Source organism: Pleurodeles waltl, chromosome 7 (genome assembly GCF_031143425.1).
Source record: "Pleurodeles waltl isolate 20211129_DDA chromosome 7, aPleWal1.hap1.20221129, whole genome shotgun sequence".
Classification (NCBI taxonomy): domain Eukaryota; kingdom Metazoa; phylum Chordata; class Amphibia; order Caudata; family Salamandridae; genus Pleurodeles; species Pleurodeles waltl.
Window position 1 is genome coordinate 24,691,599 of NC_090446.1, and position 71,237 is coordinate 24,762,835.

The 71,237-nt window shown below is 48.9% G+C and overlaps 1 protein-coding gene across 2 annotated transcripts; it reads right to left on the reverse strand.

Annotated features, from left to right (window-relative positions):
* Nucleotides 1-9,594: 9,594 nt before the first annotated feature.
* On the reverse strand, nucleotides 9,595-45,745 carry LOC138247149 (high mobility group nucleosome-binding domain-containing protein 5-like). Of its 2 annotated transcripts, none has more exons than XM_069201890.1 (3): nucleotides 45,623-45,745; nucleotides 15,729-16,031; nucleotides 9,595-10,497 (listed from the first exon to the last, which is right to left on the reverse strand). In XM_069201890.1, exons 1-3 carry the CDS (start codon nucleotides 45,681-45,683, stop codon nucleotides 9,848-9,850), a joined length of 1,014 nt encoding a protein of 337 aa, XP_069057991.1. In that variant the 5' UTR covers nucleotides 45,684-45,745; the 3' UTR covers nucleotides 9,595-9,847. The 2 variants fall into 2 exon arrangements, with proteins under 2 accessions (XP_069057991.1, XP_069057990.1); XM_069201889.1 differs by having other exon boundaries at nucleotides 9,595-10,500.
* Nucleotides 45,746-71,237: the final 25,492 nt, after the last annotated feature.

Below are 71,237 nucleotides of genomic sequence, written 5' to 3' on the forward strand. Positions count from 1 at the left end.
GCTCTGCCACAGTATATTTATTAATCAAGAGTTGTAAATTAAGGTATCAGTCTAATGTAATCAAACTGGTTCGGATTGGATGTCCAGCTTGGATGTCCAAATTGATTTTCTTCTCTTTTGCCCATATGGATAAATGGTTCACAACCACCTGACCAAGGACTTTAACTACTGTGCCGAAAAATAAAATTGGCCTGTAACGTTGGGGGTCATTTATTTCCTTTTTTTAAACTACTGTGTCAATAGGCAAAATTGGCCTGTAAAATTGTGGGTCATTTTTTCCTTTTCTTTTAAAGATTGGGGTAATTGTGAAATGGGACAAATAAGGTGGAATGCCAGCAGTAGTGGCAGCTTTTAATACCTGTGTAAGCAATGACCCCAAATGAGGGGATCAGATTTGTGAAGACGAAGACCTGAAGCCACCCCATCTAGTCCCAGGGCTTTGTTTTTAGATAGCCTCACTATTGCTTCACATACCTCATCTATCATGAATGTAATATGCATTGACCCTAAGGATGCAGTTATAGAAGGGTCATGAACTTGGGTTCTACATAGCTATGTATTTCTTGAAAATGGATTACCCATTTGTCTTCTGTTAAGTGAAATGCCTGAGTTTCTGTTTAGGTCTATGAGGTTATAGTCAACATAGAAAACAGTACAAAGACCAAACATGATAGCAGTCTTCTACAGACAGCTGTCATGGAAATCTCAACTATGTCTTGGAAATCTGTAGTATGGAAGAGAGTACTGTGGCATAATATTACCTGAAAAAAACAATGTGGCCTAAATATCATTTTCAAAAATATTGTGGAGTTAATAGTAGAACATCTACCACCAGTGTAACCGTAGTTTTGTAAACTATGTTTAGGCCACAACATTTAAGTCAGATAATATTTTTGCAACTGATATTCTGATATACAACCAACTCTACAGCAACTCATAATAACAATCAATTAAAAATGCACAGGGAATAAGTCCAGACATTCGTGTTCATTAAAAAATGTAGAAAATGACTTTAAATACCTTGCTTCATGAATGGGAAAACCATCTAATCTTTTAGGGTTAGACAGCCAATTTAAAATGGGATAGGTTTTCCAGTGAATGAAATATAAATTAAGCACACTCAATTTTATCTACAGTGATTGATGTTATTAATCTAATGTTTTCATATTTTCATTTCAGATATAATAATCTACAGAAAGCATAGAGAAAGGAAATCATACTGCCACAAGGGAATTTGGTATAAAGTGGTTCATGGTTGGCCCAGACCTACGTCCCCTCTTGTTCTTAGTATTTTTAATTATTTAACTCTTAATTGTTTGCAGCACTCTCATGATCATAGTGACAATATCTGTTGATCTTCAACTGAGAACTCCAATGTACTTCTTTCTCCAGAAACTATCCTTTCTAGATATCTTCTCCGCCTTAGTCACATTTCCAACACTGTTGGTCAGTTTCATGGATGAAATAAAGAGCGTATCTTTTCTTGACTGCATGATACAACTCTACTTCTTCATCGCTCTGACATGCTCTAATTTTCATCTTCTCACAGCCATGTCTTGTGAACGCTAAGTGGCCATCTGCCACCCTCTTCGATACACTGTCATCATGAATAATAAGTTGTGTTTCCTGCTAGCATGTCTTTCATGGTTATGTGGTTTCCTGGCTGTGGTGGCCCACATGTTTATTGTATCTGGGATGTCTTTCTGTGGATCCAATGTAATCAATCTTTTGTGAGCCTGCTGCCCTAATAACACCCTGCTGTAATGACACGTATGCCCTTGAAACAACATTCTTTGTTGTTGGCACCTTTGCAGGTGGCATTCCATTTTTAGTAACTATTACCTCTTATGTCTGCATAATTTCTGTAATATTAAAAATTCATTCCTTGAAGGGGAAATGCCAAGCCTTCTCCAGCTGCACCTCCCACCTCACTGTTGTTACTCTTTTCTATGATTCTGTCTTTGGCATTTGTGTGCATCCTTCATCCTCCTATTCACTTGATGAAAGGAAGATGCTTTCATTAATGAACATTGCTTTAATTCCTGTGTCTAACCCTCTTATTTATAACCTTAGAAACAAAGATATGAAAGCTGCTGTTACAAAACTTGTAAGTGGAAAAGTTGCTTCACTGAAGTAATCTAGAGAATTCCTGTTTTGAAAGACTTGTTTCAAGATGTTGATGTTTAGTGCAAACTTAGTTTTATGACCAGTAATCATGAACTCATAATTTCCATAAAAGTAAGACACTACCTGGATCATCAGTGGCTCCAGTGGCATTCTGAGGTTTCCAGTATAGTGCAGAATGTCAGATATCAATATGAACCAGTAATGTTTTATCATAAAGAGTATGTGTGTCATAGAGAACTCAAAATGAACCACTGCCAGTGACAGGTTTTTTTCCATTGAAGAAAATATGTTTCGCACTGGAAATTAAATTATGGAAATTAAATTAGGAAAAAGCGTTTTCTGCTAACTAGCATCAATTTTGTGATGCTAACCCAGAGCAAAATGTTGTAAATTTACCCCCTGGTCCCATGACAACCTTTCTGACCCTCATAATCTGCCACATGCAACCACTCCTTAAATATTGGAGAAAAGTACCACACTGAGGGCCTCATTTACAAGGCCCATGCTGCAGGACAGTGCAACAGGTGCCCAGCTGCATTGCCCTGCACCACCAGGAAAGGGCAGAAATGTACCATATCTACAAGATTCAGCACATTTCTGTCCTCTCCCCCTGCACCGGTGGACAAATTGCTACCATGTGTCAACGTAGGCACCCTTGCACAAAGGTGCAAGGGTGCCTGTGTTGTGGTGATGATTGTTTTTGTGCAGGAAGGGACCCCTTCCTGTACCCCATGAGACCATCACACTGTCCACGATGTGGCCAGATAGAGGATGACTTCATACATGTGATGTGGCAATTCCAATAGATGGTGGCTTACTGGGACAAAATACTGTAGGCAGTTGGGAGGACCACTGGGGGGGGTCTCTTCCCAGGGAGGTTGGGCACTGTCTATTAGAGGAGGTCCGGAACACCAAAACCAGGAAAATGAACACAAAATTCTAATTGTTGGGACTCGTCCTAGCTGAGCGACGATTGGTCATACAATGGTTGTCCCCCAAGGCTCCCACACTGAATGAGTGGAAAAAAAGATATGATTGAGTGGGCGAAGGCTGAAGAATGTCATATGCATCATACGAGCAGAGATATAAAACTGGGGGCCGACCTGCTAACTTGGGCAGCCCCGTTGACTGGTTTACTTGATCCAGATAATGCTGGTCCACCACAGTCAGGGGATGCAACTGGAGGCGGTAGTGGTGGAACTATAAGAGATACTGTCATTGAAATGCAGACGATAGATACAGCTGGTGCGATTGATGCTAATGCACTAACAAGATCTATTCCTATAGAGTGTGTTACATGAGTACTGCTGAAATGGGCTGGAAGTAAAGGGGTTTTCACTTTTTGCAACAAACACAATCTGGGTACGACACACTGAAATGTATCATTACAATGTTTGGATGTTGTTACACCATGAAATGCCAATAAAAACTTATACAAAAAAAAAAAAACAATCACAAGAGGTGTTTTCCTCTTTCTATTATTGCTGCATTCTCCAGAGCAGATAGAAAGGAAAAACATGGGAAGAAATAAAGCTATTTCTCCCTGTTGCGTCACTCGCATGCCATGCCACACTCGAGGTGGCATCAAAATCTGACCCATTCTCAAACTTGTAAATCTGGGAATGTATCAGATTCCTTTGGGCTCCATGGGTGTTGCATGGGAACACCCCAAGCAACACCCATGATTATTCTCCAATGGCACAGTGTGACTCTAGGGCCTCGTAAATGGGACTGGAGTACCATCCTCCGTCATCCCTGTCCTGTGAGAGAGCACACAGTCAAAGCCATGTTATTAGCCTCTTATACTGAGCTGCTACAGCAAAAATGAAACACTCTTGCCAGATGCGATTCCGCAGATCAGAGGCTGAGAGAGAAGAGGGTAAATATCCAGACAAGAGTGCCACTTGTATTTCCTTGCCTACCACAGGCTGCTACAAAACACCAATCTCCCTTGGGTTCCAGGAGAGCTGGGGGAAGCCTCCACCACAGCAGTAGCTTCAGATCCCAGTCTGCCCCTGCACTGACGTAACATAATGGAATAACCAAACATATTTTTCAATCATCCTACCACTGATCAGTGAAAAACTTGGCCTAGTATAGGGGATTGAACCTAAAGCCCTCTGAGGCAAGTCATAAACTGTAATTAACTTGCTCTTACCAATCCAAGACATACTTATCACGTTTTACATGGAAAATTAAGGAATTTGAGTTTCTGATTTACAAAATGGTTCAACACAGCATATAGGGATCAATTCATATTTACTATTATTCAGATTTTTATTTGACTCACAAAATGTCATGAATTGTATCTATCTATCATATGGAAACTTAACTCAGTGAGTAAATGACTATCTGGGAAATGGATTATTGGGATCTAAGATAGCATAGAATTTGAATCATGTGCAATAGGGCAGAAAAGAAAGGTGCCAGAGAAGATACCAGAGTACAGGGAGTGGAGAGGAATGCTAGATAATAATAATTTACCAAGGATACTTCAAGTGTAAATTGAGTTGAGGAACAAAAAGAGTAACCTGGGTCTCAATCCTTCACATTCTGACTCTCGGAATAATGATTAGTGGACCTCTTAAAATGCAAAAAACTATTTGGATTGCAGAAAACCATCAGAACTGTAGATGTTCAGCGATTCGGAATTGAGGTGAGGGTGGGAAAGGGAATACTTTTATGAGGGTCTGACCCAGAGAAATGTTTTGAAAATCCACAAGCTCCAAAACAGGGAGAGGATAGCACTTTTCCAAAGTTGAAAGAGACACAATCTCATATTCCATGGGGATGCACAACAAGGCTTCACTCAAAGGGAAAGATATGCTCTCTCTTGCAAAGTTTGGCACTTGATTTTGAATCCCTATTCTTTTTGTGTCACAGCAGAACATACAGTCAAACAGTGGGAGAGCAAACATGGGTCTGATTTAGAACTCGAAGGATGGGTTACTCCGTAACAATTGTGATGAATATCCCGTTTGCCAAAATCTAAATCCCATATGATGCAACCAGATTGAGATTTTGCTGGAGTGAATATCCGTCACTTTTGTGACGGATTAACCCATCCTCCTGGTTCTCAATCAAATCTTTCGCTTTTTAAATATAATTAGGTTTTAAACGATAAAATATAGGTTCTTTTGTTATATATATAAGTAAGACAGTTTGGACAACATGTATTTTCTTTGAGAGCATATGTAGCTATTTATGAGCAAGGCTCAGTGAAGGCAGGCAGCCATGTCAATGTAACATCTATAAATTTAATAGATTAACAGCATTGATCAAAAATCTAAAAGTGATTCATTCCTTTAAGCAGCTTTTGGGAAGAAAGGGTAAAGAATGTCTAAGAAAGAGATAGTGTTCTTTTTCAAAGTTACATCAAATACAGAAAATGTCTATGAGTACTGGGTGCAAAAGAAGCAGGAGATTCCATTGTATTTAAAGGGAGTATATGACATTAATTAAGGACAACTTTCTGGTCTCTCTACACCTCTGCATGCAAAACAGAAGAATTATCTATTCTTAAAGAAAGACTTCAAAGGAGGTTGTGTTGTATGGCGTTTTGAAAGATACACATTAAGTATCACCACCATCTTTCAATCCCAGACATAAACAGATGAGGGTTTTGTCCTGAGGTTGGACACAATGTTTAGAGTAGAGATCTAGTAGGCAACTGCATTCCCAAATGCCTAGTCGCATACCTGGAAACTCCAAGGAGGCACTTTTTGGGTCATTAATTTCTGTTCTTATATTGTCTCTGTTGGGTGCTAAGATGTATAGCAGTTTCACTTGTATTAGTGCCAACCTGGCTTGCAAGATTGTACTGTGATATGGCGAACTTAAAGCGAGCCAATTCTGAATCTAAATTCCAAATGCACAAGAGGCAATAGCGGCCCCCTTCTAGGGTCTCGTTTAATTTTAGGGCTGTGGCCAGAATCCTTCATTCAACAAATTCTGAGTAAATTTAAAGGTTTCTGCCCATTGATTTTTTTCATTTTCTTTTAGAAAATGTTTGGGCTTTCATCTTTGGATTATTGTCAGCTGGGAGACAGACACCAGTGAAACATCTTGAAGGTCTGTGGTTCAAATTCCTGACTGAGCGGTCCTGAATCCTGATTAGTCAAATTTTCCTTTTCCAATATCTGGAAGTTAATCATCATCTGGATTCTGCTGAGCTTTTTTTTAGTTTTTATGCAATAAACTCTCTATATTTGTGTTTCTCGCGGAAACACAAAAAACGAATTGCTCTAATGCGCTGAGAAATTTTACCCAGTGCATGGAGGTAATTTATGTTTTTCCTTTTTGGGACTGTTCTTTCTAGATTGGTTGGGCCTTGTCATGTACAATGGCCAGTTTTCCTCTAATGGTTGGGATCCCACCTATAAATGAAGAGGGACCCTAGAATTTACTAAGGCTCTCTCTGTCAAACTCAACATGAGGTCTTAAAATGTTGAATCCAAAATATGCTGCTAATGTATAGGAACTCTACAGCACACTTGAATATTCATATTGCAAAATGCCACACATTAGAATTCAAATTGGAAAGATTCTATAGTTCAGCTCAAAATCAGATCCACTTTTTCCAGGATAAGTGCTTTGGCCGAGTAGTTTTTATTTCAATGCTCTGACTATTGCCAGAATTTCAGAAAGCAGAAAACATAGCTTTATGTACTCACCTTGATTGTTTATTTGTAAAATGGTGATGGATACTAACCTGCAGTATTAATGCACTATGTGGCCTACAAAATCTATTTTACAGAAACACATATATAAATCAACCTCTTAAGTTTAAAAACACATACATATAAGACTATTTCAGTCTTGAATCACACAAATTGTGACATAACACGACCCAAAAGTGAAACCCCAGGGAGCTGGTGTTATTTAATATATTGCTATAAAAAGCAATCTGGGGTCCGGAAATATTCAAGAAGAGTTTCAGATAACTGATGTTGTTTTTGTATTTGCAAATATTTCAAAAGCACCAGGAATTAAGCCATTGTTTAAATCAATTTTGATTCATTTTTACTTTCATTTTGTAAATTGTTTTACATGCAAATAAAAGACATTGTTAAAACCATGGAGCTAGTTAGATGCTTTCTGCAGAGCACCCTTACTAAGCAATGAGAAGCAAAGGGACACACTTTTGGAAAGTAATTCCTATATTTGTGTACAAAATGAGAGCTGTGTAGATTAAAGATAGGAATAAAAAATATTAATGGTGTTAAAACTCGGCTGTGATGTATTTTCTAAACTAAGAAATTGCATGGGCTGCAAACAGTGCCTAGTTTATAAAGAACAAAAAATAATAATAAAAAATAAGGGGCATATTTATGAGCCCTTTGCACCATCATTGCTGCACATTTTGTGATGCAACAGCGGCGCAAACCCTTAAATCATAGCTATGAGACCACGTAAATCCACTTTGCATTGCTTTGAATGGTCTCATAGATACGGAGAAAGGCAAGGCAGTGCAAATCAGCAAGTATTCATAATTTTTAAGGTGTATTGATTTAATAAACAACTGCTGTTGTGCTCATCTCTGAATTAGACAAACAACACCACCATGTGGCAGACTGCCATAAGTGCCGATGTTGACAATTAAGTGCCGGTACTGAGCACCAGAAACCACCAGCTCAAATCAAGCACTGACTGCAAATTGTATAACATTAATATAAAGAGGCATGCACATGCAGGCCCCGTTAAAAGTTGCCCTGGGACTTGGAATTTCAGCCTGCTCAGTTACCACTACTGCTCGATACGGTATCACCAGGGACCAGACAAAGAGCGAAGAGCATCTTTCTGACTTGTACCCTGACAGACCACAAAGAAATGAGGATTTACTGGGTAAATCAGATTTCTGGTTCCATTCCCACTTGTAATTCTTCAACCTTTGGATCAGAATTCTAAGATTTATTTTCTTTCCCATTTCAATGCACAATTGAACTGATTTTGTTTGCATAATTCATTCATATGGCCTTGTAGGATTTTGACTGAACTTTTATTTTTTACGCTTTGTTCGAAATAAAAGTTTTGAAGTTGACACTGTTTCATTTTTTGAATTATTGCACTACAGTACCCTTCTTAAGATTGTGACTGCACTCAGTGTCATTTGGTGTGTATTGTTGAAGATAGAATTTGGAAAATGTAAGAGGTAAATTAATACGTGAACATGGTCCTGTGTGATTGCAATTGGATCCTCTTCACAAACTATGTGATTGGGAAGAATAGTCTATAAATATAATCTACTTATGTTTTTTTAAGCTACTATTACTGCTCACCAGGAAGGTGAGGAGGTTTTTATGCTCAGTTATGCCTATTTACAGATGAGTGCTAGAGGACGGCTTTAAATATTTGTGATGCCAACTGCTCAACTGTCTGGTGTCGTCAGAGAACCCCTCACAACTGAAGGCAGGAGATGACAAAAAGTTTGTGCAGATAGAGGAGGCATCTACTCGGACATTAACTTCCAGGTAAAGTTTATAAAGCAGCACAAGGCTGATTCCCTCATGTGGTTTAACTGACCTTGGGGTAGAACCAGTCTCCATGCATGTCACAGACACAAAGGACAGTTACTTGTTAAGAGCAAGACTTACAGGATGTCAGACATGGTTTGGGAATGCCACATTTAGTTAGCCAGCATGACAGGTCAGAGGGTGATTGAGCACACCCTTAGTCCACAGGATAGCCTGTTAGTTTGGTTTCCAAGTTAATGTGATGAATCTACACATTTGCCTAGTCTCCCTGTGTTTTAGTACAGTGACCAAGGCCATTGTCCATCCCATTCCATGTCTAGACAAGCTTGTGGGTAGGTTAAGCAGTGCAAATCTGCTCTGCACTATGGACCTCAAGCCTTCAATACAACGTTTTGAAACACTAGCAGAATACTCCATCCAAGACCATCATAGAGTATGTCAGCCTCCCATAGTAGCACTCACACTACACCCCATGGGCTATTAGCCTAGCCTATCTACTAGATGTAGCATCCACATACAGCTGGATACAAGTAGAGACAACCATGTAATAAAAATGATATCTCATTTACACAATCAACTATTCTAAAACAACCCACCTCAAATTTTCAAGCAAGACAAGTGGTATGTTTGCTTATATTTAATCACTCCTGTTAACTAAATCCACACTGTGTTGTATAGTTGATTTAGGAGGAACTTAACACCACTCTTTATAGCACCCCCCCAAAACTGTGAGGTTCAGACCAATCTCTTCTAAAAACTGGTTTTGCTCCTGAGAGACACATATTGTGAAGTTAAGGACGCAACAGTAAAATTCGATGTGCAACCACAGCTTAGAATCTGATACTTATCCTACCAATGAAAAGTTTCTCAAGAGTTCCACAGGTTTCATCACTTGGACTGATAGAGAGTGCAAAATGAAGCACAGAGGTGGGAAGAGAAGCATACTAGGAAGACAGCTGGAAAATACATGCATTCATAGAAAGGCAACAGGGTGTAGATTTTGATATGCAATTTATTCTACATTTACACTACTTTTTTGGAGACTGACAATTCAGTTTCTTTCAACAAATGAATGTATTAATGGAAGAAAACAATGCAATAATAACTCTTAGAACACTGGCTTCACTTCCTCTTTCCCTTTGTCTTGAGTGTGATCTATTTCCTAGTTTTATCCCCTTCCCTCTTTTGCCCCTCTATCTTCCCAGCCCCTGTCCAATCTCCTTGTTTTGTTCTTTGCCACCCATTCCTTATCCTTGATTCTTTCCATTCTCTCTCCCACTACCTTTTGCTGTCACCCTCCCATGCTGTGCTCCTTTTCCTACTGCTCCCACTGGTTTACCTCCATGTCCTTTTCCTTTGCCAGTTCCCTTTTCACTCCTCTTTTCTCTTTCCTTTTGGTTCTCTCTTCCCTTGCTATTGCCACCACCCGGTTCCTTTTCACCTTTTCCTTTCCCTTGTCCCTTCCCTCCCTTGCCACCCTTACCTCTTCCTTCTCCCTTTCCTTTCCCATGTCCCTCGACTCCTTCTCTGCCCTTACCCTTTCCTTCACCCTTCCCATGCCCTTCATCTCCTTCTCTGCCCTTACCTTTTCCTTTACCCTTCCCATGCCCTTCAACTCCCTCTCTGCCCTTACCCTTTCCTTCACCCTTCCCTTTCTCATTAGCGTTTCCCTTTCCTTTCCCACCCAGGTTTTCTTTTTCACTTCTTTTTTCTCGCTTTCCTTCATGTCCTTGTTCTCCTTCACTTCCTTCCTCTGATTCTGACTCTTCACTGTTGTCTTCTTCTTCTTCACTGTGATCTCGTTTTGGTTTTAGCTTTTGTTCTGCACCTTTCTCTTGTTGTTCCTTTTCAGTTTCAGCAGCTCTGTGGTTCTCTGATGTGTCCACCTTGCCTTCTTCTTCTAAAAAAAAAAAAAAAAATACAATATGGGAATGGCAGATAAGAGATGGCTATTTTCATCATGTCCAGAGACAGGCTGCCAGCTTCCTGCAGGCATAAATGCATTATTTACTTATCACATCCAGAAGAACACTGCACTCCTACCTCTGGCTGGAGGAGTAAGCTCTTCATACAGCTGACATAAACACACCCACAGATTGCTGGGTATTTTCTACCCACAGTAAACTGTCCTCACCCTGGACAAGGTTGCAGAAACACTCCAGCCAAAGGAAAGAGTAAAAGGGCTTTCAGGGTGAGAAAGATTAGTGAACCCACTCAAATGTGGTTGGCTTCTCGGCAAAAGGAATAGTTTACCTGGAAAAATATGTCAACCACTGAGGATTCAGTTCAAATATATTGATGTATTTATGTATGTATGTATGTATATGGTATATTGATGTGTCAAATTTGCACATTCGTGAACGCACCCTTAGTGAGAAGCATTGTTTATATGTGGGAACACAGAGGCCCTCATTATGACATTGGCGGCAAATGCCGCCTACCGTCACAGCGATGGCCGCCAACATACCATTGCGTGGCTACCGACCCACCATGGCATTATGACCGTAGATGGAATACCACCAGAATGCTAGTGTAATTCCATCAACAGTCATGGCAGTAAGGTGGCGCTGCTGCCAGCACCAGCGCCACGCCAGCAAAACACTGCGTACCGTGTCATGTTCCATGATATGGCCTGGCGGTGTTTTTCTGGCGGCCGCTGCTGCTGGCAGCAACGCCGCGTCCCGTCTCCTGCCGGAGGACCCCCTGCAAGCAGGTAAGTTGGATTCTCTGACAGGAGAGAGGGGTGGGGGCATTGTGTGCATGAGTGGGGGTATGTGTGACTGTATGTGAATGTATGCATGCGTGTGTAATGCACGTGTGAATGAGTGGGTGTGAGTGTATGTGCATGTTGTGTTGCAAGATTGCATTTGTGCCTGGATGTATGTATGTGAGTGTTGCTGTGAGTTTGTATGAATGTATAAATGCGTGGGTGAATGTGTGTATGCGTGTGTATAGGTGTGTATGTATGTGCGTGTATGTGTGTAAATGTGTGGGGGTGGGAGGGGGAGACCCCTATCAGTGACAGGGAAGGATTTCCCTGGCACTGATAACGCCTACTGCCATAGTTTTAGTGGCAGTCCCTAAACCACTGAAACCATGGCGGTGGGTAGGGTCATAATGCCATGGGCGGCCTAGTGACGGTCATTACCGTTGTGGCGGTTGGTGTGGTACATTTGCAAACTGCCAATGTCATAATAGTGGAGGTAGGTACTGCCAGCCTGTTGGCGGTAATACCTCCACTATTCCATCGACCGCCAGGGTTGTAATGAGGACCATAGAGTTCTTTGTGGATAAAGTCTGTAATATAATTGAAGTGTAGTGTGGCCTTGAGATTATCAATGCCATTGAACACACAGATGACTGCTTTAGTCCGTGGGACTATACTGTGCATATTCAAACCACAAAAGATATGGGGGTATATTTATTTAAAAAATCACAATGTGCAGCTCAACAAGTCATCTTGATGTGCTGCGCTGAACTGCATGATACGGAAAGGGCAGGAATGCGCTGTATTTAACATAACTGCACCACGGTGCAAGGGTGTCTGTGTTGTAAGCAGGACTGTTTTTGTGCACAAAAACAATCCTCTGAGGCATTTTCCTCTTTCTATGTGTGCCCCAGAATGTGTCACACATAGAAAGAGGAAGGAATAAGGAGGAATAAAGATATTTCTCTTTGTTGCATCTCTCCTGGGAAGGCATTGCATTTGATGCATTCTCAGGTCCAACAGTATCTGTAAATAGGGCACGTGGTTGTTGGGTGTGTCACAAGGAATGAGGCAGATGTTGCAGCACTCTCTGTTACAGGAAATGCTTTGACTGAGAGCAAAAACTGTGGACACTGAATGTGAAATCACTGCAAATTACATGTTTCCCCGAGACTACCTGTCACTTTTTAATGACCAATGAAGATATTAACTAAACATCTTACCCTTCCTGCCGCCCCGTCTGCAGACCATGATTTTGACCTGTTGAGCTCTGTGTGACACGGTAATAAGCACTAATCATACAATTGTGAAATAACACTAAGCTATGTTTTTTGGGCCTTAAAATGTGCAGAACTGTATTAGGTAAAATGTTTATTGGCACATTTATTAAGCTTCCACACACTGAGCACATATAGCCTTGACCTGTGCAGATCTTGTATTACTCCAGCACACCTGTGAGTAAATCTCGAATTGTTTTGAGTAAATAAAGGCTCACAGGACTGTGAAGCAAAGAAGAATACGCTTTTCTGGTGCCACACAAGCTTTTTGTAGCTGTGGCAAAACTTTTTTTCACGCAGGTGTTCTCCGAAAGGTAGTGTGTAAAAGTTATTTGTTTCATGATAAGTATGTGCATTGCTCAATGGATACACTTTTCAATTTTGTCCAGGCTATTGAAGACTTACAAAAAGGTGGCAGCATAGAGAACATCTAGAGTGAGAACAGGGGAGAGAATGACAGAATTTGCAATGAATTTGCAATGATCCCCAGGCTGTCATTTTCTATCTCCCAGGTTTGTTGTTCCGCATGTTGTTGTGACATTATTTTGCTGTGATGCTGTATTGGCAAATTTTGTTTTCGTGTTCTGTATCTGTCATGTATTGTGTTTTCTTTGTTTTGTATTTATACTTGTTTTGTCTTTATATTGCCCTTTATTTTATTTCCCAGTGGTGATGTGCTGTTGTTTTGTTGTACTTTTGTGTTCTGTTCTTGTAGGTTATAAAAGCAGGAAAACAGAACACACAGAGTGGAAAAGTACCTACCCAGAGAAAGGGAATGAACTAAGAGAATGGAAAACTATAGAGGTCAGCACTAGCACATTGCCATGGTCCTTTCCTGCATATTTTCTATGTATCTTTCCCAAGGTAGAATCATTTACATCATTTTACACAACAAATAGAAAATGTGCCCTGACCAGTGAATATGTCAACAATGCAGAAACATTTCCTGAATGGGATTGCCAGAGGGTATTTGTTAACTTCTTTTCCTGATAACTCTGCAACATAATATGTGACTGAGAGTCTGCAGTCTAACTTTGGAATGTGTGCACTGCTGGTTCAAAGGATGGCATTATTTATTGGGAAGTAATCTGGTTCTTTATATTCCCCTAGGCAGGAGTCGTCCATGTGCCCCCTGTGTTAAATGCAGTACTTGGGATGTCAAAAGGAATCAAATGCTCACCTCAGTTAAACCATGCTATGACAAAGCAGAATATAGACCCAAGGTTGTACATGCTATAGAAATGGGTGTGTTAGACATGTCTCTCTCTACTGGGACAAACCCAAATCTTTTGCCTTCCTCCTCCTACTTTTTGCTGGATTTCTGCTTATTGGTCCTATAGGGGCCACAGAAGTCTATGCTGGTTCTGTCCAGAAAGGTGAGACATGCAGAAAATGTTTGCCCAAAATGGAGTGGCTTCATCAAGAGCTAGACCAGGAGTCCTCTGTCTATCTCCATGCCATCTCTCACAGCACTACTCCTGCCTAGGAGAACAGAACCTTGAAAACATGAAAATGGCTAAAGGGTCTCTCTTATTGCTCATCACGTTGGCAGTAGTCAAGATGGAAAAACCTGGACCTTTGTGAGGAATGTGCAGCCATCTTTGTATGGAGTAATTACCAACATTTACCTGGAATAGCTGATGCACCATTTAGTGTGAATGACATCAGTGTACTTACATATGCCTTTTTCAGTGACCAGCTTTAGAGCCACTTCTGAATGCCAACTATGTTATTTCTGTGACGTTGTGCAACTCACTTAACTCTGTCCATATGAAAAGGTAGAAAATAAATCTGAGAGGGAGGGAAAAATAATTTCAGTGTGACCTGCTTTGGAATCATTAACAGATAATTAATTGTTGATAGGAACTAAAGAAGCCAATACTAGAACTATTCTCAAAACCTCCCCTAGGTTTCTGCCACAGGTGGAGAAGTCTGTTGTTCTTCAATAGCCCTCTAGTGAGCGTTCTCAGGATGGCGTATCTTCCCAGATACTGGCTAAGATTATTCTGAGACTTTGATGCAGTAATTGAAAACACTTAGGTCCATATTTATGAAAAATGGCGCACAACTGTGCTAACACAGTTGTGCGTCATTTTTTTTAAAAGCTGGCTAACGCCAGTCCCTAACAGCATATTTATGAAATGATGCACAATGGCGCTAAGGAATGGCTAGCGTCTCAAAAACAGACACTAGCCTGTGAGGGATGGAGGTAGGGGAAATGGCACTAGTGGGACAGAAGTGACGTTAGACAGGTTAGCAGCAAAATATCTGCCTCTAAGCCGCCTATAGTCATTTTTTTATGCACAAGCAGCCAGAAAACAACTCCTGTCTAAGTATAGCCCAATGCCCACCACATGGAATCAGTGTCCCTTGGGCAAGCCCTACATACCCAGTGCCAGGCAGGGGGCCCTATGTAAGGGACCTCCAAAGGCACACCACACACATACGCAAACACTTAGCTGAAACTTATCTGGGATGGGCTCCCTCCTCCTATAGTGTCCCTGTGGTATGGGTGGTGGTGTATCTGGGGCTTGGGGTTGGCATCTGTGAGCCCATTCCATGGTGTTTCCCCATGGAAATGGGCCTATTGGCACTTTAATGCCTGGTCTGACCAGGCTTTAAATAATGATGCTAAATGGGCTTAGCACCATTATTTAGGCCTGCTTCTCAGTTGCACGTAGTTTCTGCGTAGGGAGTTAAATATGGTGCAGGGGGGGCTAGTGTCATTTTTAGGAAGGGAATGCCTACCCTGCATCTCATTGGCGCAAGGTGGGTTGGTGCTTCCTAAAAATAGAGCTAACTCCAAAACTAGGATGTTAGACTGGTCTTGCATCAAAGTATAAATATGGAGTTAGGTTTGCGATGCCTTAGTGCCAAAATAAATGGCGGTAAGGCAACGCAAACCTTTCATAAATATGAGCCTTATTGAGTAAGGTAATTGAAATTCCCCTAAGTCCACTCAATATCTTAAAAGGAAACAAAGTGATCTTTGTAGGCACTCTAGGTGGCACCATTTGAGATGGTGTCAATTTGTTGCCTGTTCTACCCCATTCACAGTAGTGCATGCTCATGCATTGACTATTGACAGAAGAGAGGGCTCAGAAGACCCTGACAAGAGAGAGAAGAGACATAGTAGGTCCTTACCAAATATTGCCTTGGTGCACCTCATGCCGACCTTGGTGCTGCAGCATTTGTCCTCACCGTCGCAGTCCCAGTCTACAGAGCAGTTCTTCAGCTTGGAGAAGTCAGGTTTGGGGCAGGGTTTTTTATCTCTGTAGGGATTTGGTCCTTCTTTACTCTGCTGCAGATTATGGTGTTGCAGAGCCTCTTGCTCTGACGTCTCGACGGGTGACTTATTCTTGAAGTTCTCAAACTTTTGACCATGTTTTTGGATGTAGTCTCCAAAACACATCCCGGGCTTACGAACACCTTCATGCTGAGATTCACCTGGATTAATGCAATAAAGATATCACAGGCTTCACCACAGACCCATTATTTCTGATCTAAAAGTATTTAAAATGCAGCTCTCTTCTGCTAGCAGAGAGTTTGAACACCTATCTGTCATCCAAATATCCATCAAAGGAAATGTACTACGAGGACTGGCAGAGAATCACATTATACACTGGATTGACAAACCCATTGACCATCTTTATTGATTTCCAATCACCATGTCAAATTGAGTCTTGAGTGTTCATATATCAAAGTTAACATCCATTGCTCGATTTTCCTAATTAAAACAGCTGAAAGTTTAAGGGGGGCAGAGCCAAGTTTTAAACTTATTTCCACTGATTCAAAGCCATGTATATCTGAAGACAGTTATTTAATCTTAGTGCAACTCACGTGTAAATCTGTGCAATCTGTGCAGGTAACATTTAACACAAAAGACCACAGGCAACTACTGCAAGATGTATAGTTTACTTCTTAATGGGCACAGTGTGTGAGTGAGAAGGAAGAAAGGATCACAGCGCAAAAGAGAGAAGAAACAGACACACTGATCTTGAGCGGAGGTAAGCAAAGGCAGTTGTATTGATTTCTATCATCACTGAGATGTCTCTTATGAGTATCCAAATGTCTTGTTTTATGAATAATTAACAAATAAGCTTAATTGTAATGCTAAACATCTTTTTTTACCAGAGAATTTAACTGAAACAGGATATCTGGTGAAACAATATTTCATAAAACATTTCTTTGTGAGAAATGTTGTCCATATTTGAGATTTACCAAGTTATGATTTTCATTTTAAATTACAAACATTCTTGAAACAAGTGGAATATGAAGGTGATGTAACTTTTACACTGTGCAGTGTCCAGGCGTGCACCAGACTTGCCCTCTATTTAACCTATTTCTCACATATGTTCACTCAGTGTTGCTCAACCTTCAAAAGAGCCAAGTTTGAACAATCTCTGCCGGTACCAAACTCTACTGTAATTGCTTGAATGGTGTGGTGCATGTTGACTGGATGGCAGCAGGATAGTACAGCCGATTACCTGCGAAGAAGGGACACTTTGGATGAAATGACCCTACGATCCTACCTGAAATGGTGACCTTCCCGCAGCCCCTATTCTGAGTTTCTCACAGGGTCAGTGGGCGGAAACTCCAGCCCGATGGGCCTGCGGGAAATATCCCAAACATTGACGCCAGTTCGTAATTGAGCCAGTGGCAATGTTGCAGTGCGTAGGTCTGTGAAGGAGACAGTGAAAAGTGTGATGGGCCTGTCCATGGGGGCCCCTGCACTGCCCATGCCAAGTTACCACCATGCAAAGGCTGTTGGAGAGGGGACTCGTAATCCCCAGGGTGGGGCTGCATGCAGCGCTGCCCTGGTGGATTAGGACCACAAGCACCACCAGCCCCTCCTGTGGAGGGAAAATTCCGGTGCTGGGCGGTCCGACCATGGCACTTTTGCCATGCTCATAATGTGGAGGTCTGACTGCCACCAAAGCACCACCAGGGCTAAAGACCACCAGGGTCATAAGTGTTTTCGAGACTGTAGCAAAGACAAAGTAGTGTCATCCATTAACATGGATGAGAAACTGCTGCCTTCAACTCAATGCAAACAAAACAGAAGTACTCATCATGGGCCCTCAACCCAACACGTGCAATGACTCCTGGTAGACACCTACCCTTGTAAACCCACTCACCCCCACCAGCCAAACCGCAAACTCGGAATCATCCTGGACTCCAACCTCAGCATGAACCATCAAATCAGCTCAGTCACCTCCACCTGCTTCTGCACACTCTGCCTCCTATGCAAGTCCTTCCAGGGGTTCCCCTCAAACATAGAAAGACTGTCACACACACCCTCATCATAGCAGACTGGACTATGGCAATGCATTCTACACCGGAATCAGCCAGAAACTCAACCACAAACTACAAAACATCCAGAACGCCGCCCCCGAACTGGTGCTCGAAATACCTCGACACTGCCACATCTCAAAACACTTGCGTACATTGCACTGGCTTCCCATAGAGAAAATAATCACCTTCAAGATCCTCACCCACACACACAAAGCCATCCACAACACCAGACTAGAATACCTGAACCAGCGACTCAACCTCCACGTACCCCACAGGACCCTACACTCAGCCCAGCTCTCTCTCACAGAAGTACCCCGCTTCAGGAAAACCAGAACAGGAAGACGCTCCTTTTCTAACCTCGCAGCCACAGCCTGGAATGCCCTCCATCTCCACATCAGACAAATCACCTCCCTCCTCACCTTCACGAAGGAACTGAAGACATGGCTTTTTTAAGAACCACCTCACTGGTATCCGCTACACTTCCTCCCCCAGCGCCTTGAGACCGTAACGGGTGAGTAGTTACGCTATACAAGCACTGATTGATTGATTGATGCCATTTAAGAAAGAAGAGACACTTTTGCAAATACATTAGGGCTTTGAGTTTGAAAAATTACTGTTGAAAAATTTATAATTTCTAGGTCTATCTCATGCTTTCTCATGTTCTTTCTTCACTCCTCTTTCTTTTGCACTTGTGCTGTCTTAACCACCTTCTCATGTTTTGTTACACTACTTGAATCTCTTTGCTGTAAAGAGGTTTCTTTGCAAAGATGGACCTCTGTAACCATGTCCCAGCTAGTGCTGTCAGGGGTACCAAGGTCTGTCTGGTACAGTCAGTGTAATAGGCTTTTTGGGAAGTAGTGCCCCTGTGTCAGAATTGAGAGAGCCACACTACTAACTGTAATTACAGAACTACACGCTCCCTGATGCAAACAACCAGAAATGAGAAAATGCGTCACAATGACTACTGGGCCTCAGAACTGAGATCTGCCAATTCACACAATCTCACCGTATGACACACAATATTGGCTCCCATCACATGGTCATGCAGTGAGGAGCCAATATCACATGGTGGCAGTGAAAACAAACTTATTTTCAGAGGCTTTTAACTGCTGATGTCCATTGATGTGTATGAAAACACCCCACGACATCGACTACAGCCTCAGGAAGATTTTTTAAGAGGACGGAGTTTGGGGCTGGGTTGGGCGTGGGGGCAAAAGTGCCTCTTAGGTGCTTTTTGACATGAGGCCATACCCCCTCAAAGGCCCTACCCCCTCCTCACACTGTGAGATTTATGTTGAAGTTGGCAAGTCTGGGTAAACGCAGTTCTATGCACACTATTTTATATTTATCAAGTACTGTCACACATTGGGCTGGCTGGCAGTCACCTTATACACTTGCTACCAGTAGGGGCCATCTACAGTCTCATAGCTTGGATGTCTATATGTAACCCGAAATCCATTGAGATTATCAACTCATTGTACACTACTTTGGCGTCCAAGTAAATCAGCCTCTTCAAGTGGCTCATTACGAGTAGCCTGGAAATAGGGTGTGATAATAAAAGTTGAATAGAAATACTGGGTCCTGATAATACCAGGGGATCAAATCAAATCAAATCATTAACATTTATAAAGCGCGCTACTCACCCGTGCGGGTCTCAAGGCGCTAGGGGGGAAAGGGGGGGTTATCGCTGCTCGAACAGCCAAGTCTTTAGGAGTCTCCGGAAAGCGGAGTGGTCCTGGGTGATCCTGAGGCTGGTGGGGAGGGAGTTCCAGGTCTTGGCCGCCAGGAAGGAGAAAGATCTCCCACCCGCCGTGGAGCGGCGGGTGCGAGGGACGGCAGCAAGTGCGAGGCCAGCGGAGCGGAGGGGGCGGGTGGGGACGTAGAAGCTGAGGCGTCTGTTGAGGTATTCCGGTCCCTTGTTGTGGAGGGCTTTGTGTGCGTGGGTGAGAAGACGGAAGGTGATCCTTTTGCTGACTGGGAGCCAATGCAGGTGTCTCAGGTGTGCGGAGATGTGGCTGTTGCGGGGTACGTCGAGGATGAGGCGGGCCGAGGCGTTTTGGATGCGTTGCAGGCGGTTTTGGAGTTTGGCTGTGGTCCCGGCGTAGAGGGTGTTGCCGTAGTCCAGGCGGCTCGTGACGAGGGCGTGGGTCACGGTTTTTCTGGTGTCGGCGGGGATCCAGCGGAAGATCTTACGGAGCATGCGGAGAGTGAGGAAGCAGGCGGAGGACACGGCGTTGACTTTCTTGGTCATGGTGAGAAGAGGGTCCAAGATGAAGCCGAGGTTGCGGGCGTGGTCTGCGGGGGTCGGTGCGGTGCCGAGGGCCGTGGGCCACCAGGAGTCGTCCCAGGCGGACGGGGTGTTGCCGAGGATGAGGACTTCCGTTTTTTCAGAGTTCAGCTTTAGGCGGCTGAGCCTCATCCAATCTGCGACGTCCTTCATACCCTCTTGTAGGTTGGTCTTGGCGCTGGCGGGGTCCTTGGTGAGGGAGAGTACAAGTTGGGTGTCGTCGGCGTAGGAGGTGATGATGATGTCGTGCTTGCGTACGATGTCGGCGAGGGGGCTCATGTAGACATTGAAGAGTGTCGGGCTGAGCGATGAGCCTTGAGGTACGCCGCAGATGATCTTGGTGGGTTCTGAGCGAAACGGAGGGAGGTAAACTCTTTGGGAGCGGTTAGCGAGGAAGGAGGCGATCCAGTCCAGGGCCTGGCCTTGGATCCCGGTGGAGCGTAGGCGGGTGATTAGGGTGCGGTGACAGACGGTGTCAAAGGCAGCCGAGAGGTCGAGGAGAATGAGGGCGACTGTTTCACCGTTGTCCATCAGGGTTCTGATGTCGTCTGTGACTGAGATGAGGGCGGTTTCCGTGCTGTGGTTGGTTCGGAATCCGGTTTGTGAAGGGTCGAGCAGGTTGTTGTCTTCCAGGAAGGTGGTCAGCTGTTTGTTGACGGTCTTTTCTATTACCTTGGCTGGGAAAGGTAGAAGAGAGATGGGGCGGAAGTTTTTCAGGTCGCTTGGGTCAGCCGTAGGTTTCTTTAGTAGGGCGTTGACTTCAGCGTGCTTCCAGCATTCGGGGAAGGTAGCAGAAGAAAAAGAAGAGTTGATGACGGTCTGGAGGTGCGGGGCGATGATGTCGTCGGCTTTGTTAAAGATGAAGTGCGGGCAGGGGTCCGAAGGGGCGCCGGAGTGGATAGAGTTCATGATGGATTTGGTTTCTTCCGTGTTGATGTGGGTCCAGTTGTTGAGGGTGATGTCCGGGGAAGCGGGTTCAGTGGTGTATGGTTGGGTCTGGTGTCCGAAGCTGTCGTGGAGGTCGCTGATCTTGCGATGGAAGAAAGTGGCGAGGGATTCGCACAAATCCTGTGAGGGCGTGACGGCGTTGGCGCTGGCGCTGGGGTTGGAGAACTCTTTGACGATGCTGAAGAGTTCTCTGCTGTTGTGGCTGTTTTTGTCTAGTCTGTCGGTGAAAAAGTTCCTTTTGGCAGTGCGGATCAGGTGGTGGTGTTCGCGTGTAGCGTTCTTGAGGGCGGTCATGTTGTCAGCGGTGTGGTCCTTGCGCCAGGCCTTCTCAAGGGCACGACAAGTTTTCTTTGATTCTTTGAGGGTGTCAGAGAACCAGAGAGGTTTTTTGGTGTTGGTCTGTCGATGCGTGCGTTTGAGGGGAGCAAGGTTGTCAGCGCAGTTGGAGATCCAGTTTGTGAGGTTGAGAGCTGCGACGTTGGGGTCGGTGGTGAGCGTGGGTTGGTTGGCGGCGAGAGCGGAGAAGAGTTGCTCTTCAGGGATCTTGTTCCACTGTCGATGAGGGATGGGTTGAGTGCGGAGGTGGGAGGTCTCGCGTCGGAATGTGAAGTGGACGCAGCTGTGGTCGGTCCAGTGTAGGGCAGAGGTGTGGCTGAAGAAGACGTGTTTGCTGGCGGAGAAGATAGGGTCGAGCGTGTGTCCGGCGATGTGGGTGGCGGTGTTCACCAGTTGTTTGAGGCCGAGGTTGGCGAGGTTGTCGAGCAGGGTGGTGGTGTTGGGGTCGTTGTTTTGTTCCAGATGGAAGTTGAGGTCGCCCAGGAGGATGTAGTCCGGTGAGGCGAGGGCGTGCGGGGAGATGAAGTCGGCGATGGCGTCGCTGAAAGAGGCGCGAGGTCCGGGAGGACGGTAGACGAGGGATCCTCTGAGGGTGGTCCTTGGGTCGGTGCGAATCTGAAAATGCAGGTGTTCAGCGGCGAGGGGGGGGTCTTCGGTGGAGGTGGTGACGCTGATGGAGTCTTTGAAGATGATGGCGACACCTCCTCCTACTTGGTTGGTGCGGTCTTTTCTGGAGATCTTGTAGCCTTCGGGGATGGCGGGTAGCGATGTCTGGAGCAGAGGAGGCGTTCATCCATGTCTCCGTGATGAAGGCGACGTCCGGGGCTGTGGAGTCCAGGAGGTCCCAAAGTTCAACGGCGTGCTTGTGGACGGAACGAGCGTTGATCAGGATGCACTTGAGGTGGTTGATGGCGCGTGGGCTTGTGGTCGTGGTAGTTGCGTGGTGGAAGATGCGTTTGCAGGAGTTGCAGGCGAAGGGTCCATGGGTGCGTTTGGGGTGAGCTAGGAAGCAGGTTTTGGAGCGCCCTGGGTTGAGGGCGTGGAGGGTGGTGGGGTCGTAGCGGATCAGCGGGGCTTGGGGGAGCTGGGGACCAGGGGTCGTGGCGCTGGGCGCGGGCCAGGCGCGGACGGGCGCAGACGGGCTTGCCTCTGGCGCGCCTCCGGCGCGCAAGCGGCGTGCCCGCTGCGCGCGCCCGCTGCGCAGTCGCGCAGCGGCCGCCATAAGAGGTAGGGGGGGGGGAGGGGTCAGCTGGGGGCGAATGGGAGCTGGGGGGCGGGGGCGTGCAGGAAGTCGCGGCGGGAAAGCGCGAGGGAGGGGGGGGACAGGTAGAGTGAGAGGAGCTGGGGGAGGGGGTTTAGGGTGGAGGAGGGTGAGTGTTAGGAGGTTTGGAGATTAGGGAGAGAGATAGGTGTAGGGTTGTGAAGATAGGGGAGGGGGGGTTGTAGAGGTGGGTGAGGGAGAGAGGTAGAGTGAGAGGATAGGGAGATAGGTAGTAGAGGGGGTGGCGGGAGGGGGGGAGAGATAGAGAAATAGATAGAGAAAATAGATAGAGAAGTCGATAGATAGGGAAATAGATAGATAGACAGATAGGTAGGTAGGAGGAGGTGGAGAGTGGGGGAGTTAGATAGTGAGATAGGGAGCTAGAGAGATAGGAAGATAGGAGGAGTGAGGGAGGTAGATAGCGAACGGGTTAGCTAGGGGTGAGAGAGGGGGAGGCGAGTGAGGGAGGGGGATGAGGAAGGAGCAGGAGGGCAGGCTCGGGGGAAGAAGACGGAGGAGGTAGAAGAGCCGAAGACAGGAGAACAGAAGACAGAAGAACAGAAGACCGGAAGAGCAGAAGACAGAAGAACAGAAGAACAGAAGAACAGAAGAACAGAAGACAGAAGAACAGAAGACCGGAAGAGCAGAAGACCGAAGAACAGAAGAACAGAAGAACAGAAGAACAGAGAAGAACAGAGAAGAACAGAGAAGAACAGAGAAGAACCGAGAAGAAGAGCACAGAAGCACCGAGAAGAACAGAGAAGAAGAACACAGAAGACCGGAAGAACACAGAAGAACAGAAGGGAAGAACAGAAGAACAGAAGAGAAGAACAGAAGAACACAGAAGAAGATTGCAGAGGGGGGGCGAGGAGGAAGAGACAGAGAGGAGGAAAAGAAGCAGGAGAGAAGGTGAGTGGCGCGGGGCAGGGCGAGGGGCTGGGAGGAGGGGGGTACTTACAGTTAGGTGGGTCTCAGGAACACAGGAACTCGGGAACTTGGAGGAGCTGCAGCGGCAGGGGGAGCGACCTACCCTTGGGTCAAGGGTCGCTACCACTGTCGCGCAGTGGCCGCCATAAGAGGTAGGAGGGGGGGGAGGGGTCAGCTGGGGGCGAATGGGAGCTGGGGGGCGGGGGCGTGCAGGAGGTCGCGGCGGGAAAGCGCGAGGGAGGGGGGGGACAGGTAGAGTGAGAGGAGCTGGGGGAGGGGGTTTAGGGTGGAGGAGGGTGAGTGTTAGGAGGTTTGGAGATTAGGGAGAGAGATAGGAGTAGGGTTGTGAAGATAGGGGAGGGGGGGTTGTAGAGGTGGGTGAGGGAGAGAGGTAGAGTGAGAGGATAGGGAGATAGGTAGTAGAAGGGGTGGCGGGAGGGGGGGAGAGATAGAGAAATAGATAGAGAAAATAGATAGAGAAGTCGATAGATAGGGAAATAGATAGATAGACAGATAGGTAGGTAGGAGGAGGTGGAGAGTGGGGGAGTTAGATAGTGAGATAGGGAGCTAGAGAGATAGGAAGATAGGAGGAGTGAGGGAGGTAGATAGCGAACGGGTTAGCTAGGGGTGAGAGAGGGGGAGGCGAGTGAGGGAGGGGGATGAGGAAGGAGCAGGAGGGCAGGCTCGGGGGAAGAAGACGGAGGAGGTAGAAGAGCCGAAGACAGGAGAACAGAAGACAGAAGAACAGAAGACAGAAGAACAGAAGACCGGAAGAGCAGAAGACAGAAGAACAGAAGAACAGAAGAACAGAAGAACAGAAGAACAGAAGACAGAAGAACAGAGGACCGGAAGAGCAGAAGACCGAAGAACAGAAGAACAGAAGAACAGAAGAACAGAAGAACAGAGAAGAACAGAGAAGAACAGAGAAGAACACAGAAGAACCGAGAAGAAGAGCACAGAAGCACCGAGAAGAACAGAGAAGAAGAACACAGAAGACCGGAAGAACACAGAAGAACAGAAGGGAAGAACAGAAGAACAGAAGAGAAGAACAGAAGAACACAGAAGAAGATTGCAGAGGGGGGGCGAGGAGGAAGAGACAGAGAGGAGGAAAAGAAGCAGGAGCAGGAGAGAAGGTGAGTGGCGCGGGGCAGGGCGAGGGGCTGGGAGGAGGGGGGTACTTACAGTTAGGTGGGTCTCAGGAACACAGGAACTCGGGAACTTGGAGGAGCTGCAGCGGCAGGGGGAGCGACCTACCCTTGGGTCAAGGGTCGCTACCACTGTCGCGCAGCGGCCGCCATAAGAGGTAGGAGGGGGGGGAGGGGTCAGCTGGGGGCGAATGGGAGCTGGGGGGCGGGGGCGTGCAGCAGGTCGCGGCGGGAAAGCGCGAGGGAGGGGGGGGGACAGGTAGAGTGAGAGGAGCTGGGGGAGGGGGTTTAGGGTGGAGGAGGGTGAGTGTTAGGAGGTTTGGAGATTAGGGAGAGAGATAGGAGTAGGGTTGTGAAGATAGGGGAGGGGGGGTTGTAGAGGTGGGTGAGGGAGAGAGGTAGAGTGAGAGGATAGGGAGATAGGTAGTAGAGGGGGTGGCGGGAGGGGGGGAGAGATAGAGAAATAGATAGAGAAAATAGATAGAGAAGTCGATAGATAGGGAAATAGATAGATAGACAGATAGGTAGGTAGGAGGAGGTGGAGAGTGGGGGAGTTAGATAGTGAGATAGGGAGCTAGAGAGATAGGAAGATAGGAGGAGTGAGGGAGGTAGATAGCGAACGGGTTAGCTAGGGGTGAGAGAGGGGGAGGCGAGTGAGTGAGGGGGATGAGGAAGGAGCAGGAGGGCAGGCTCGGGGGAAGAAGACGGAGGAGGTAGAAGAGCCGAAGACAGGAGAACAGAAGACAGAAGAACAGAAGACAGAAGAACAGAAGACCGGAAGAGCAGAAGACAGAAGAACAGAAGAACAGAAGAACAGAAGAACAGAAGACAGAAGAACAGAAGACCGGAAGAGCAGAAGACCGAAGAACAGAAGAACAGAAGAACAGAAGAACAGAAGAACAGAGAAGAACAGAGAAGAACAGAGAAGAACACAGAAGAACCGAGAAGAAGAGCACAGAAGCACCGAGAAGAACAGAGAAGAAGAACACAGAAGACCGGAAGAACACAGAAGAACAGAAGGGAAGAACAGAAGAACAGAAGAGAAGAACAGAAGAACACAGAAGAAGATTGCAGAGGGGGGGCGAGGAGGAAGAGACAGAGAGGAGGAAAAGAAGCAGGAGCAGGAGAGAAGGTGAGTGGCGCGGGGCAGGGCGAGGGGCTGGGAGGAGGGGGGTACTTACAGTTAGGTGGGTCTCAGGAACACAGGAACTCGGGAACTTGGAGGAGCTGCAGCGGCAGGGGGAGCGACCTACCCTTGGGTCAAGGGTCGCTACCACTGTCGCGCAGCGGCCGCCATAAGAGGTAGGAGGGGGGGGGAGGGGTCAGCTGGGGGCGAATGGGAGCTGGGGGGTGGGGGCGTGCAGGAGGTCGCGGCGGGAAAGCGCGAGGGAGGGGGGGGGGACAGGTAGAGTGAGAGGAGCTGGGGGAGGGGGTTTAGGGTGGAGGAGGGTGAGTGTTAGGAGGTTTGGAGATTAGGGAGAGAGATAGGAGTAGGGTTGTGAAGATAGGGGAGGGGGGGTTGTAGAGGTGGGTGAGGGAGAGAGGTAGAGTGAGAGGATAGGGAGATAGGTAGTAGAGGGGGTGGCGGGAGGGGGGGAGAGATAGAGAAATAGATAGAGAAAATAGATAGAGAAGTCGATAGATAGGGAAATAGATAGATAGACAGATAGGTAGGTAGGAGGAGGTGGAGAGTGGGGGAGTTAGATAGTGAGATAGGGAGCTAGAGAGATAGGAAGATAGGAGGAGTGAGGGAGGTAGATAGCGAACGGGTTAGCTAGGGGTGAGAGAGGGGGAGGCGAGTGAGGGAGGGGGATGAGGAAGGAGCAGGAGGGCAGGCTCGGGGGAAGAAGACGGAGGAGGTAGAAGAGCCGAAGACAGGAGAACAGAAGACAGAAGAACAGAAGACAGAAGAACAGAAGACCGGAAGAGCAGAAGGCAGAAGAACAGAAGAACAGAAGAACAGAAGAACAGAAGACAGAAGAACAGAATACCGGAAGAGCAGAAGACCGAAGAACAGAAGAACAGAAGAACAGAAGAACAGAGAAGAACAGAGAAGAACAGAGAAGAACACAGAAGAACCGAGAAGAAGAGCACAGAAGCACCGAGAAGAACAGAGAAGAAGAACACAGAAGACCGGAAGAACACAGAAGAACAGAAGGGAAGAACAGAAGAACAGAAGAGAAGAACAGAAGAACACAGAAGAAGATTGCAGAGGGGGGGCGAGGAGGAAGAGACAGAGAGGAGGAAAAGAAGCAGGAGCAGGAGAGAAGGTGAGTGGCGCGGGGCAGGGCGAGGGGCTGGGAGGAGGGGGGTACTTACAGTTAGGTGGGTCTCAGGAACACAGGAACTCGGGAACTTGGAGGAGCTGCAGCGGCAGGGGGAGCGACCTACCCTTGGGTCAAGGGTTGCTACCACTGTCGCGCAGCGGCCGCCATAAGAGGTAGGAGGGGGGGGAGGGGTCAGCTGGGGGCGAATGGGAGCTGGGGGGCGGGGGCGTGCAGGAGGTCGCGGCGGGAAAGCGCGAGGGAGGGGGGGGGACAGGTAGAGTGAGAGGAGCTGGGGGAGGGGGTTTAGGGTGGAGGAGGGTGAGTGTTAGGAGGTTTGGAGATTAGGGAGAGAGATTGGAGTAGGGTTGTGAAGATAGGGGAGGGGGGGTTGTAGAGGTGGGTGAGGGAGAGAGGTAGAGTGAGAGGATAGGGAGATAGGTAGTAGAGGGGGTGGCGGGAGGGGGGGAGAGATAGAGAAATAGATAGAGAAAATAGATAGAGAAGTCGATAGATAGGGAAATAGATAGATAGACAGATAGGTAGGTAGGAGGAGGTGGAGAGTGGGGGAGTTAGATAGTGAGATAGGGAGCTAGAGAGATAGGAAGATAGGAGGAGTGAGGGAGGTAGATAGCGAACGGGTTAGCTAGGGGTGAGAGAGGGGGAGGCGAGTGAGGGAGGGGGATGAGGAAGGAGCAGGAGGGCAGGCTCGGGGGAAGAAGACGGAGGAGGTAGAAGAGCCAAAGACAGGAGAACAGAAGACAGAAGAACAGAAGACAGAAGAACAGAAGACCGGAAGAGCAGAAGACAGAAGAACAGAAGAACAGAAGAACAGAAGAACAGAAGACAGAAGAACAGAAGACCGGAAGAGCAGAAGACCGAAGAACAGAAGAACAGAAGAACAGAAGAACAGAAGAACAGAGAAGAACAGAGAAGAACACAGAAGAACCGAGAAGAAGAGCACAGAAGCACCGAGAAGAACAGAGAAGAAGAACACAGAAGACCGGAAGAACACAGAAGAACAGAAGGGAAGAACAGAAGAACAGAAGAGAAGAACAGAAGAACACAGAAGAAGATTGCAGAGGGGGGGCGAGGAGGAAGAGACAGAGAGGAGGAAAAGAAGCAGGAGCAGGAGAGAAGGTGAGTGGCGCGGGGCAGGGCGAGGGGCTGGGAGGAGGGGGGTACTTACAGTTAGGTGGGTCTCAGGAACACAGGAACTCGGGAACTTGGAGGAGCTGCAGCGGCAGGGGGAGCGACCTACCCTTGGGTCAAGGGTCGCTACCACTGTCGCGCAGCGGCCGCCATAAGAGGTAGGAGGGGGGGGGAGGGGTCAACTGGGGGCGAATGGGAGCTGGGGGGCGGGGGCGTGCAGGAGGTCGAGGCGGGAAAGCGCGAGGGAGGGGGGGGACAGGTAGAGTGAGAGGAGCTGGGGGAGGGGGTTTAGGGTGGAGGAGGGTGAGTGTTAGGAGGTTTGGAGATTAGGGAGAGAGATAGGAGTAGGGTTGTGAAGATAGGGGAGGGGGGGTTGTAGAGGTGGGTGAGGGAGAGAGGTAGAGTGAGAGGATAGGGAGATAGGTAGTAGAGGGGGTGGCGGGAGGGGGGGAGAGATAGAGAAATAGATAGAGAAAATAGATAGAGAAGTCGATAGATAGATAGGGAAATAGATAGATAGACAGATAGGTAGGTAGGAGGAGGTGGAGAGTGGGGGAGTTAGATAGTGAGATAGGGAGCTAGAGAGATAGGAAGATAGGAGGAGTGATGGAGGTAGATAGCGAACGGGTTAGCTAGGGGTGAGAGAGGGGGAGGCGAGTGAGGGAGGGGGATGAGGAAGGAGCAGGAGGGCAGGCTCGGGGGAAGAAGACGGAGGAGGTAGAAGAGCCGAAGACAGGAGAACAGAAGACAGAAGAACAGAAGACAGAAGAACAGAAGAACAGAAGACCGGAAGACAGAAGAACAGAAGAACAGAAGAACAGAAGAACAGAAGACAGAAGAACAGAAGACCGGAAGAGCAGAAGACCGAAGAACAGAAGAACAGAAGAACAGAAGAACAGAAGAACAGAAGAACAGAGAAGAACAGAGAAGAACACAGAAGAACCGAGAAGAAGAGCACAGAAGCACCGAGAAGAACAGAGAAGAAGAACACAGAAGACCGGAAGAACACAGAAGAACAGAAGGGAAGAACAGAAGAACAGAAGAGAAGAACAGAAGAACACAGAAGAAGATTGCAGAGGGGGGGCGAGGAGGAAGAGACAGAGAGGAGGAAAAGAAGCAGGAGCAGGAGAGAAGGTGAGTGGCGCAGGGCAGGGCGAGGGGCTGGGAGGAGGGGGGTACTTACAGTTAGGTGGGTCTCAGGAACACAGGAACTCGGGAACTTGGAGGAGCTGCAGCGGCAGGGGGAGCGACCTACCCTTGGGTCAAGGGTCGCTACCACTGTCGCGCAGCGGCCGCCATAAGAGGTAGGAGGGGGGGGAGGGGTCAGCTGGGGGCGAATGGGAGCTGGGGGGCGGGGGCGTGCAGGAGGTCGCGGCGGGAAAGCGCGAGGGAGGGGGGGGGACAGGTAGAGTGAGAGGAGCTGGGGGAGGGGGTTTAGGGTGGAAGAGGGTGAGTGTTAGGAGGTTTGGAGATTAGGGAGAGAGATAGGAGTAGGGTTGTGAAGATAGGGGAGGGGGGGTTGTAGAGGTGGGTGAGGGAGAGAGGTAGAGTGAGAGGATAGGGAGATAGGTAGTAGAGGGGGTGGCGGGAGGGGGGAGAGATAGAGAAATAGATAGAGAAAATAGATAGAGAAGTCGATAGATAGGGAAATAGATAGATAGACAGATAGGTAGGTAGGAGGAGGTGGAGAGTGGGGGAGTTAGATAGTGAGATAGGGAGCTAGAGAGATAGGAAGATAGGAGGAGTGAGGGAGGTAGATAGCGAACGGGTTAGCTAGGGGTGAGAGAGGGGGAGGCGAGTGAGGGAGGGGGATGAGGAAGGAGCAGGAGGGCAGGCTCGGGGGAAGAAGACGGAGGAGGTAGAAGAGCCGAAGACAGGAGAACAGAAGACAGAAGAACAGAAGACAGAAGAACAGAAGACCGGAAGAGCAGAAGACAGAAGAACAGAAGAACAGAAGAACAGAAGAACAGAAGACAGAAGAACAGAAGACCGGAAGAGCAGAAGACCGAAGAACAGAAGAACAGAAGAACAGAAGAACAGAAGAACAGAGAAGAACAGAGAAGAACAGAGAAGAACACAGAAGAACCGAGAAGAAGAGCACAGAAGCACCGAGAAGAACAGAGAAGAAGAACACAGAAGACCGGAAGAACACAGAAGAACAGAAGGGAAGAACAGAAGAACAGAAGAGAAGAACAGAAGAACACAGAAGAAGATTGCAGAGGGGGGGCGAGGAGGAAGAGACAGAGAGGAGGAAAAGAAGCAGGAGCAGGAGAGAAGGTGAGTGGCGCGGGGCAGGGCGAGGGGCTGGGAGGAGGGGGGTACTTACAGTTAGGTGGGTCTCAGGAACACAGGAACTCGGGAACTTGGAGGAGCTGCAGCGGCAGGGGGAGCGACCTACCCTTGGGTCAAGGGTCGCTACCACTGTCGCGCAGCGGCCGCCATAAGAGGTAGGAGGGGGGGAGGGGTCAGCTGGGGGCGAATGGGAGCTGGGGGGCGGGGGCGTGCAGGAGGTCGCGGCGGGAAAGCGCGAGGGAGGGGGGGGACAGGTAGAGTGAGAGGAGCTGGGGGAGGGGGTTTAGGGTGGAGGAGGGTGAGTGTTAGGAGGTTTGGAGATTAGGGAGAGAGATAGGAGTAGGGTTGTGAAGATAGGGGAGGGGGGGTTGTAGAGGTGGGTGAGGGAGAGAGGTAGAGTGAGAGGATAGGGAGATAGGTAGTAGAGGGGGTGGCGGGAGGGGGGGAGAGATAGAGAAATAGATAGAGAAAATAGATAGAGAAGTCGATAGATAGGGAAATAGATAGATAGACAGATAGGTAGGTAGGAGGAGGTGGAGAGTGGGGGAGTTAGATAGTGAGATAGGGAGCTAGAGAGATAGGAAGATAGGAGGAGTGAGGGAGGTAGATAGCGAACGGGTTAGCTAGGGGTGAGAGAGGGGGAGGCGAGTGAGGGAGGGGGATGAGGAAGGAGCAGGAGGGCAGGCTCGGGGGAAGAAGACGGAGGAGGTAGAAGAGCCGAAGACAGGAGAACAGAAGACAGAAGAACAGAAGACAGAAGAACAGAAGACCGGAAGAGCAGAAGACAGAAGAACAGAAGAACAGAAGAACAGAAGAACAGAAGAACAGAAGACAGAAGAACAGAAGACCGGAAGAGCAGAAGACCGAAGAACAGAAGAACAGAAGAACAGAAGAACAGAGAAGAACAGAGAAGAACACAGAAGAACGGAGAAGAAGAGCACAGAAGCACCGAGAAGAACAGAGAAGAAGAACACAGAAGACCGGAAGAACACAGAAGAACAGAAGGGAAGAACAGAAGAACAGAAGAGAAGAACAGAAGAACACAGAAGAAGATTGCAGAGGGGGGGCGAGGAGGAAGAGACAGAGAGGAGGAAAAGAAGCAGGAGCAGGAGAGAAGGTGAGTGGCGCGGGGCAGGGCGAGGGGCTGGGAGGAGGGGGGTACTTACAGTTAGGTGGGTCTCAGGAACACAGGAACTCGGGAACTTGGAGGAGCTGCAGCGGCAGGGGGAGCGACCTACCCTTGGGTCAAGGGTCGCTACCACTGTCGCGCAGCGGCCGCCATAAGAGGTAGGAGGGGGGGGAGGGGTCAGCTGGGGGCGAATGGGAGCTGGGGGGCGGGGGCGTGCAGGAGGTCGCGGCGGGAAAGCGCGAGGGAGGGGGGGGGACAGGTAGAGTGAGAGGAGCTGGGGGAGGGGGTTTAGGGTGGAGGAGGGTGAGTGTTAGGAGGTTTGGAGATTAGGGAGAGAGATAGGAGTAGGGTTGTGAAGATAGGGGAGGGGGGGTTGTAGAGGTGGGTGAGGGAGAGAAGTAGAGTGAGAGGATAGGGAGATAGGTAGTAGAGAGGGTGGCGGGAGGGGGGGAGAGATAGAGAAATAGATAGAGAAAATAGATAGAGAAGTCGATAGATAGGGAAATAGATAGATAGACAGATAGGTAGGTAGGAGGAGGTGGAGAGTGGGGGAGTTAGATAGTGAGATAGGGAGCTAGAGAGATAGGAAGATAGGAGGAGTGAGGGAGGTAGATAGCGAACGGGTTAGCTAGGGGTGAGAGAGGGGGAGGCGAGTGAGGGAGGGGGATGAGGAAGGAGCAGGAGGGCAGGCTCGGGGGAAGAAGACGGAGGAGGTAGAAGAGCCGAAGACAGGAGAACAGAAGACAGAAGAACAGAAGACAGAAGAACAGAAGACCGGAAGAGCAGAACACAGAAGAACAGAAGAACAGAAGAACAGAAGAACAGAAGAACAGAAGAACAGAAGAACAGAAGACCGGAAGAGCAGAAGACCGAAGAACAGAAGAACAGAAGAACAGAAGAACAGAGAAGAACAGAGAAGAACAGAGAAGAACACAGAAGAACCGAGAAGAAGAGCACAGAAGCACCGAGAAGAACAGAGAAGAAGAACACAGAAGACCGGAAGAACACAGAAGAACAGAAGGGAAGAACAGAAGAACAGAAGAGAAGAACAGAAGAACACAGAAGAAGATTGCAGAGGGGGGGCGAGGAGGAAGAGACAGAGAGGAGGAAAAGAAGCAGGAGCAGGAGAGAAGGTGAGTGGCGCGGGGCAGGGCGAGGGGCTGGGAGGAGGGGGGTACTTACAGTTAGGTGGGTCTCAGGAACACAGGAACTCGGGAACTTGGAGGAGCTGCAGCGGCAGGGGGAGCGACCTACCCTTGGGTCAAGGGTCGCTACCACTGTCGCGCAGCGGCCGCCATAAGAGGTAGGAGGGGGGGGAGGGGTCAGCTGGGGGCGAATGGGAGCTGGGGGGCGGGGGCGTGCAGGAGGTCGCGGCGGGAAAGCGCGAGGGAGGGGGGGGACAGGTAGAGTGAGAGGAGCTGGGGGAGGGGGTTTAGGGTGGAGGAGGGTGAGTGTTAGGAGGTTTGGAGATTAGGGAGAGAGATAGGAGTAGGGTTGTGAAGATAGGGGAGGGGGGGTTGTAGAGGTGGGTGAGGGAGAGAGGTAGAGTGAGAGGATAGGGAGATAGGTAGTAGAGGGGGTGGCGGGAGGGGGGGAGAGATAGAGAAATAGATAGAGAAAATAGATAGAGAAGTTGATAGATAGGGAAATAGATAGATAGACAGATAGGTAGGTAGGAGGAGGTGGAGAGTGGGGGAGTTAGATAGTGAGATAGGGAGCTAGAGAGATAGGAAGATAGGAGGAGTGAGGGAGGTAGATAGCGAACGGGTTAGCTAGGGGTGAGAGAGGGGGAGGCGAGTGAGGGAGGGGGATGAGGAAGGAGCAGGAGGGCAGGCTCGGGGGAAGAAGACGGAGGAGGTAGAAGAGCCGAAGACAGGAGAACAGAAGACAGAAGAACAGAAGACAGAAGAACAGAAGACCGGAAGAGCAGAAGACAGAAGAACAGAAGAACAGAAGAACAGAAGAACAGAAGAACAGAAGACAGAAGAACAGAAGACCGGAAGAGCAGAAGACCGAAGAACAGAAGAACAGAAGAACAGAAGAACAGAAGAACAGAGAAGAACAGAGAAGAACACAGAAGAACACAGAAGAACCGAGAAGAAGAGCACAGAAGCACCGAGAAGAACAGAGAAGAAGAACACAGAAGACCGGAAGAACACAGAAGAACAGAAGGGAAGAACAGAAGAACAGAAGAGAAGAACAGAAGAACACAGAAGAAGATTGCAGAGGGGGGGCGAGGAGGAAGAGACAGAGAGGAGGAAAAGAAGCAGGAGCAGGAGAGAAGGTGAGTGGCGCGGGGCAGGGCGAGGGGCTGGGAGGAGGGGGGTACTTACAGTTAGGTGGGTCTCAGGAACACAGGAACTCGGGAACTTGGAGGAGCTGCAGCGGCAGGGGGAGCGACCTACCCTTGGGTCAAGGGTCGCTACCACTGTCGCGCAGCGGCCGCCATAAGAGGTAGGAGGGGGGGGGAGGGGTCAGCTGGGGGCGAATGGGAGCTGGGGGGCGGGGGCGTGCAGGAGGTCGCGGCGGGAAAGCGCGAGGGAGGGGGGGGACAGGTAGAGTGAGAGGAGCTGGGGGAGGGGGTTTAGGGTGGAGGAGGGTGAGTGTTAGGAGGTTTGGAGATTAGGGAGAGAGATAGGAGTAGGGTTGTGAAGATAGGGGAGGGGGGGTTGTAGAGTTGGGTGAGGGAGAGAGGTAGAGTGAGAGGATTGGGAGATAGGTAGTAGAGGGGGTGGCGGGAGGGGGGGAGAGATAGAGAAATAGATAGAGAAAATAGATAGAGAAGTCGATAGATAGGGAAATAGATAGATAGACAGATAGGTAGGTAGGAGGAGGTGGAGAGTGGGGGAGTTAGATAGTGAGATAGGGAGCTAGAGAGATAGGAAGATAGGAGGAGTGAGGGAGGTAGATAGCGAACGGGTTAGCTAGGGGTGAGAGAGGGGGAGGCGAGTGAGGGAGGGGGATGAGGAAGGAGCAGGAGGGCAGGCTCGGGGGAAGAAGACGGAGGAGGTAGAAGAGCCGAAGACAGGAGAACAGAAGACAGAAGAACAGAAGACAGAAGAACAGAAGACCGGAAGAGCAGAAGACAGAAGAACAGAAGAACAGAAGAACAGAAGAACAGAAGAACAGAAGACAGAAGAACAGAAGAACGGAAGAACAGAAGACGAAGAACAGAAGAACAGAAGAACAGAAGACCAGAGAAGAACAGAGAAGAACACAGAAGAACACAGAAGAACCGAGAAGAAGAGCACAGAAGCACCGAGAAGAACAGAGAAGAAGAACACAGAAGACCGGAAGAACACAGAAGAACAGAAGGGAAGAACAGAAGAACAGAAGAGAAGAACAGAAGAACACAGAAGAAGATTGCAGAGGGAGGGCGAGGAGGAAGAGACAGAGAGGAGGAAAAGAAGCAGGAGCAGGAGAGAAGGTGAGTGGCGCGGGGCAGGGCGAGGGGCTGGGAGGAGGGGGGTACTTACAGTTAGGTGGGTCTCAGGAACACAGGAACTCGGGAACTTGGAGGAGCTGCAGCGGCAGTGGGAGCGACCTACCCTTGGGTCAAGGGTCGCTACCACTGTCGCGCAGCGGCCGCCATAAGAGGTAGGAGGGGGGGGGAGGGGTCAGCTGGGGGCGAATGGGAGCTGGGGGGCGGGGGCGTGCAGGAGGTCGCGGCGGGAAAGCGCGAGGGAGGGGGGGGACAGGTAGAGTGAGAGGAGCTGGGGGAGGGGGTTTAGGGTGGAGGAGGGTGAGTGTTAGGAGGTTTGGAGATTAGGGAGAGAGATAGGAGTAGGGTTGTGAAGATAGGGGAGGGGGGGTTGTAGAGGTGGGTGAGGGAGAGAGGTAGAGTGAGAGGATATGGAGATAGGTAGTAGAGGGGGTGGCGGGAGGGGGGAGAGATAGAGAAATAGATAGAGAAAATAGATAGAGAAGTCGATAGATAGGGAAATAGATAGATAGACAGATAGGTAGGTAGGAGGAGGTGGAGAGTGGGGGAGTTAGATAGTGAGATAGGGAGCTAGAGAGATAGGAAGATAGGAGGAGTGAGGGAGGTAGATAGCGAACGGGTTAGCTAGGGGTGAGAGAGGGGGAGGCGAGTGAGGGAGGGGGATGAGGAAGGAGCAGGAGGGCAGGCTCGGGGGAAGAAGACGGAGGAGGTAGAAGAGCCGAAGACAGGAGAACAGAAGACAGAAGAACAGAAGACAGAAGAACAGAAGACCGGAAGAGCAGAAGACAGAAGAACAGAAGAACAGAAGAACAGAAGAACAGAAGAACAGAAGACAGAAGAACAGAAGACCGGAAGAGCAGAAGACCGAAGAACAGAAGAACAGAAGAACAGAAGAACAGAGAAGAACAGAGAAGAACACAGAAGAACACAGAAGAACCGAGAAGAAGAGCACAGAAGCACCGAGAAGAACAGAGAAGAAGAACACAGAAGACCGGAAGAACACAGAAGAACAGAAGGGAAGAACAGAAGAACAGAAGAGAAGAACAGAAGAACACAGAAGAAGATTGCAGAGGGGGGGCGAGGAGGAAGAGACAGAGAGGAGGAAAAGAAGCAGGAGCAGGAGAGAAGGTGAGTGGCGCGGGGCAGGGCGAGGGGCTGGGAGGAGGGGGGTACTTACAGTTAGGTGGGTCTCAGGAACACAGGAACTCGGGAACTTGGAGGAGCTGCAGCGGCAGGGGGAGCGACCTACCCTTGGGTCAAGGGTCGCTACCACTGTCGCGCAGCGGCCGCCATAAGAGGTAGGAGGGGGGGGAGGGGTCAGCTGGGGGCGAATGGGAGCTGGGGGGCGGGGGCGTGCAGGAGGTCGCGGCTGGAAAGCGCGAGGGAGGGGGGGACAGGTAGAGTGAGAGGAGTTGGGGGAGGGGGTTTAGGGTGGAGGAGGGTGAGTGTTAGGAGGTTTGGAGATTAGGGAGAGAGATAGGAGTAGGGTTGTGAAGATAGGGGAGGGGGGGTTGTAGAGGTGGGTGAGGGAGAGAGGTAGAGTGAGAGGATAGGGAGATAGGTAGTAGAGGGGGTGGCGGGAGGGGGGGAGAGATAGAGAAATAGATAGAGAAAATAGATAGAGAAGTCGATAGATAGGGAAATAGATAGATAGACAGATAGGTAGGTAGGAGGAGGTGGAGAGTGGGGGAGTTAGATAGTGAGATAGGGAGCTAGAGAGATAGGAAGATAGGAGGAGTGAGGGAGGTAGATAGCGAACGGGTTAGCTAGGGGTGAGAGAGGGGGAGGCGAGTGAGGGAGGGGGATGAGGAAGGAGCAGGAGGGCAGGCTCGGGGGAAGAAGACGGAGGAGGTAGAAGAGCCGAAGACAGGAGAACAGAAGACAGAAGAACAGAAGACAGAAGAACAGAAGACCGGAAGAGCAGAAGACAGAAGAACAGAAGAACAGAAGAACAGAAGAACAGAAGAACAGAAGACAGAAGAACAGAAGACCGGAAGAGCAGAAGACCGAAGAACAGAAGAACAGAAGAACAGAAGAACAGAAGAACAGAGAAGAACAGAGAAGAACAGAGAAGAACACAGAAGAACCGAGAAGAAGAGCACAGAAGCACCGAGAAGAACAGAGAAGAAGAACACAGAAGACCGGAAGAACACAGAAGAACAGAAGGGAAGAACAGAAGAACAGAAGAGAAGAACAGAAGAACACAGAAGAAGATTGCAGAGGGGGGGCGAGGAGGAAGAGACAGAGAGGAGGAAAAGAAGCAGGAGCAGGAGAGAAGGTGAGTGGCGCGGGGCAGGGCGAGGGGCTGGGAGGAGGGGGGTACTTACAGTTAGGTGGGTCTCAGGAACACAGGAACTCGGGAACTTGGAGGAGCTGCAGCGGCAGGGGGAGCGACCTACCCTTGGGTCAAGGGTCGCTACCACTGTCGCGCAGCGGCCGCCATAAGAGGTAGGAGGGGGGGAGGGGTCAGCTGGGGGCGAATGGGAGCTGGGGGGCGGGGGCGTGCAGGAGGTCGCGGCGGGAAAGCGCGAGGGAGGGGGGGGGACAGGTAGAGTGAGAGGAGCTGGGGGAGGGGGTTTAGGGTGGAGGAGGGTGAGTGTTAGGAGGTTTGGAGATTAGGGAGAGAGATAGGAGTAGGGTTGTGAAGATAGGGGAGGGGGGGTTGTAGAGGTGGGTGAGGGAGAGAGGTAGAGTGAGAGGATAGGGAGATAGGTAGTAGAGGGGGTGGCGGGAGGGGGGGAGAGATAGAGAAATAGATAGAGAAAATAGATAGAGAAGTCGATAGATAGGGAAATAGATAGATAGACAGATAGGTAGGTAGGAGGAGGTGGAGAGTGGGGGAGTTAGATAGTGAGATAGGGAGCTAGAGAGATAGGAAGATAGGAGGAGTGAGGGAGGTAGATAGCGAACGGGTTAGCTAGGGGTGAGAGAGGGGGAGGCGAGTGAGGGAGGGGGATGAGGAAGGAGCAGGAGGGCAGGCTCGGGGGAAGAAGACGGAGGAGGTAGAAGAGCCGAAGACAGGAGAACAGAAGACAGAAGAACAGAAGACAGAAGAACAGAAGACCGGAAGAGCAGAAGACAGAAGAACAGAAGAACAGAAGAACAGAAGAACAGAAGACAGAAGAACAGAAGACCGGAAGAGCAGAAGACCGAAGAACAGAAGAACAGAAGAACAGAAGAACAGAGAAGAACAGAGAAGAACAGAGAAGAACACAGAAGAACCGAGAAGAAGAGCACAGAAGCACCGAGAAGAACAGAGAAGAAGAACACAGAAGACCGGAAGAACACAGAAGAACAGAAGGGAAGAACAGAAGAACAGAAGAGAAGAACAGAAGAACACAGAAGAAGATTGCAGAGGGGGGGCGAGGAGGAAGAGACAGAGAGGAGGAAAAGAAGCAGGAGCAGGAGAGAAGGTGAGTGGCACGGGGCAGGGCGAGGGGCTGGGAGGAGGGGGGTACTTACAGTTAGGTGGGTCTCAGGAACACAGGAACTCGGGAACTTGGAGGAGCTGCAGCGGCAGGGGGAGCGACCTACCCTTGGGTCAAGGGTCGCTACCACTGTCGCGCAGCGGCCGCCATAAGAGGTAGGAGGGGGGGGAGGGGTCAGCTGGGGGCGAATGGGAGCTGGGGGGCGGGGGCGTGCAGGAGGTCGCGGCGGGAAAGCGCGAGGGAGGGGGGGGACAGGTAGAGTGAGAGGAGCTGGGGGAGGGGGTTTAGGGTGGAGGAGGGTGAGTGTTAGGAGGTTTGGAGATTAGGGAGAGAGATAGGAGTAGGGTTGTGAAGATAGGGGAGGGGGGGTTGTAGAGGTGGGTGAGGGAGAGAGGTAGAGTGAGAGGATAGGGAGATAGGTAGTAGAGGGGGTGGCGGGAGGGGGGAGAGATAGAGAAATAGATAGAGAAAATAGATAGAGAAGTCGATAGATAGGGAAATAGATAGATAGACAGATAGGTAGGTAGGAGGAGGTGGAGAGTGGGGGAGTTAGATAGTGAGATAGGGAGCTAGAGAGATAGGAAGATAGGAGGAGTGAGGGAGGTAGATAGCGAACGGGTTAGCTAGGGGTGAGAGAGGGGGAGGCGAGTGAGGGAGGGGGATGAGGAAGGAGCAGGAGGGCAGGCTCGGGGGAAGAAGACGGAGGAGGTAGAAGAGCCGAAGACAGGAGAACAGAAGACAGAAGAACAGAAGACAGAAGAACAGAAGACCGGAAGACCGGAAGACAGAAGAACAGAAGAACAGAAGAACAGAAGAACAGAAGACAGAAGAACAGAAGACCGGAAGAGCAGAAGACCGAAGAACAGAAGAACAGAAGAACAGAAGAACAGAAGAACAGAGAAGAACAGAGAAGAACAGAGAAGAACACAGAAGAACCGAGAAGAAGAGCACAGAAGCACCGAGAAGAACAGAGAAGAAGAACACAGAAGACCGGAAGAACACAGAAGAACAGAAGGGAAGAACAGAAGAACAGAAGAGAAGAACAGAAGAACACAGAAGATTGCAGAGGGGGGGCGAGGAGGAAGAGACAGAGAGGAGGAAAAGAAGCAGGAGCAGGAGAGAAGGTGAGTGGCGCGGGGCAGGGCGAGGGGCTGGGAGGAGGGGGGTACTTACAGTTAGGTGGGTCTCAGGAACACAGGAACTCGGGAACTTGGAGGAGCTGCAGCGGCAGGGGGAGCGACCTACCCTTGGGTCAAGGGTCGCTACCACTGTCGCGCAGCGGCCGCCATAAGAGGTAGGAGGGGGGGAGGGGTCAGCTGGGGGCGAATGGGAGCTGGGGGGCGGGGGCGTGCAGGAGGTCGCGGCGGGAAAGCGCGAGGGAGGGGGGGGACAGGTAGAGTGAGAGGAGCTGGGGGAGGGGGTTTAGGGTGGAGGAGGGTGAGTGTTAGGAGGTTTGGAGATTAGGGAGAGAGATAGGAGTAGGGTTGTGAAGATAGGGGAGGGGGGGTTGTAGAGGTGGGTGAGGGAGAGAGGTAGAGTGAGAGGATAGGGAGATAGGTAGTAGAGGGGGTGGCGGGAGGGGGGGAGAGATAGAGAAATAGATAGAGAAAATAGATAGAGAAGTCGATAGATAGGGAAATAGATAGATAGACAGATAGGTAGGTAGGAGGAGGTGGAGAGTGGGGGAGTTAGATAGTGAGATAGGGAGCTAGAGAGATAGGAAGATAGGAGGAGTGAGGGAGGTAGATAGCGAACGGGTTAGCTAGGGGTGAGAGAGGGGGAGGCGAGTGAGGGAGGGGGATGAGGAAGGAGCAGGAGGGCAGGCTCGGGGGAAGAAGACGGAGGAGGTAGAAGAGCCGAAGACAGGAGAACAGAAGACAGAAGAACAGAAGACAGAAGAACAGAAGACCGGAAGAGCAGAAGACAGAAGAACAGAAGAACAGAAGAACAGAAGAACAGAAGACAGAAGAACAGAAGACCGGAAGAGCAGAAGACCGAAGAACAGAAGAACAGAAGAACAGAAGAACAGAGAAGAACAGAGAAGAACAGAGAAGAACACAGAAGAACCGAGAAGAAGAGCACAGAAGCACCGAGAAGAACAGAGAAGAAGAACACAGAAGACCGGAAGAACACAGAAGAACAGAAGGGAAGAACAGAAGAACAGAAGAGAAGAACAGAAGAACACAGAAGAAGATTGCAGAGGGGGGGCGAGGAGGAAGAGACAGAGAGGAGGAAAAGAAGCAGGAGCAGGAGAGAAGGTGAGTGGCGCGGGGCAGGGCGAGGGGCTGGGAGGAGGGGGGTACTTATAGTTAGGTGGGTCTCAGGAACACAGGAACTCGGGAACTTGGAGGAGCTGCAGCGGCAGGGGGAGCGACCTACCCTAGGGTCAAGGGTCGCTACCACTGTCGCGCAGCGGCCGCCATAAGAGGTAGGAGGGGGGGGAGGGGTCAGCTGGGGGCGAATGGGAGCTGGGGGGCGGGGGCGTGCAGGAGGTCGCGGCGGGAAAGCGCGAGGGAGGGGGGGGACAGGTAGAGTGAGAGGAGCTGGGGGAGGGGGTTTAGGGTGGAGGAGGGTGAGTGTTAGGAGGTTTGGAGATTAGGGAGAGAGATAGGAGTAGGGTTGTGAAGATAGGGGAGGGGGTGTTGTAGAGGTGGGTGAGGGAGAGAGGTAGAGTGAGAGGATAGGGAGATAGGTAGTAGAGGGGGTGGCGGGAGGGGGGGAGAGATAGAGAAATAGATAGAGAAAATAGATAGAGAAGTCGATAGATAGGGAAATAGATAGATAGACAGATAGGTAGGTAGGAGGAGGTGGAGAGTGGGGGAGTTAGATAGTGAGATAGGGAGCTAGAGAGATAGGAAGATAGGAGGAGTGAGGGAGGTAGATAGCGAACGGGTTAGCTAGGGGTGAGAGAGGGGGAGGCGAGTGAGGGAGGGGGATGAGGAAGGAGCAGGAGGGCAGGCTCGGGGGAAGAAGACGGAGGAGGTAGAAGAGCCGAAGACAGGAGAACAGAAGACAGAAGAACAGAAGACAGAAGAACAGAAGACCGGAAGAGCAGAAGACAGAAGAACAGAAGAACAGAAGAACAGAAGAAAAGAAGACAGAAGAACAGAAGACCGGAAGAGCAGAAGACCGAAGAACAGAAGAACAGAAGAACAGAAGAACAGAGAAGAACAGAGAAGAACACAGAAGAACACAGAAGAACTGAGAAGAAGAGCACAGAAGCACCGAGAAGAACAGAGAAGAAGAACACAGAAGACCGGAAGGACACAGAAGAACAGAAGGGAAGAACAGAAGAACAGAAGAGAAGAACAGAAGAACACAGAAGAAGATTGCAGAGGGGGGGCGAGGAGGAAGAGACAGAGAGGAGGAAAAGAAGCAGGAGCAGGAGAGAAGGTGAGTGGCGCGGGGCAGGGCGAGGGGCTGGGAGGAGGGGGGTACTTACAGTTAGGTGGGTCTCAGGAACACAGGAACTCGGGAACTTGGAGGAGCTGCAGCGGCAGGGGGAGCGACCTACCCTTGGGTCAAGGGTCGCTACCACTGTCGCGCAGCGGCCGCCATAAGAGGTAGGAGGGGGGGGAGGGGTCAGCTGGGGGCGAATGGGAGCTGGGGGGCGGGGGCGTGCAGGAGGTCGCGGCGGGAAAGCGCGAGGGAGGGGGGGGGACAGGTAGAGTGAGAGGAGCTGGGGGAGGGGGTTTAGGGTGGAGGAGGGTGAGTGTTAGGAGGTTTGGAGATTAGGGAGAGAGATAGGAGTAGGGTTGTGAAGATAGGGGAGGGGGGGTTGTAGAGGTGGGTGAGGGAGAGAGGTAGAGTGAGAGGATAGGGAGATAGGTAGTAGAGGGGGTGGCGGGAGGGGGGAGAGATAGAGAAATAGATAGAGAAAATAGATAGAGAAGTCGATAGATAGGGAAATAGATAGATAGACAGATAGGTAGGTAGGAGGAGGTGGAGAGTGGGGGAGTTAGATAGTGAGATAGGGAGCTAGAGAGATAGGAAGATAGGAGGAGTGAGGGAGGTAGATAGCGAACGGGTTAGCTAGGGGTGAGAGAGGGGGAGGCGAGTGAGGGAGGGGGATGAGGAAGGAGCAGGAGGGCAGGCTCGGGGGAAGAAGACGGAGGAGGTAGAAGAGCCGAAGACAGGAGAACAGAAGACAGAAGAACAGAAGACAGAAGAACAGAAGACCGGAAGAGCAGAAGACAGAAGAACAGAAGAACAGAAGAACAGAAGACAGAAGAACAGAAGACCGGAAGAGCAGAAGACCGAAGAACAGAAGAACAGAAGAACAGAAGAACAGAGAAGAACAGAGAAGAACACAGAAGAACACAGAAGAACCGAGAAGAAGAGCACAGAAGCACCGAGAAGAACAGAGAAGAAGAACACAGAAGACCGGAAGAACACAGAAGAACAGAAGGGAAGAACAGAAGAACAGAAGAGAAGAACAGAAGAACACAGAAGAAGATTGCAGAGGGGGGGCGAGGAGGAAGAGACAGAGAGGAGGAAAAGAAGCAGGAGAGAAGGTGAGTGGCGCGGGGCAGGGCGAGGGGCTGGGAGGAGGGGGGTACTTACAGTTAGGTGGGTCTCAGGAACACAGGAACTCGGGAACTTGGAGGAGCTGCAGCGGCAGGGGGAGCGACCTACCCTTGGGTCAAGGGTCGCTACCACTGTCGCGCAGCGGCCGCCATAAGAGGTAGGGGGGGGGGGAGGGGTCAGCTGGGGGCGAATGGGAGCTGGGGGGCGGGGGCGTGCAGGAGGTCGCGGCGGGAAAGCGCGAGGGAGGGGGGGGACAGGTAGAGTGAGAGGGGCTGGGGGAGGGGGTTTAGGGTGGAGGAGGGTGAGTGTTAGGAGGTTTGGAGATTAGGGAGAGAGATAGGAGTAGGGTTGTGAAGATAGGGGAGGGGGGGTTGTAGAGGTGGGTGAGGGAGAGAGGTAGAGTGAGAGGATAGGGAGATAGGTAGTAGAGGGGGTGGCGGGAGGGGGGGAGAGATAGAGAAATAGATAGAGAAAATAGATAGAGAAGTCGATAGATAGGGAAATAGATAGATAGACAGATAGGTAGGTAGGAGGAGGTGGAGAGTGGGGGAGTTAGATAGTGAGATAGGGAGCTAGAGAGATAGGAAGATAGGAGGAGTGAGGGAGGTAGATAGCGAACGGGTTAGCTAGGGGTGAGAGAGGGGGAGGCGAGTGAGGGAGGGGGATGAGGAAGGAGCAGGAGGGCAGGCTCGGGGGAAGAAGACGGAGGAGGTAGAAGAGCCGAAGACAGGAGAACAGAAGACAGAAGAACAGAAGACAGAAGAACAGAAGACCGGAAGAGCAGAAGACAGAAGAACAGAAGAACAGAAGAACAGAAGACAGAAGAACAGAAGACCGGAAGAGCAGAAGACCGAAGAACAGAAGAACAGAAGAACAGAAGAACAGAGAAGAACAGAGAAGAACAGAGAAGAACACAGAAGAACCGAGAAGAAGAGCACAGAAGCACCGAGAAGAACAGAGAAGAAGAACACAGAAGACCGGAAGAACACAGAAGAACAGAAGGGAAGAACAGAAGAACAGAAGAGAAGAACAGAAGAACACAGAAGAAGATTGCAGAGGGGGGGCGAGGAGGAAGAGACAGAGAGGAGGAAAAGAAGCAGGAGCAGGAGAGAAGGTGAGTGGCGCGGGGCAGGGCGAGGGGCTGGGAGGAAGGGGGTACTTACAGTTAGGTGGGTCTCAGGAACACAGGAACTCGGGAACTTGGAGGAGCTGCAGCGGCAGGGGGAGCGACCTACCCTTGGGTCAAGGGTCGCTACCACTGTCGCGCAGCGGCCGCCATAAGAGGTAGGAGGGGGGGGGGAGGGGTCAGCTGGGGGCGAATGGGAGCTGGGGGGCGGGGGCGTGCAGGAGGTCGCGGCGGGAAAGCGCGAGGGAGGGGGGGGACAGGTAGAGTGAGAGGAGCTGGGGGAGGGGGTTTAGGGTGGAGGAGGGTGAGTGTTAGGAGGTTTGGAGATTAGGGAGAGAGATAGGAGTAGGGTTGTGAAGATAGGGGAGGGGGGTTGTAGAGGTGGGTGAGGGAGAGAGGTAGAGTGAGAGGATAGGGAGATAGGTAGTAGAGGGGGTGGCGGGAGGGGGGGAGAGATAGAGAAATAGATAGAGAAAATAGATAGAGAAGTCGATAGATAGGGAAATAGATAGATAGACAGATAGGTAGGTAGGAGGAGGTGGAGAGTGGGGGAGTTAGATAGTGAGATAGGGAGCTAGAGAGATAGGAAGATAGGAGGAGTGAGGGAGGTAGATAGCGAACGGGTTAGCTAGGGGTGAGAGAGGGGGAGGCGAGTGAGGGAGGGGGATGAGGAAGGAGCAGGAGGGCAGGCTCGGGGGAAGAAGACGGAGGAGGTAGAAGAGCCGAAGACAGGAGAACAGAAGACAGAAGAACAGAAGACAGAAGAACAGAAGACCGGAAGAGCAGAAGACAGAAGAACAGAAGAACAGAAGAACAGAAGAACAGAAGACAGAAGAACAGAAGACCGGAAGAGCAGAAGACCGAAGAACAGAAGAACAGAAGAACAGAAGAACAGAGAAGAACAGAGAAGAACAGAGAAGAACACAGAAGAACCGAGAAGAAGAGCACAGAAGCACCGAGAAGAACAGAGAAGAAGAACACAGAAGACCGGAAGAACACAGAAGAACAGAAGGGAAGAACAGAAGAACAGAAGAGAAGAACAGAAGAACACAGAAGAAGATTGCAGAGGGGGGGCGAGGAGGAAGAGACAGAGAGGAGGAAAAGAAGCAGGAGCAGGAGAGAAGGTGAGTGGCGCGGGGCAGGGCGAGGGGCTGGGAGGAGGGGGGTACTTACAGTTAGGTGGGTCTCAGGAACACAGGAACTCGGGAACTTGGAGGAGCTGCAGCGGCAGGGGGAGCGACCTACCCTTGATCACAAGTTGATCCCCTATAGGTGCCTTGCTGCTACAGTGATCACCACGTGCCAACTTGCAAACCTGCTTCTTTTATGGGGGCATTGTTCTCAAAGTATGTCTGTGCAGCATTACCACACCCAAAATACCACTGCACTCCTTTTGATTCCTGATAGGTAGACTATCAGGAGTTCATGTCCCCATTTGAAATATTTGGATACTTGGGGTTTATATGTATAAGGATTTACCAGCTGGTATTACAGTGGCCGCTGCGAGAGCGAGGAGTGCAGAGAAAAGGAGGGTCCGCATGTCAGCTCAGCGCTCGACACAGTCTCAGTATCTGCACTTAGGATTGATAGGACAAGAGCTCTTTCCACCAGACACTAGGACCAGAGCATCTACCATTTATAGAACTCCAGGGGCGGAGTCAAGATAACAGAACAGAACAAGCCCCGCCCCTTGATTAAGGGATTATTCCACCTCACTTAACTCCAACAGAAATTTGTTAGTAGCTTATTGTTCCCTCCGTGTGTGTATAACCTTTACATTGTTGTGTCACAAGCACTTGTTAAGAATATCTGATAATTAGTTTACTTACTAATTTATCTCCAGTATAAGCACAGTTATCTATAAATATATGGAATCATGTGGCGTTTTGTAAGTTTTATATATTTTTCTTACAATAGGGAATGTGAAGCAGTTCTTGGAAGTAGATATGACCTTGGTGAAAACCTTGAAACCTATCAAATCACACGACAATTGCTGACACTCGGACAAAAATATGACGTCAAACTTTGCTTTCTAAATCCTCTTGATAAGCAGATGAAGATGAAAACTTGAAATCTACAACTTGAAAAACTCCTCAGCTTATAAAATTATCATTGGTAGAAAATTCTACTAACTCCTATTTATATTTAATGTTCCTCACCTTGCAATTGTCAAGACATTTAAACATATGGTTCAATCCAGTAGGTGAAAAAGGAACAATTCTACAGTGAGGGCTGATAGCGGAGGGAGAAGCTGCAGAGAAGTAGGTGGCAAAGGGCAGCTTCCTGGGGTACTCATGCTTTAAAGCTCTTGTTTTGCTCTAAAATAAACTTTTTTATGGATGTTGGATGAAACATAAACACAAATTTCTCTGCAAAATGACAGCACTAGACTCAAAAATCACTCACATTAAAATGAAAATGGGATTGAAAACAATGTGTCTCATTTACAAGGAACTACCGCATCTGCTCCGATGCACCAGTTTTCTTGGGTCGCCCTGTGACCCCCTAACCACACCATGGTAGTGCTGATTTTATAAAACAGTGAATACAGTGCACCATGTGGCTTGTTAGCACAACTGTGTCAAAATCTAAGCTGGACTAGCATTAAAATAAAAAGCCCAGCAAAGCACAGGGAGGCCCATTGAAAAGAGCCTACTGTCAGTTTAACGACTGCCCTGGGCAGGCATTAAAAAATGACACTAGAATGGTGCAGTGAAATTTTGTAGCAGTGAAATTTTTTAGGTTTCACTGCACCATTTTTTGGGGACTCCCTGTGGGTGAATGCCTCCCTGGCATACATGACATCTGGTGCAGGTATAATGTGGCACAAGGGTTTACAAACTGGAGCAAGGATGACATTGCTGCAGTTTGTAAATACGTTGTAGGGTGGAGGACTATTTTGTGCCACTGCAGCATAAAAAAAAGATGACACTACAGCTTGTAAATGAGCTCCAATGTTTTGAAGAGTCATTCAAGGTCACCACGGCAAGCCTCTGTGCAGAACAGAGCTCGCTCTACCAGGGCTGGGGGGAGTTGTACTGAATGGCTGGGGGCCGGAGCCCACTTTCCCCATGACTTAAAACGTCTCTGGATATAACTCCAAAAGTGATCCTGTGCGAGATTGTGGTCCCATTACTTTGGCATTCTGACTGCTGGAGCAAAAGATGGTGCACAAAGTGACTAAGGAAATATCACTAACACACTGTATCTGGTGGGAATCTGCACCAGATTTAGCAATTTCCCACTCGCAATGATGAATGATGGGGAAATGGTTGAGAGATTTCTTTTACCTCATAATTGTCCATTTGACACACTATTGTGCTTGTCATGTCTCCTGGAGGAGGTTGTGAGTGCAAAAACCAGACAACTCAGCAAAATGTGCCATAGAAGGTGGTGAAAACTGTGTTTACCACATGAATGAGTAGAAGTCTGACAGTGACCGCCCAAAGTGTCTGCTTTTACCTTCAACTTGTTGTTAATAAGCCTCCAGTGTACCCCTGTATTATTTACAAGTATGATGACCACAGATGGTCTCTAACTTTTCCTTCACTTTGTAATCTGTTAGCTCCTATTGTTGCTTTCTTGGTCCACTAGTATGGAGCAACCACAATGATTGTTAGTGTCAACATGAGGCACCACTGCTCACACACGGACGTGCTGCTGTTTCTCAGAATGGAGCTGCAAACAAAGCAATGACTTTCACCTTTTCTGTGCCCTGTGTCAGTCACAGTCAGGCCAATCTCAATGGAAATCCCAGGGTTGTCAAAGTATTTGTAGACTATTGTACTGAACACTTGTTTCTGTTTAATCAACATCAGAGCATATCAGCCTTCTTTGGAAATTCAACAGAATAACCCTACTCCAGCACACACACTTACAGCAAACTGAGGGCCAAATGCGGAATACCCAATGTATGATGTTTAACTATATTGGCTTACACTCTAAAATGTGTTGTGTGCCTAAAAATATAATTTAACAAACAAATTAAATAAATTATATCGATTATATGGATTATATTGATCGTTTGTGAAGTCCTAAAGTTTAATGGTGGCTCTGCTGATGTGCTATTTAAAAACAGCAGAGACCGAGATGGTTTGTAAAACTTGTACAACTATAATTAACTGTTTATTATTCGGCAAATGGAGGCATCAGTTCAAAGGTGAAAGAAAAACAATATGTAGGAGGTATTAGTCAGTGGACCAATTTCTCCTGATACAACAATCTAGATTTAGTTCTACTGGTATTTGGGCTAGTCTCTGACCCTTGAAAATATTATTTTACTGAACAATGAGTCAATTAATACTAATCAGCTATGAGTCATGAGAAGTGCTTTTATTGTGTTGTAGGGTTATTTTAGCGCATTACATGGGCACATTCATTCTAGCTCTGGACCTGAGGCCTGCCCCTTTCACCTAGTTACGTTTAATTTAATTCCTTTTATTATTTTAGCAAGCTTCATTTTAGTGGAGATGTTTCATTATTTCATCATTATTTCATCTTGTGCTTGGCCTAAGGCTATACGTGATTATTTACTTGCCATTGCCGGTCCAAACCGTACACTGTCTACCCTACACAGAAAAGACGTATTATCATGTCAGGACAGTTTTTAGAACAACATATTTTTATATAAAACAACACGCTGCCCAAATGCCGAGGGGACATTCCAGTGGGCTAGCCATGTTATGCTGCACCACGTCGTTGCAGTTTTGCTAAACTTTTTTTCATCCATTTGGGAGGATTGTCAGCAGACTAACAGGTCTCTTCTTTACCTATCACACAGGTATGAGTATTGGGTTTCCTTGCAGATGCTAGATGGGCAAACTCAGCGGCGAACTAGGCAGCTGTGAGCACGGCTCCAGCGGACAGTGCCCCCGTGGCCCGGGCCAATTCCCTCTTTCTGGCTGGGATGGCGGGCAGTCGGAGGAGCCGGGCGGTGCACAGAAAGTGCACAGAAGAGTGCAAGGCACCTAAGAGTGACGCCTGGACACTGCCTGGACAAGGCCTGGACCGCCTGGGCCGCTTGGACTGTTGAAGGCAGGTGGAGCACCGGAGGAGCCCGGAAGAGCCCAGAAGGAGCCTGGAAAAAGTGTGGGAGTCGGGGGAGCCACTGAGGCTCTGCAGTGCAGGAGTGATGGTGACAGAAAAAACGTGAGTTGTTTCACCACGACGTTGCATGGACAGTTGCCCGGACTGCTAGAAGCAGGTGGTCTGTGGATCGCGACTTGGCTGGGGGCCGCGCTGCATTGGCAGCTAGCTGTTTTGTGGTGATTAAGAAGTGGGTCCTCTGGGCTTGGAGAACCCTCCCCATCATCTTGGTTTTGTTTTGCCTTACCTTGTGTCATAGTCACCAGCTCCTCGGGATCTACGCACGTTCCCAACATGTCCACCACAAGACAGCTCCAATACTCTGATTAGAATGTCACAGAGTCTAAGAGAGTCCAAGTGGGGAAAAGGGGATTAGGTAGGGAACAGCTGGGAAAGAGACCTGTAGGAAGCAAAAGGTTAAATCACACAATATCAAAATTATATCATATTAATCTTTACTAGACTATGATTCTAAGCATTGTCATATTGTGACCATGGATAACTTAAGCGTGGACTAATTAACTAGGCCTCAAGACGTCTGGTTACCTGGAAAAAAAAATAAGAATGATTAATACAACTTCTCAATAAAACCTCTTAATGAATTGTTACACATTGACTAGAAACATAAGAACCCTCTAGAATTATGTCTTCAGAATCAAACACAGTCTTTTTGCATGAGGACAAGGAAATAATCTGAACGTTGTATTAGGGGGCTTATAATGCACATATAATGTAACATCTAGAATTCTAACACTTAGGTGGTCATTACAACCCTGGCGGACGGTGTTAAATCGGCGGTAAGACTGCCAACAGGCCGGCGGAAAAAAAAGTGAATTACGGCTGTGGCAGAAACCGCCACTTTAACACTCCGACCGCCACGGCGGTACAAACAAACAGCCTGGTGGTCACGCCAACAGACAGGCGGAGGACAATGTACCGCCCACAGTATCACAACCTACCAATCCGCCACCTTTTCCAGGGCGGATTCACCGCGCACAAAAACACGGCGGAAACAGGACTTCGAAGGGAAAACGCTCACCTCTACACACCCCACGAGGAACCAGGACGCCATGGAACCAGAGCTTCACATTTTCACTGCCCTTATCTTCTTGCTCCTCTACCAGGAGCACGAGCGCTGGTGGCAAAGACCACGGTGAGTACTGCACCTACGACACAGGGGAGGGGGGAGTGAAAAAACAGGGACACACACACGCAACACCCGCACCCCCACCCTCACCCACTACCACACACACACTAATACATGTTGAGACATTACAGTTACACCCCCCAAACCCCCTGGAAGAATGCAAAGACAAAAGGAAATTAGTGTAACCATTGTAATATATTAAAATCTAGTACGGAAAAATATATATACACTATACACAAATATATACAGAGTATATAAGAGTAGTAGTCCAGGTATTGTTCCATTGAAGTCCGTGGAACACTGGGCCCACACGGCATGGGTGAGGCCCACACTCAATACCCGGATATGATGGAGAGAAAACTGCAGGGGCATCAGATAGCAATAAAACAGGCACCTCAGGGGGAAGGGAAAGGGGGGGCACATCAGCCGGTTGAGTGCACAACGCCAAATCCATGAGGGGGCCCGTGCCCACTGTTCAATCCTGGGGAGTGTGAAGCCACGGTCTCTCAAGTCTCTACAGTGGGTGGTTTGCCCACTGTTCAATCCTGGGGAGTGCAAAGCCACAGTCTCTCAAGTCTCTACAGTGGATGGTTTGCCCACTGTTCAATCCTGGGGAGTGCAAAGCCACAGTATCACAAGTGGATAACTTGGGTTTTGTGCCCAGAGTGCTTCATCCTGCCTAGGAGTAAGGTAGTGGATGTATCTCTCCACTGGTTCTGGAGGGGGCTTTGTGCCCAGAGTGCTTCATCCTGCTAAGGACTGTGTGAGTGGATGCCTTTCTCCACTGGTTCTGGAGGGGGCTTTGTGCCCAGAGTGCTTCATCCTGCCAAGGACTGAGGTAGTGGATGTCTATCCCCACTGGTTCTGGAGGGGGCTTTGTGCCCAGAGTGCTTCATCCTGCCAAGGACTGAGGTAGTGGATATATCTCTCCACTGGTTCTGGAGGGGGCTTTGTGCCCAAAGTGCTTCATCCTGCCAATTACTGTGTGAGTTAATGCCTTTCTGCTTGTGGCGGACTCAGTAGCGTCAGTGCCCTTGGCGCTCATGGGCCAGCGGTGCTTGTGGCAGCGGTGTCCTGTTCAGCGGTGCTTGTGGCGGCGGTGTACTTGGCAGCGGTGCTTGTGGCAGCGGTGTCCTGGTCAGCGGTGCATGTGGCGGGGGTGTCCTTGGCAGCGTGGCTTGTGGCGGGGGTGTCCTTGGCAGCGGTGCTTGTGGCGGGGGTGTCCTGTTCAGTGGTGCTTGTGGCGGCGGTGTCCTGTTCAGTGGTGCTTGTTGCGGCGGGGTCCTTGGCAGTCACTCAGCTGCTGGCAGTGATGTGTGGCCCAGCGGGGCTGGTGCTGGCGATGCTGTGTGGCCCTGCGGGGCTGGTGCTGGCGATCCTGTCTGGCCCAGCAGGGCTGGTGCTGGCGGTGCTGTGTGGCCCAGCGGGGCTGGTGCTGGCGGTCCTGTGTGGCCCAGCGGGGCTGGTGCTGGCAGTCCTGTCTGGCCCAGCGGGGCTGGTGCTAGTGGTCCTGTCTGGCCCAGCGGGGCTGGTGCTGGCGTTGCTGTCTGGCCCAGCGGGGCTCGTGCTGGCGGTCCTGTCTGGCCCAGCGGGGCTGGTGCTGGCGGTGCTGTGTGGCCCAGCGGGGCTGGTGCTGGCGGTCCTGTCTGGCCCAGCGGGGCTGATGGCGGTAGCCTCCTGGCCAGCGGTGCTGATGGTGGTGGCCTCCTAGCCAGTGGGGCTGATGGCGGTGGCATCCTGGGCAGCTGGGATGATGGCGGTGGCCTCCTGGGCAACGGGGATGATGGCGGTCTTCTCCACTGTGCTGCTCTTCCCAGACTTGCTGGGTTTCTTGTGCCCCTTCCCCACCTTGGAAGGTGTCACAGCTGACTCCACACTCCCACCTGTACCCCTGGGAGCGGATTTGGTGGCTGGAGTCTTCCCCCTCTCCCGCCGGGCACTGGCCAGCTGTGGGGGAATGTCCGTGCTGTGGCTCCTTGCCACATTGGCTGGCCTGCTGCCTGGTGCAATCCAGAATCCGGTGACTACTGGCACCACTGGTCCCGGAGATGTTGTGGCTGAGGTGCTAGGTTGGGACCTGGAGAGTCGGGCCCTAGGAGACTGACGGGGTGGGGAAGGTGAGGGAAAGAGGTCAAGGGTGGACAGGAAATGTTTCTTGGGAAAACTGGGACGGGTAGCTGGAGGGGGTTTGGGAGTGGAGGAAGAGGTCGTGGTTGTAGGAGGTGTATGTTTGGTGACTTTGGGTGAAGGTGCATGCGCTGAAGGCTGACGTGAGGTGGATGGCTGTTGGGTGGGTGTGTGCCTGCGTTTGCGTATCTTGGGAGGTGGCGTCACAGACACACTGGGAGAGGACACAGGGGACGTGTGAATGGTAGTGGGGGTGGTGACTGCACGTGAGCGGGGTGTGGTGGTGTGTGTGTTGGTGATGGAAGTAGTGGATGTAGATGTAGTGCATGCAGGTGTGAGTGGAGATGAGACGGGGAGGGAGGAGGGAGACAAGGAGGAGGGGGACACAGTGGAGGCAGTGGATGTTGGTGTGTCTGTATGTGTGTGATGCTTGCGTGAGTGCCTGTGGGATGTGTGGTGCTTATGTTTGCCAGAGCTTCCCTTGTGTGTTGAGGTGTGTGCATGCTGGTCTGATGGTGTGCTTGGGGTAGGCTGAGGTACAGGGGTGTGGGTCTGGGTGGAGGAAGTTGGAGGGGGGAGGCTAGAGACAGGGACAATAGCTGCCATCAGTGCTGAGGCCAGAGTCTGAAAAGCTCGCTGAAAGGCTGCCTGACCAGAATGAATGCCCTCCAGGAAGGCATTTGTTTGTTGCAACTGCCTCTCTCTCTACACCGTGGATGGCATTCAAAATGGTAGACTCCCCAACAGTGAGGGACCTGAGGAGGTCAATGGCCTCCTCATTGAGAGCAGCAGGGGTGATTGGGGCAGGGCCTGAGGTGCCTGGGGAGAAGGTGATGCCCACCCTCCTGGGTGAGCGGGCACGGGGCAAAGGCTGAGGGTCTGCTGGGAGGGTGGTGCTGGTATGGGGGTTGGCAGCTGTACCTGTAGATGCGGGGGGCACAGATGTGGCCGCCACCACAAGGGAGCTCCCATCAGAGGACGAGTCTGTATCACTGTTGTCAGCTCCTGTCTCCGCCATGGAGCTCCCCTCTCCCTCCGTCCCACTGGTGAATTCAGAGTCCGTAGTTTCGCCCTCCAGTGCCATGTGGGATGCAGCTCCCTCCGGCTCCGGTGCCAGTGCTCCTCCGCCTGATGATGCTAATGCACACAAGAACAGGGAGACCACAAAAAGGGGGACGACGACAGAAGAAGGACATGTTGAGTGCATGCAGTACCTTTACCGTTGGCGGACACGACAGACACAGAAGCCCCAGTGCACTACGCCAAGTGGGGTCCACTGTTCAATCCCTGGGACATGGCCTACAAGGCTATGGCCGACATCTACACATGGATGTCACAGGAGCCTGACTAGGTGTAGTTGCCACTGTACACAGGTGGGGTGGGGTGCCACAGGGTCTGCCAGAAGAAGGGGACCTAACTAGCACACTCGCCCTGCCCTAAGGAAACCCACAGCCCACCCCCCAAACCCAGACAACTCCACTGCAGGCTGAATCAGCTGAATGAGAGTGTACTCACCCCCTGGTGGCTGCTGTGATGCCCTCAAGCGCCCATCCAACTCCTGGTGCGCCACCGCCAGGATCCTGAACATCTGGGGGGTTATGGTGAAACGGGCACCCCTCCCACGTTGGGAGGCCATCCCCAGCTGGGCCTCCACCATCTTCTTGCTCCAGCGGCGAATGTCCTCCCATCCCTTACGGCAGTGGGTGCTCCGTCTGTGATAGACCCCCAGGGTCCGGACGTCCTTGGCGATGGAACGCCAGATGTCCTTCTTCTGATGGGCTACATGAATTGTACAGGGGAAAAAGAAAAGTTATTACCAACTGCACCGCCACAGACATTGGCCCCCATCCATGTGGCACATGCACTCACCGTTGTTTCATGCATGCCTCATTCTCCCCCCCATCTTTCATCCACCCCACTTCACACAGGCATAGCCCATACAGCATGCTCCCAGTGTACTTACCTGTTTGTCTGGAGGACTGTAGAGTAGCGTGTACTTGGGAGGACCCCATCCACTAGTTTGTCCAACTCCTCCGATGTGAAGGCAGGGGCCCTTTCCCCAGACGCTCGAGCCATTGTCTCTTCCATACTGAGGTCAAAGCAGCACTTGCAGTGTAGGTCCTCTCCTGTCGAAGATCAGGTATCGAGTGATTGAACAGATAGAAAATGGCGGTCACGTCCGCGGCGGTGCGTACCGTCACCGCCGGCGTACATCGTCATTGGCTCCTGGGACCCATAGGGTCCAATGTTAACCAGTGCAGAATTGTGCCGCGGTCTTCGACCGCCTACCACAACAGTGTACGACGCCAGCGCAGTTACCTCACATCCCATTGTCCCACTTTACAGGTCAGGCAGCCGACATTTCAGGAGCCCACATGGCTTAATTTTTAACTGCGTCACACATACCTAGGCCTTGCCTCAACACTCATAAATGCAAATTTCGGATTATGAATTGTGTTCTGTGTAAGCTGTCGGTACGTACCTCAGAGTTAGTTGACTCTGTGCTCGCTGTTGTCCTTCATAGGCACCGTCCGCTGGGACATGTGAGGAGATGGCGGCATCCTCCAGTGTACAGACCGCTGGTGGATCTGTCGACAATGGAGTAAAGACGTGATCATCACCTACAGGCTTGATCGGGCCACAATCCTGGAACTGTGTGCCCAGTTGGAGCCAGACCTGATGACAGCTATCCGCCATCCCACAGGAATCCCCCCTCTAGTGCAGGTGCTGTCAGTACTCCATTTCCTGGCAAGTGGGTCATTTCAAACTGCAGTGGCCATAGCATCAGGGATGTCCCAGCCTATGTTTTCCAACGTGTTGTCCAGAGTGTTGTCTGCCCTGCTGAAACACATGCGGAGCTACATCAATTTCCCTCAGGTGGAGGATTTGCCTACAGTGAAAGGTGATTTCTATGCCCTGGGACATATCCCCAACATCATAGGTTCCATTGATGGGACACATGTGGCTTTGGTACCCCCGCAGGAGTGAACAGGTGTACAGAAACCGGAAGAGTTATCATTTGATGAATGTGCAGATGGTGTGTTTGGAAGACCAGTACATCTCCCATGTGAATGCCAAATTCCCTGTCTCAGTGCATGATGCTTACATCCTGCGGAATAGCAGCATCCCTTATGTGATGGGTCAACTCCAGAGGCACTGTTTGTGGCTATTAGGTGAGAACCTGGAAGCAAGTCAGTGGGAATGGTTGTCTGGGTCTGGGGATATCCCTACAGGTTAGTGTGTGTCTAACAGTTGTCCCTCACCATTTGCAGGTGACTCTGGTTACCCAAACCTGTCATGGCTACTGACCCCAGTGAGGAATCCCAGGACAAAGGCAGAGGAACGCTACAATGAGGCCCATGGGTGGACTCGGAGGATTATAGAGTGGACCTTCGGCCTCCTGAAGGCCAGGTTCAGGTGCCTCCATATGACAGGTGGATCCCTATTCTACTCACCAAAGAAGGTGTGCCAGATCATCATGGCCTGCTGTATGCTTCACAACTTAGCTTTGTGACGACAGGTGCCATTTCTGCAGGCGGATGGTCCAAATGGAGGTGTTGTGGCAGCTGTGGAGCCTGTGGACAGTGAAGACGAGGAAGTAGAAGAAGAGGCCATCGACAACAGGAACTTGGTGATCCTGCAATACTTGCAGTGAGACACAGGTAAGAATATAAACCTGCCTACTACATGTACTTTAACACTACTACCTCTCTGTCTGTCATTTTCACCCAGTGTATGGTCACTGAGTTGTCACTTTCCCTTACAATTTCATAGATGTGGGTCCCACCGTATGACATCTGCTTTGTTTTCTCATGAACTAGAGCTGTGTGACATAGGTATGTTGACATTACAATTGAAAGAGCATTTTGACACTGTAATTGCTAATACACTATTTCGAAATCCCAGACAGACACCAGATTGTTTTGTGCTTTAAGGGTGTTTATTTAAGTGCTCAATATTGGAGGGTGCTGCAAAATGGTGAGGGGTGATGGTGGAGGAATGTCCATGGCAGAGTCCTGTCTATTAGTCTCACAGGTGCATTGCCCAAATGGGCATAGGCAGTGGAGCTGGGGCAGTTTGAGGATGGACAGGGTGACAAGGTGGGACAGAGGATGACAATCAGGTTGGTCTAATTTCTTGGCGGGGGTCTTGGCATTGTTCTCTGTCTTTGTCCTGGATCTCAGGGACCGTTTGCGGGGTGGTTCTACCTCCGCAGGTGGTGGGCTGCTGGTGTGGTGGTCCTGTGGCGGTGCCTCCTGTCCACTAGCGCCGGCGGAGGTGGTGGGCAGTTCATCATACAGGCTAGTGTCAGGGGCCCCTTGTTGTGCCACAGTGTCCCTCCTGGCGTTGAGGACTTCCTTCAGCATCCCTATGATGGTGCCCAGGGTGGAATTGATGGATCTGAGTTCCTCCCTGAAGCCCAAATACTGTTCCTCCTGCAGCCGCTGGGCCTCCTGAAACTTGGCCAGTACCGTTGCCATCATCTCCTGGGAATGGTGGTAGGCTCCCATGATGTTGGAGAGGGCCTCGTGGAGAGTGGTTCCCTGGGCCTGTCCTCCCCCTGTCGCACAGCAGCCCTCCCAGTTCCCCTGTGTTCCTGGGCCTCTGTCCCCAGGTCCCTGTTGTTGTTGGGGTGGTGGGTTAGCCTGGGTTCCCTGTAGTGATGGACGCACTGCTGATTGACGTGTCCTGGGGACAGAGGTATGGGCCCGCTGGGTGGGTGCTGTGCTGGTGTTTTCAGAGGAGGCAAGCTCTGTGGTGGCCTGTGACTCTGCCAAGGGAACCGACTGTCCCGAGGTCCCAGATGGGCCAGGCTGGTGATCTAGATCCAGTTGGACAGAGCTGCTGTCATCACTGTGGACCTCTTCTGTTGGTGGTGTGGACATGTGTGGACCCTCTTGTCCGGTGACGTTGGGTAGGGGTCCTGCATGGGTATAAAAGGATGTTTATTGCATCTGGGTGTACCATGGTGCGCAATGGGTGGGTGACCGTGTACCCCAGTGCTTGCATTCCTGTGTGGGACCATGTGTGATGGTGGTTTAGGGGGGTGTATGGGTATGTACAGTGGCCATGCTCTGGTGATGGGTGTCCATGCTTTGTTGTTGCATGCAGGGCTTGGTGTTGGGATGTGTGGTTTGTGATATTGGGACATTTGTGAGGAGTTGGAGTGATGGGGGTGAGGGCGAGGGTGGGGATATGTGATGGCATGCAGGTAGGGTGGGGGATATAGTTGTAAAGATTTGACATACCAGAGTCCATTCCTCCATCTACTCCTGCAAGGCCCTCAGGATGCAGAATCGCCAAGACTTGCTCCTCCCATGTTGTTAGTTGTGGGGGAGGAGGTGGAGGTCCGCCGCCAGTCTGCTGAACCGCAAGGTGGTGTCTTGAGACCACGGAACGCACCTTCCCCCGTAGGTCGTTCCACCTCTTCCTGATGTCATCCCTATTTCTTGGGTGCTGTCCCACTGCGTTAACCCTGTCCACTATTCTTTGCCATAGCTCCATCTTCCTAGCTATGGAGGTGTGCTGTACCTGTGATCCGAATAGCTGTGGCTCTACCCGGACGATTTCCTCCACCATGACGCTGAGCTCCTCCTCAGAGAACCTTAGGTGTCTTTGCCGTGCCATGGGGTGGTGTGGGTGATGTGTGGGGTGGTGTGTGTAGTGATAAGTGGGGTGAAATTTAGTGGTGTGTTGTGTGAGGCGTGGAAGTTATGTGGGTGCCAGTATTGTGTGCCTGTGGATGCTTGGTAGTAGTTTGGAGTGTCTCTCTCTGGCCTTCTTTCGGTATTTTTGTCGTAGGAGTTTGTGGGTGATGGGGGTGTGTGTTTTATATTGTATTGGGTGTGTGGGAGTAGTGTGTGTATGTGTTTTAGGTGTGTGTATTTTGAATTGTCCAATGTGGCAGTGTTTTGAAAATGTGTGTGTATTTTGAGCGCGTCGGTGTGTACCGCCAATGGAATACTGCGGTTGAAAGACCGCTGCGTGGATTCGTGGGTCGTGATAGTGTGGGCGTATTTCTGTTGGCATGATGGTGGAGGTTTTGTTTTTGGCAGTTTATCACTGACCTTTGGTGTGGCAGACTTGTGTGGGTGTCTCAATTTTGGCGGATTCCGAGCAGTGGGTCATAATGACCGTGGCAGAATTCCGCTGCTGCGGCGGTGTGTTGGCGGTCTTCTGCACGGTGGTAAGCGGCTTTAACCACCAATGTTGTAATGAGGGCCTTAGTTTTTAAATGCAGAAACATGAATTGCGCACATTGCTGATTTCCACAAGAATGTGTAAACGCCATGAAATGGTTGCACACAATGAATATCATGAGTTAAGCACAAGAAATGAATTGCGCGTCTTGCAGATTCAAATGCCACCATGTAAATGCCATGAAATGTTAGCGCACAATGAATAACATGAATTAAGCACAAGAAATGAATTGCTCGTCTTGCCGATTCGAGTGCTACCTCGTAAATGCCATGAAATGGTAGCGCACAATGAATAACATGGATTAAGCACAAGAAATGAATCGCGCATCTTGCTGATTTGAAAAGCACCATGTAAATACCATGAAATGGTAGTACACACTGAATATCACGAGTTCAACACAAGAAATGAATCGGGCGTCTTGACGATTCAAATGCCACCATGTGAATGCCAAGAAATGGTAGCGCACAATGAATATTACGAGTTAAGCACAAGAAATGAATTGCACGTCTTGCCGATTCGAATGCCGCCATGTGAATGCCAAGAAATGGTATCGCACAATGAATATCCCGAGTTAAGCACAAGAAATGAATTGCGCGTCTTGCTGATTCGAATGCCACCACGTGAATGCCAAGAAATGCTAGCGCACAATGAATATCACGAGTTAAGCACAAGAAATGAATCATGTGTCTTACCGATTCGAATGCCACCATGTGAATGCCAAGAAATGGTAGCGCACAATGAATATCACGAGTTAAGCCCAAGAAATGAATTGAGCGTCTTGCCGATTCGAATGCTACCTTGTAAATGCCATGAAATGGTAGCGCACAATAAATAACATGGATTTAGCACAAGAAATTAATTGCGCGTCTTGCCGATTCGAATGGTACCTTGTAAATGCCATGAAATGGTAGCGTACAATGAATATCATGAGTTAAGCACAAGAAATGAATAGCGCGTCTTGCCGATTCGAATGCCAGCATGCAAATGCCAGAAAAAGCCAAGTGCACATTCACACGCACAAGGTGAAATCTTTTGTCATGAAAATTAGGCCCAAGAACTCGGAAGCCTTTGCGAACGGGATCGGGGGCCCAGCCCAACCTCCGTCTTACCGCCCTGATCAAGAATCACCAACAAAGTAAAGGGCAAGGCCTGGAAGATCAAAGTAGGCCTCCGGAACAGGAGCTCAGGAAGTTGCTGCTGCTCTGCATCGGGACCTCTGAATAGTGAGCACGTGGAGCTGGGCTGGCTCCCTTATATAGAGTCTTGGCCCAGCCCACAACCACACCCAGTCATGCTGCAGAGGAAGCTTCTAGAAGGCCCTGAAAAGGGACCACACCCTGACACACTCTGAAAGCCTGCAGCAATACATTGCAAATGAACAGTATTTATAAGCACCTTGAATATAAGTCTTCAGGATTAAACTCTGCAATGCAAAAGGTTAAACAACAGCACATCAGCATAATGCATGAATTACATTATCTTGGAAGTGCTGGGTTTTTGCATTCCAGTCGCCCGTAGAGCGTACACTGCCCTGATGTTGACACTGTGTCCTTGCCTCACTCTTCTGGTCACACAGTTTGAAGAAACTTAGGTGCGAGAGCGCTTTATCGTCCTACGCCATGTTTTCTTTTAAAGCTCCCCAGGAGTCTGTCTCGTGCCAATGGTTTGTTGACGTAAAGGGTTGTGGGTAATGTGGGTGTGTGTTTTATAGTGCCATGGTGTGTGTATCGGTGTCAGATGTGTGTTGATAGAATTGTCCAATGTGGTGTTGTTTTGTATGAGTGTGTGTATTTTGAGTGTGGCGGTGTGTACCGCCAATGGTTTACCGCCATTGAATGTCTGCCATGGTGATTCGTGGGTCATAATGTGGTGGGTGTTGTTTTGTTGGCATAATGGTGTGGGTTTTGATACCGCCAGTTTATCACTGACCTTTGGTGTGGCGGAATTGTGTGTGTGGCGGAATAGTGACGGATTGGTGTGTGTGTCATAATATGGTAAACGGATATCCACTGCCGCGGTGGTATGTTGGTGGAAGTCAGCGTGGCGGTAAGTGGGATTTACCGCCAATGTCATAATGAGGGCCTATGTTCCTTAAAGCTGGAAAGATGATAACGTTAGCATAGCAAACCTTTTTTCTTTGATGCCCTTTTTAGGGGACAAAAAACAACACTTTTATGTGGAACTCTTTTTTAAAAGCTTTTTCCAAACTCAACTTTCAGCTGTATTTTGCCTATTTCCTCAATCCCCTCCTGAGGAATCCACTAACCATGAGTATCTTTAGAATTTCCTTTGTGTTGGCAAAAAAAAGCACAAATGCGACGTGGATACCTTATGTGGATAAAACATTATAGACACCTAAGTGGAAGTGCAGGAAAGTACCCTCTTTCTTGGCATAGTTATCTCCTTTTTCTGCCTGATGTCAGTGTGCTTGACTGTGTCGACTACGATCCTACTAACCTGAACCCCAGTAGTTATGCTCTCTCCCTTAAAATTAGTTGTTGGCTACTGTTATCACAGTATTTCACCAACAACTGGCTTACAGGTCCCCCCTTATAAGTCCCTAGTATATGGTGCCTAGGTATCCAGGGCATTGGGGTCCCAGGGGATCCCTATGGGCTGCAGCATATATTTTGCCACCCATAGGGAGCCCATGCAAAGGCTTCTGCAGGACTACCATTGCAGCCTGCATGAAAAGGTGCAAGCACACTTTCACTGCCATTTTCACCACACTAGGTTACTTATATGTCACCCCTATGGTATGCCTTCTAGCCTAGAAGGCAGGGTGCTAAGTACCTGTATGTGAGGGCCCCCCTGCACTAGCAGAGGTGCCCCCATGAACTCCAGGCCCATTTTCCCAGACTTTGTGAGTGCAGGGATGCCACTTTATGCGTGTACTGGACTTGTGTCACTACTTATGTCCAGCTACATAATGGGAACTCCTAATAAAGGCATGTTTGGAATCAAACATGTTGGAATCATACCCCTTTTGCAAGCATTGATTTTATGATTTCACGCACTCTGGGGCTCCTTAGATGACCACCAGTATTGCCACTCCAGCCTTCTGATGTTTTCCAGGCATCCCAAGCAGCTGGCACCTCTCAGACAGGTTTCTTACCTCCTGTTGCTTGAGCAGCTTGAGCTCAGGAAGGCAGAGGAAAGGATGTCCTTTGGGAGAGGGGTGTCAGGCCCTCTCACTTTGGAAATAGGTGTTACAGGTTTGGGATGGGTAGCCTCCCAAGCCACTGGAAATGGTTTAAAGGGCACATATGGTGCTCTCCTTGCATAAATCAGTCTACACTGGTTCAGGGACCCCCTTTCCCTGCTCTGGGGTGAAACTGGACAAAGGAAAGGGGAGTCACTACTCTCCTGTACATCACCACCCCAGGGGTGGTGCTCAGAGCTCCTCCAGAGGAACTCTGGGTTTTTCCATCTTGGATTCATGTTGGCAGGGAATTCTGGGAGCATCTGAGAGGCCAGTGCCAGCAGGTGATATCAGAGCCCCACCATGATAGATGCTTACCTAGTTAGGTGACCAATTCCCCTTTCAGGGCTATTTAGGGTCTCTCCTTTGGGAGCTTCCTCAGATTTGGAATGCAAGACTGCAGCAGGAATCCTCTGCATCCTCAGCTTCGACTTCTCACTGAAAAAACTGCATCTGGGACCTCCAGGAACCTACAAGCTGCAACAAAGAAGCAAGACACCTCCTGCAACATTGTACCTCCGGTTCCTGCCAGCAACTGCAACAGTTTCCCAGTTGTGCATCCTCTGAGGACAGCCCTTCTTCAGCCTGCATCAGAAGGGAGAAGGAATTTCTCTTGGGGTGAAGAAGTCACTCCCCTGCTTTTGCAGGCAGAAGCATAACAATGACCAGCTGCGTGGATCCCCTCTCCTGTTGAGCTGCATGGATCCTGCATCAGAGTTGGTGGACTGAAGTGGTCCCGACAGTCCTCTCTTCCAGCTGTCCCACTTTGGTGGAGGTAAAATTTAGCCTACCCATGCAAGACAGTACCCCCATGCACCATGTCTTTTGCAGCTGCCAAGGCTTGTTGGCATTCTTCCTCCAAGTCCTTTGTGCAGCTTGTAGCTCCAGCCCCCAGAACTCTGCCCTGCGATGCACAGCTTCCTGAGTCGTTCTCCAGCAGCGTGTGAGCTTTTGTGTAGTGCTGCATTGGCCTCTTCTGCAACTTGCCCGTCCCCGTCCTCTGGGACTCCTTTGTGCGCTGCCTGGTGTTTTTTGGGCTCTGTGTCCCTGAGGGCCCCATCTGCGTCCCCCTCTTGAGTAGAGTCCACCTGGTCCTTCCTGGTCCCCGGCAGCACCATTTTCTGCTAACTGTGAGCTTTGCGTGTGCCAAGGTTTGTTGGTAGACTCTGACAACGCAAACCCGACTGCACTCCTCCATTCAGCGTGGGACATCATTTGCACCCTCCAGGGACCTGACTTCATGTTCCTGGGTGCAGTACTGACTTTTCTTCTCCACCGGTGGTTCTCCTTTTGCACCTTCATCCGGGTTAGCAGGGACTCCTGCTCTTCCTGGACACTTTTGTGCTTCTTGGACATGGTCCCCTTCTTCCACAGGTCTTCTTGTCCAGGAATCCACTGCTGGTGTCCTGCAGTCTCTTCTCGGTTTTGCATAATCCTTCTTCTCGTTTCTGTGTGTGATCTTGGAAAGTTACTGTGATTTATTCCTGTTTTCCTGGTCGCTGGGGTGGTTGTGGTACTTATCTTTGGGCTTTTCTAGGTCTCTCAGCTCCCCTCTACACACCTCAGTTGCCTGGGTGGGGGACCGACATTCGCATTACACTTTCTTAGTATATGGTTTGTGCTCCCCCAGGCCCATTTCTAACTATTGTGAGTTTCATTAATTGCACTGTTTTCTCACTGTGTTTATGCCTATTTCTGCATACTAGTGTATATCATTTGTGTATTACTTACCTCTGAAGTAAGTATAGTATTTTCTTTCTTGTGTTTAAGTACTAAGCCCCTGATTTATACTTTTTGACGCAAACCTGCGCTAGCATATGTAGACATTTATGAGCAACACTCAGTGAATGCAGGCATGTCAATGCAACATCCATAGATTTCATAGATTAATGGTATGGATGAAAAATCTAAAAGTGATTCATTCCTGTGAGCAGCTTTCAGAAAGAAAGGATGAAGAAGGTCTACGATCCCAGACATAAACAGATGTGGTTTTGTCCTGAGGTTTAACACAATATTTAGAGTAGAGATCTAGTAGGCAACTGCATTCCCAAATGCCTGATCGCATACCCGGAAACTCCAAGAAGACACTTTTTGAGTCATTCATTTCTGTTCTTCTATTGTCTCTGTTGGGCGCTAGGATGTATAGCAGTTTCAATTGTATTAGTGCCAACCTGACTTACAAGATTGTGCTGTTGTATGGCGAATCTAGGGCAAGCCACTGCTGACTCCAAATTACAAAGGTACAAGACACGATAGGGGCCTCCGTCTTCTGTTTCCTTTAATTTTTTTTAGAGCTGTGGCCCGAATCCTTCATTCAACAAAGTATGAGTGAATGTTTCTGCCCATTGATTTTTGCATTTCCTTTTGGGGTACAATTAGGCTTTCATCTTTGGGTTATGGTCAGCTGAGAGAGACATACACCAGTGAAATGGTGACTTCTTTTTGCACATCTTCAAGAACTGTGGTTCAGATTCCTGACTGAGAGTTCCTGAATCCTGATTGGTCAAATTTTCCATTTGCAATATCTGGAAGTTAATCATCATCTGGTAACCTTTTATACATTCTGTTCACTTAAGGTGATCCAATATTTGTAAATACTATTCATGTATATAGCAGAGGACCATGGGGTGAAGGATTAAGGGGGTCGCTTTGTTGCATTAGCCTAGGCTCTGCTTAATTGGTGCTTGGCCACCTGAAGGGATTTCACTCCCCACTCCGCACTTGTCCTGTTGTGAATTTACTGAAAGAATAAGACTTTGCCCAGTGGATCCCTTGTTTACTTGATTCCGCTCAGCAGTTATTTAGTTTTTATGCAATAAACTCTCTATATTTGTGTTTCTCACAGAAACACAAAAAACAAATGGCCCTAGAGCGCTGAGAATTTTTACCCAGTGCATGGAGGTAATTCATGTTTTTTCCTTTTTGGGACTGCCAGGATCTTTCTAAATTGGGTGGGCCTTGGGATGTACATTGGCCAGTTTTCCGCTAATGATTGGGATCCCACTGATAAATGAACAGGAGCCGTAGAATTTACTAAGGCTCGCTCTGTCAAACTCAAAATGAGGTCTTAAAAAGTTGAATCCAAGATATGCAGCCAATATGTACAGCACATTCGAATATTCATATTGCAAAATACCACAAATTAGAATTCAAATTGAAAAGATTCTTTAGTTCAGCCCAAAATCAGATCCTTGTTTTGCCAGAATAAGTGCTTGGATCGAGGATTTTTTATTTCAGTGCTCTGACTAGTGCCAGAAGCTCAGCAAGCAGAATACATAGCTGTACGTACTCACCTTGAACGTTTATTTGGAAAATGGTGATGGATACTAACCAGCAGTATTAGTGCAGGATGTCACCTATAAAATGTATCTTACAGAAACACATATATAAATAAAGCTATTGTGTTTAAAATCATATACATTTAAATTCTCTTTCAGTCTCGAAGCACACAAATTGTGAGGTAGCAGAAGCCAACCCAGGAAGTTGGTGTTGTTTTATATTTTTCTATTAAAATTATTCTGGGGTCTGGAAAGATTCAAGAAGAATTTTCAGAGACATGATGTTGTTTTTGAATTTGCCAGTTTTTCAGAAGCACCTGGAATTAAGCCATTGTTTAAATAACTTTTGAATATCAGGCAATGTGCTAATTCATTTTTAGCTTCATTTTGTAAATTGTTTTACATGCATGATCAGGGTAATTTTTCAAGCCATAAAACGAATTAGTTGCTTTCTGCGGAGCACCCTTACAAAGAAATGAGAAGGAAACAGGCACAGTTTTGGAAAGTAATTCCTATATTTGTGTACAAAAAAAGAGAGGTGTAGATTAAAGATAGAAAAAAAACAATTTGGGTGTTAAAACTTTGGCTGTGATTTATTTTCCAAACTAAGAAATAACATGGGCTTCAAACAGTGCCTAATTCGTAAAAAATACAAAAAATTATAATGAAAAATTGAGGGGCATGTTTACGAGCCTCTTGCGCCATCAATGCAGCATTTTCTGAGATGTAGCAACAGTAGCACAAACCTTTAAATCATATCTTCATACCTATGAGTCCATGCAATGTCACTTTCCGTGAATTTGAATGGTCTCTTAGATATGGAGTAAGGCAAGGCAGTGCAAATCAGCAGGTATTTGTCATTTGTAAGATGTATTGCCTTAATAAACAACTGCTGTAGTGCTCATCTCTAAATTAGACAAACAACACCACCATGTGGCAGACTGCAATAAGTGCCGGTGTTGACAATTAAGTGCCAGTGCTGAGCACCAGAAACCACCAGCTCAAGTCAAGCACTGACTGGAAACGGTATAACATTGATCTAGAGCAGTGTGCACATGCAGACCCCCGTTAAAAGTCACCCTGGGACTGGGAATTTTAGCCTGCTCAGTTACCACTGCTGCTCAATACGGTATCACCAGGGACCAGACAGTGCAATGAGCATTGTTCTGACTTGTACCCTGACAGACCACAAAGAAATGAGGAATTACTGGGTTAATCAGATTTCTGGATCACTTTCCCCTTGTAATTCTTCAATCTTTGTCAGCATTATAAGATTTATGTTCTTACTCATTTCAATGCACAACTGAACTTATTTTTTGGCATAATTCATTCATATTACTTTGTAAGATTTTGACTGAACTTTTATTTTTCATACTTTGCTCGAAATAGAGGTTTTAACATTGACACAGTTTCATTGTGTGAATGTTTTCACTGCAATGCCCTTCGTAAGCATGTGACTGCACTCAGTTATTTTGGTGTGTACTCTTGAAGAAAAAATTGGAAAATGTAAGAGGTAAATGAATACATGTACATGTCCCTGTGTGATTGCAATTAGATCCTCTTCACAAACTATGGGATTGGGAAGAATAGACTATAAAATATAATTTACTTGTGTGTTTTTATCAGCTAGTGTTACTGGTCACCAGGAAGCTTATGCTCAGTTAAGCCTATTTGCAGATGAATAGTAGAAGACAGCTTTAAATATTAGTGATGCCATCAACTCAACTGACTGGTGTCATCAGAGAACCCCTCACAACTGAAGGGAGGAGCTGACAATAATTCTGAGCAGATCGAGGAGGCTTCAGCATGGACACTAACTTCCAGTTAAACTTTATGAAGTAGCACAAGGCTGCTTCCCTCATGCGGTTTAACTGACCTTGGGGTAGAACCAGTCTTTGTGCACGTCACAGACACAAAGGGCCGTTACTTGTTAAAGCAAGACGTACAGGATGTCAGACATGGCTTGGGAATGTCACACTTAGGTCGCCAGCATGACAGGTCTGGGGATGATTGAGCACACCCTTAGTCCATGGGCCGGCCTGTTAGTATGGTACCCAAGTTAACGTGACATATCTACACATATGCCTAGACTCCCTGGGTTTCAGGACAATGACCCTTGTGGGTAGGTTGGGCACTGCAAATCTGCTGTGCACTATGGACCTCAAGCCTTCGATACAACGTTTTGAAACATTAGCAGAATACTCCATCCAAGACCATCATAGAGTATGTCAGCCTCCCAATTGTGGCACTCAAACTACACTCCATGGGCTATTGGACTAGCCTTTCTACTGAATGTAGCATCCACACACAGCCAGATACAAGTAGGGGCAACCATATAATAAAAATGACATCTCACTCACACAATCAACTATTCTAAAACAACCCACCTCAAATTTTCAAGCAAGACAGGTAGTATATTTGCTTATTTTTAATCACTACTGTTAATTACATCCACACTGTGTTGTATAGTTGATTTAGGAGGAACTTAACACCACTCTTGATAGCACACACTCAAACCTGTGAGGTTCAGACCCATCTCTTCTAAAAACTGGTTTTGCTCCAGATTGACACACATTGTGAAGTTAAGGACACCACAGCACATTTCAACATGCAACCTCAGCTTAGAATCTGATACGTATCTGAATTACTGGCGGGAATCCTGGTGACACATCTCAAGAAAGTTATACCATCCCTCATTCACCTTATGCAAGTGGGTTTCATACCCGGTCGCTCCTCCAGAAATCATCTACATAAGCTATTGCATGCCCTCTGGACTGCACGAGACTCACATGAAGCGGCCCTTGCCCTCTCCCTCAATGCTGAAAAGGCATTCGATAAAATAGAGTGGTGGCATCTTTTCAAAACTCTCAATCGATTTGGGCTAGGGACCAGTTTTATTAATAAGGTACGCTTGTTGTATGACTTGCCAATGGCACAAGTCAATTGCGGGGGTTTCCTATCCAATGTCTTTTCCATTAGGCGAGGGACCCGGCAAGGCTGCCCTTTATCACTGTTGCTATTTCTCCTAGCTGTAGAACCCTTAGCGGCAACTATCCGCAAATCACGCCTCATTACCGGTGTATCCATCCCTGGTGGTAGCTCCACCATCTACTTATACGTTGACAGTATCCTGTTAACAATCACAGACCCAGCTCAGTCGCTGACTTAGGTCAATTTTAGTTGAATTTGAAGCACTTTCGGGTTACAAAATAAACTGTGACAGTAACTATCCCCTGTGACAGTAAGCGCAACCATACAGGACTTTCCAGTTACGTGGAAGCAGTCAAGTCTTAAGTACCTAAGCATATATATTAACAGGGGCCTAGAACATATGGTGGCAGACAACCAACATCCTCTACTTGCCAGCACGAAGAGGGACTTCGACAAATGGTCCCAGCTAGGTCTCTCCATGTGGGGAAGTTTGCAGGTGGTATGCATGGTGACTCTACCAAGGTTCTTATATGTCCTTGGAATGTTGCCCCTACAGGTTCCCCTGACTACACTCAGAGAGGTGGATGGACGCATACGGACCTTTGTATGGGGGTCCATGCAACCCAGGTTATCCAAGGACACACTTATAACTCGTCGTGAATATGGTGGGTTAGGATTACCCTCGGTGGAGCTTTATGCCCTAGCGCTGCATCTCTCACAATTTGTCTTGCTGCTACCAGGAGTACCAGACCCGCCGCTGTGGGTTGAAGCCGAACGTACGCTCTCGTGCTCCCTACCTGGACTCAATGTGCTCTATAGCGCAAGAGATATCCTACCTCAGCACATCAACCCCATGATCCAAGCCATGCGGAATTCCTGAAACGGGCGCACCGCTTGCTGGGGGTAGATTCACTGATCCATGATCATGCTCCCCTATGGGGAACTGCGGGCTTATTAATAGGGGGGGAAAACAGTTAACTGGGAGAAGTGGCGGATGAGGGGCCTCTTACGCATTGATCAACTTTTAGCCAATGGGTACCTGAAGTCGTTTGCGGCCCTCTGGGAAGAATTTGACCTGCTCGCCTACCACTCATGGTGTTTCCTCCAGATTCAACATTGCCTCAGACGCCACATGGGGATTTGTCCATGGCAACTCCACCACTCCCCAGTGCTCAGCTATTTAGAAACCTGGGGCACCTCCCGTGGAGTTGTGTATGGCATGCACACCCCGTTACACCATCACCTGTTCTCCCTCCCCTTCTTGGTCTCTCTCAAAGCCAAATGGCAGGCGCGACTACAGATAGAATACGAGTTAGATGAAAGAGGCATAAGACCGAGGGGCGCGGGAGGCTTGCTTGAAATTCTGTCTTTTCAAAACTCTGTATGAATGGTACTGGACACCCCAGAAGCTTAGGGCTGCGGGGCTACTGCCCCATGCATCCTGCTTGCATTGTTTTCCCCCCGCTGTGATCTACTTCATATACTCCACAACTGTCCGACCATCCAACCTTACTGGCAGGCAGTGGGGGATACTCTATGAGAAGGTATGCCACTACCATCCTCCCTTACCCCCCTCCTCCTCCTGCATGATACAGGCAACACCCAAGGTCTCACACAGCACTGGCAACAGCCAAACTATGCATACTAAGACACTGGTGCACAGCGACACCACCCACCCATGACGAATGGCTTTCAGCAATGTACCAAACTGCCTCTCATGAACGACTTATTTACAGTCTACAAGACAAGATGGAGATATTCCTCCAGACTTGAGCCCCTTTTCTTTCTACCCCGGACAATTGAATGCCCACACTGTTCCCCGATAAAGGGTACAATACTGCAGTCATCCTGTACGGTGGTCCCCCGCTGTGCCTATACCTGCTACCGCTCATAATCATAATCGTAACCACATCTGGTGACCCTCTTCCCCTTCCCTCCCTCACACCTGCACTCCCTCCCATGCCGCATCACCCCCCCCCCGGTAGTTTGCGTTTGCATTATCGTCCTTGTTCTTGTTCCTCTTCTTCTTTTTCGTCTTTACCTTCCTACACATAAACAATAAATCATGGCCTTTTGTCCATTCTATGTGTGCTGCAAAACGCAACACACATAGAAAAAGTTAAAACGAGGCTAAATAAAAGTATTTCTCCTCATTGCGGCATGCTAACGTCACGCCTGGGCTTTTGGAGGTGTCTCAGATTTACGATTCCTTGTAAATCTGGGGCAGCCTCAAAAGTAATAGATGTGGCAGTAGAACGCCCACACCAACACCCATTGCACGCCCCTCTGCCGCAGAAAACTGCACACAAAAAGCGGCTTAGCGCTGCCTTATAAATATAAAACAGTGCACTGCACCATTGGAGCGCCACAAAAAGTGACGATCCAATGGTGCTAGGGGCTTTTAAATATGCCCCTAAGCGCAAAATACATGTACTCCAGACACTACCTGTCACTCTTTTTAATGAGTAATCTTACCCTTCCTGGCTCCCCACCTGCAGACCATAGTTTTGACCTGTTTCTTGCAGAATAGCTCTGTGTGCCACAGTAATAAGAACTACTCACACAATTGTGAAATAACTCTAAGCTATGTTATTTTGGCCTTAAAATGTGCAGAACCACAATAAGTATAACTTTTATTGGCAAATTTATAACACACCTGGACTCTGAGCTCATATACACCTGTGCAGATCTTGTATTACTCCAGCAGACCAGTGAGTACATCTTAACTTGTTTTGAGTAAATAAATGTTCACAGGACTGTGAAACAAAGAAGAATACACTATTCTGGTGCCACACGAGCTGTTGTAGTTGAGGCAAAACTTGGCAGTTTCCATCAGGTGTTCTCCCAAAGGTAGTGTGTAGAAGCCATTTGTTTCATGATAATTATGTGCATTGCTCAATGGATACATTTTTCAATTTTGCCCACCCTATTGAAGACTTACAAAGAGGTGGTAGCATAGAGAACATCTACAGTGAGAATAGGGGACAGATAAACAAATGACAGAATGATCTTCGTGCTGACATGTTCTATCTCCCAAGTCTTTATATCTCCCTTTTTGTTATTTCCCGGTGGTGATGTGCTGTTGTTTTGTTGTACTTTTGTGTTATATTCTTGTAGGTTATA

Bases quoted from the DNA above. Each gene is read 5' to 3' on its own strand.
- LOC138247149 (XM_069201889.1), bottom strand. From the start codon at position 45,683: ATGCGGACCCTCCTTTTCTCTGCACTCCTCGCTCTCGCAGCGGCCACT. The intron at 16,032-45,622 runs GTAAATCCTTAT...GCATTAATCCAG, and splicing joins GGCCACTGTAATACCAGCTG to GTGAATCTCAGCATGAAGGT. The intron at 10,501-15,728 runs GTAAGGACCTAC...TTTTTTTTTTAG, and splicing joins GTGCACCAAGGCAATATTTG to AAGAAGAAGGCAAGGTGGAC.